Raw genomic sequence first — 72,089 nt, forward strand, 5'->3', positions numbered from 1 at the left:
TTTTCACAGGATGAAGATACCCTCCATAAAAATAGTTAAAAACCTACACTGTGCCTATAAAAAGCTTCACTATAAAGAAGAACCAAATCGGCTCAGTGGTTCCAAAATAGTTTTAGCTATTTAGACGTAGATTTTGTTGCTGACTTAAACACACACCGCCGTAATTACGATAACATATTCCTTATTGATATGCAATAACCCTTTCTTTATTATTCACTTCCACATTATTTTATATACACACACAGGAGTAGTATTCCCCCATAATAAACAATTTTATTGTCGTGATAGGGTGGCGCGTTTTGTTGAAATATCGCATAAAACAATTTTTTAGTATTGTCCATATCGTAACATCGCCTCAGAAGGGCGTTTCGTCGTATTTTCACAGTAGCTTTTAATAGGTTATTTTAGGTTAGGTTAGGTGATTGCCCCGCAGGGTTAGGCAATTGGCCCCGCATGGTTTAAGCCCACCACAGAGGATAAAAATAGGAGAAAAGCTACAGTGAAAATATGACGAAACGCCCCTATAGAGGCGATGTCACGAAAGGGACTATACCCCAATATTCTACCTATCTGACTCAGACTATCTGTCTATTTGTATATATGACTGTCTGTATGTATATCTATCTATATAGATATACAGTTTACAGTATACAGAGCTTGATCTTTAAATCGTTTTTAGGTGATTTAAACCGGGGCGATTCATTCAGCGCACCATCAAATGATTAAATACCAATCTTTAAATCGAATTTGCATGGGCGATTTGGCGCGCCCAGTGGCGCGGTACCGGCGCGGCAATGCCACTCACTGACAGTGGCGTGCGAACCGAAGGGGGCATTTGGGGCAATCGCCCCCCCCTAGCGACCAAAACGCCCCCCCTGCCCCCACTTAGCAACCGCCCCCCCTGCCCCCCCCTAAATGTTAAAAAATGCCCCATTTTGCCCCCCCCTGGTCAACAAAAATGCCCCTTTTTGCCCCCTACCCTACAAAAAGCAAACTATCCTAGTTTCCAAAAAAAAAAATTTTGCCGCTTCGCGCCAAACAGACAGTTACTATTCATTTAACCTTACCAAATTTTTAAATTAGTGTAGAAAATAGGTTATAATCTTTTTTCACTGAACATAACAAACCAGGTTATAGGAAGTATTTTATTTTGTATAATATAAACTTTTTACCAAAGAAATTTTGTACATCCCCAATGATGATACACAAAATTACCCCTTATATAGATTACAATTAGTGGATGAAATGTATGAAAACTCGACTTAATTAACCAACCAATCAAAATTCCATTAAAGTCCCCAAAGTTGTTGAGCCAACGAATAAGAAAATTTTATATGAAATATTGGGGACTAGTGTAATAAATAGCCCAAAAACCCCTCCCTCCCTGCATATTTGAAGAAAAAAATTTGCGCTTCGCGCCCTTCCAAATGGTTTCTGCTATGAAATATTGGGGACTAGTGTAATATATAGCAAAAAAAACCCCTCCCTCCCTGCATATTTAAAGAAAAAAATTTGTGCTTCACGCCCTTCCAAATGGTTTCTGCTATGAAATATTGGGGACTAGTGTAATAAATAGCCCAAAAACCCCTCCCTCCCTGCATATTTGAAGAAAAAAATTTGCGCTTTGCGCCCTTCCAAATGGTTTCTGCTTTTTATCACAATGAAAGGACAAGTAATTTTTTTTTTTTTTTTACACAGTTCATTATATCTTTGGTTTTTATGGTACCATAAATTTTTTTGTGGATTATAATATTTAAAAAAATAAAATTTCTCGCTGTTTCGAGCATCCAGTATGTAATTTACTTTGACTGTCATCACACAACATACAGGAAAAAGGATTTGTGACTTTTTCTACCTAAAATATATATTTATTTCAACAGATGCTCTGTAAATCTACTTGTCTGTATTCTTAATATTGATTTTTTGTGCTTTGCTACTTAAAGATGTTGTCATCCTTGTTGTCAAACAATAAAGAAATATTTAATATCATTTTTTCATATTAGTTTAATTTTTGGTAAATTATTTCCAAAATGAGTGTTTTTATCTCCCCCCCCCCCCCAATTGTTTTAAATGGGGTTATTCATCCTTCCTGCTGAGATTTTATAACATTCCCTTCCAACCATTAAAAATGTTTTGTGGTGGAGGGGGGGGGGGAAAGGTTAATTTATCTTCTGTACTATTTTTTCGAAGATGCTTTCTAGCTCCCTTCCCTTCGGTCATTGCAGGGTGGGGAGAAGGAATAGGGGAGAAGAGATGGGGGGGGGGAAGAGGTGGGGGATATAAATGGGAAATAGGGATGGGGGAAGGGATGGGGAAGAAGGGATAAGGACTAGGAGGCCCATAATCAAATAATCCCACCCCTTAAAACGCCCTTATTTAAAATTAGTATATATAATCAAAATGCCCCCCCCTAAAGCAAAGTGCCCCCCCGGGGCACTTTGATTTAGGGGGGGGGCAAAATTTTACAAAATCTTCAAAATGCCCCCCCCTAGACAAAGTGCTTCGCACGCCACTGCTCACCGAGTGGCATTGCCGAACCAAATCGGGGTGATTTATTTAATAAATAAATATTCTTTTTTTAATTACTTTAATATTTTATTGCAAAACTATCGTGAAAACATTTTTATAGTTATTTTTAAAATAAATTATATATTAATGTTATATATAAAATACCATACTGACACGGCATTTTATATAAATACCTTACTGACACTGCTAAAGTAATAAAGTTGTACTGGCGCGGATCGATATTTTAGTGAGTGCGCAAGCAATTTAACAACACCGCGCCGAAAATCTTTTAAAAATCAGGTGCGCTGTGGCTTACCACCAGCGCACCTACGGTTCACCTCTGAATCGCCCCGATTCAGCGCACCATAAAAACGATTTAAAGATCAAGCTCAGATGTGCATGAAACAATTGTAATGCACGTAATAATAATTGTAATAAACTTCAATCTAAAGGGTGTTAAAAAAATAACCGATCGCTCACAATTTGAACCACCATAAGTACTTCAAATCTTGAAGATAGACCCCATAATGTATAGAGTTTTTTATGGGACATGTAAAGACCTTTCTTTAGACACCTTAACAAGGTTTCTAACTCAATCTATGCCAATTTGACATAAAAAAGACATTCCCATCCAACTTTGAGGCATGACGGCTCTGTCTATTCCTAGTTCTTGATGATTGCCAGGTCTTTCTTTTAGATGCCAAATTGATTAAGAATGTGTTAGAAACCTTGTTAAGGTGTCTAAAGAAAGGTCTTTACATGCCCCATCAAAAACTCTAAACATTATGGGGTCTATCTGCAAAATTTTGAGTACTTATGGTGGTTAAAATTGTGAGCGATTGGTTTTAAAAAGACAAATTTGTAATGAAATATGCACTTTCGGCGTAGGGCAAATTTCTCTGCAAGGGCTAGGTCATAAGCTCTAGGGCTCTGGAATGGTGAGTAGATTCAAAATTCAATATTGTTTTCTCATTGCCATAGCTTGGGCATGAATTGTATTATTTTTTATTAGTTTTGGACCAAAACTGTAAGGTTTATATCGAAAAAAGTGAAGCGATTGGTTTTTATTTTAACACCCTTTATCTATCTATCATTAATGCATCATCATACAATTATTGTGTCACTTATTATCCCTGAAAAAGAATCAGCCTATTATACCTTTTATACTGTTGTAACATTGTTAGATGGTTTGCTTTGGTTTATTAATGCTTTGGTTGTGGTTTTACAGGGAATTAGGGATTCAACAATGGTCTTTTTATTTCAAGTGTTTAAATGCTTGGGGGCAACTTTATTATTTGTATTCGTTCTGGTTAGGTTTTGGTCTAATTTAAACTTAAGAAAAAAATTTGTAAAATAATATTTCTCTCTGACACTCTTTTCTTGTAAGTATTTTTCTAATATTCATTACTTAATGAATTGGTTATAAATTTAAGGGAATATTCTTTATTAAGTTTCAATTTAGAGACATAATTTAAAAAACGGCCTCAACTTGAATAGAAAAGTAAACTGTTAAACATATAATGATGAAAATTGAGACTGTTTTTTAATATTATACACTGGCAATTGCTTCCCTAGTGACTAGCGACTTTGTAAAAGAAATAGCCTAAAATCATCACCATCCTTAGATCTAAAAATATAGTAGAACAAAACCATACATGTGAAAAGGAAGGATCTATCTTTAATGCAGGCTATGATACACATTTAATATCTAAGCAAAGGTCAATTATATCCATAAATAATGGAGCATTGGATAATAAAAATTTAAATATATAATATAATATATTTTAACCTAAAAAACTTTTAACTCCCTATCTTATTTCAATACTATGCCTTAATCATTATTTTTAAATGCCGCGTTTTTTGTTTAGTTTTTGTGTCTTGCGCATTTTTTTCCCGCCGAATTTTATCAGTGACACGCGCCACGCTTATTTGACCCATGTTACAGGTTTTTGCATAGACACGACTTTTAGATATACGTATGATACTATGCTAAAATGATAAAATCGAAACATTTGCTTATTTATAGCTAGAAAACGTTTTTAGAAGTATTAAGATGTTTGTGATTTTTTTGCTGTGTAACTGAAAAACCTTAGAAAAGATAAAATAGTTTTAGTTTTTTTACTTATACAATTTTCAGTTTAATTTTCTAATAATGAATGAGTGAACAATAAATAAAAATATATAAACTTACTAACCCATGTAAGTAGCAACGCCCAAAAAATTCAGAAAAAAGACTTTCAATTTCAATCTGTACAAAGAAATCTTTGAAGTTTGAATGTTTATATTTGCAGGAGCTATCGTCTCACTTGTGACAAACTGACATTTGGAGAAAAGGTCATGGTTATTACAACGTAGTAGCGCTACTAATTTTATGAATTGAAAAAGAATGTTTGTATTTGAATGTTTAGGTTGTGAGATTGTCATTCAACAGCTCTGTCTTTATTTAGTGAGAGTTTCCCTCAAACTGCCTTGGACGCAAGAACTAACAACCCCCCCCCCCCCACTCGAAACAAATTGAAAAACGGGGGGTAGTAATTTATGCCAAACTTCTGCAGGGAGTCCTAAATCACCTTCGGTGCTCAAACCCTGAAGGGTTACCCTGTAACCAATATAACCTAACCTACCCTAAGGCAACAACTAAGAAATAAATATCACTTACCCATAGACGTCCAAGGGGGAGGGGGGGGGGGTAAAGGGGTGATTTCCCCCTCCCAAATGAATTGGTGGGGTGACCCCCAAAATTTTGGATTTTCAATTTTTACCCCCCCCCCAAATAGAAAAATGCCTCTGAAATAAAGATTACCCCCCCCCCCCCCCGAAATTAAAAAGCTTGGACGCCCCTGCACTTACCCGTTTCTTTCAAAATTTATTTCAAAATAATGGGGGATGGGTTTTGTATTCGATTAGGCACTTTGAAGGAATCTGCCACATGGTGTTTATCTAATACTGATAATGTATCTACTGGGGATGAGGATCAGGTCTAACTCTATTGCGGTTTGTATTTTTAAATAAAATGAAAAAATAGGAGCTAAAAAGTTATTTACTCTAAATAGATTTTATTTAGAAATATTGTTTAGTTTCCTTATTCCTAAAGACAGCGAGGGGCTCAAAATCTGTAGGATCTGAACCTACGGTGTCATAACCCTGAAGGGCTACCCTGCTACCAAATAACCTAACCTAAAGTATAAACTAACACACGAATAACTACCCTCTCCTTATTTTTCTTTAAGGGGGGGGGGGGGGATGGGAATTCTGTGACTATAATCCAACTCTTTGTTTTTCTACTTGTAATTCCCAAGATCAAATTGCTAACGCCAAGTTTTTACTTTTTAGTTTTTAAAACTTATCTGTTCTATGCAAACACTGTTTAACATTCTTTTATTGTTATTTCTATTTAGTTTTACACGTGTGATGTAAGTCTTACTTATTTACTTCTTAAAATATCTAAATGGCCCTTAAATTATCAGGGGAGCTTTGTCTTTCTAAATATTAGTTCACGTTTACACCTAGACAACTAATAAGTTATATTAAAAACGCAACGGAGAAAACAAATTAAACTGGAAACTTTATAAAAAAGTCACCCTTTATTTATAATTAGCGTCAGTGCCATTAGCATCGTTGGGATCTGTATTCAAAGTTAAAAAGACGGACAGTTAAATAGCCTTAAACTGTCTCAAGGATTAAAACTTTAAAAACTAACCTAAAACCATCCTAAACCTATGTATGTAAAGCTTCCCTAAAATGAGGAGATTTCTAGATCAATTCAGCATTTATCAAAAAAAACTTTAGTACTTTAAATTATTGAAAAGCAGCTACTCCCAAAGACCTCTAGTGGCACTTGTTAAAGAGGGGAAGTCGAATATTTCAATAAGTTTTGAAAATAAAATGTAAAAAAAATCTTTTTTACTTTGGTTAAAGGATTTACTATCAATAATACAAAGTAGAATGATGTCTGTCCGTCCGTCTGTCTGTCCGTCTGTCTGTCTGTCCATCCCTTAAGATCTCGGTAACCACTGAACCGATCGGATTCTACTCTTCAGGGAATATACCTACTGGTCCTGTGGTGGTTTTAGGCTATTTTCTTGGGGGGTGGGACACCCCCAACCCCCCAAAAAAACAAAAATTCCCCCCATTTTTTTTATCACCTCTTGGGGCAAGCCGCTAGTATTATTCTATAATAATATACAGACAAACAAACATACAACAATAACTATGCAATTAAAAGAAGAAATATAACAATAAATTATACAATTTTTAAATTTATTCAAAATTAAAATTCATTGATAATTGTACAATATTAAAACTGGACTGGTTAAAATTAAAGACACAAAAAACAAAATAATATATTGACATGCCTTTGACTAAAAACAATAATTTTAGGGACTTTCCTTTTAATATAGTTTGAAACATTTTGCACCCCAATTATTTTATATTTTTTGAATATTTTTAAAAGAGATTTATTTTGGAGGGGGTATAAAAGGTCCAAGCCTAAATAAAAGGAAAATACCAATTATTCAAATTTATTTTTGGTTTAATTTCACTGGGCTGAAAATTTTGTGTTTTGTAATGTAAATTGTTGTAACGAATAAGAGGAAGTGTTTTAATATTATAGTTAACTTGTATAGTAGCAAAATGTTAAACTTATACTTCTCAAAAGCCTATCGTTTGTAAACTTGTGTATTTCAAATATATTGCTCCTGTAAGGAAAAAAAAGGGGGGTGGAATTTTTTTGGCTAAAATGTAATATTGACAATAATGTAAAAACATCGATTTTTGGTTTTTCTCTTGGGGGTAAATAGGTTTTGGTTTAGAGTGTAGGGAGAGGGGTGAGTAGGGGTGAATTTCTTTTAGGAGGGGTGTAAAGGGGTAATATAGAAAAGCACATTTTATGTCAAAGACTTACAAAAAAAAATTTATTTAATAAAATATACTTTTTCAAAACTTATTAATTATCGAAATTTTTGCAACAAAAGCCAGATATTAATGTCAGCATTTTCTACAACTTAAAGAAAACTCTATTCTCATAATGTTATTATGACTTACTATGTTTATATACTGAAAACATAAAAATAAGAATTAAATGTCGAAAGTTTTTGTGTTGAAGGTTTAAAAACCTTTTTTACTTTTATGCCATATATGAAAAAAGTCGTGGTTTTGTTTCTCAATGAAGGGGGGGGGGGGATGTTTTATAAAGAAATATAGAAAGTCTAGATATCCAATCCCTTAATTGGATCAATAGGAACACTGCATAGGATCAAACCGACCACATTATTGATTGAAAAGTGTTTGGTACGAAAGGGTGCAGTTTTTGTTATTCATTTTATTCATGTAAAAATTCAGCTTTGAGTAGTTGAGTTCAAAAAATTGTCGCTAGTATTATGTAATTGAATAATTAAATATAAATAGAAATATTTGTCTGCTAGAAATTCCTATATAAGTTGTTGTATTAACAGATCTATAGTATAGAAGTATTTACAGATAACTACCTCCCTCCCTTTTTCAATGACCTTATTCGTCTGCTACCAAATTGTTTTCTGTTAATACACACCACACCATTGGTTGATTTTTAATTACCCAATTAAGAGTCGGCACAGGAAAAGTGCTATATGTATATAAAGTTATTTAACCCTTTCCCTCTTTAGTGCTTTACTCTAATAATGTATTACTGTGTGTGGCCGTCTAGGGTAATAAATCTATTGTTTTGTATTTTAAAACGGGAAGGTATAAGGCTGGAAGATAAAAAATAGAAAAAGGGGAATGGGAAAAATGGGGGAATTTATACAGTGCATTTGTCTTTGTGCGTATGTATGTGTGTGTGTGTGTTGAGAGAAAGAGTTGTGAGAGAAAACAATTGTTAGAATTTGCCGCCAAGCCACAAGCATGGCGGCAAATTTTCAGTTTACTTACAAATGAAGTCATTTTTCTATTACTTGAAAAAAGCATAAAAAATGATATAAAGGCATATTTAAAACAAATCATAATAACAAAATTATCTAATTATCAAAAATGTTATAACTAAAACACGTATACAACAGTTGATTTCAAGTTTTTTTTTATACAATTAACTATAAGAATCACTTTTTATTTAGTATTATTGCCTAATTTTCAAATATCACTTCACATTGAGATTATTTTTAGGTTGATTTAATTACAATACCTGTCAGGATAGTTTTTTTTACATTTAATAAATAAGCAACAAAAAATGTAAGGCCATTTCTTTAAGGACTGCCTTTTGAGTTTTGGATATTAGGCATTTTCACTTTTGTTCATAGAAAGACTTTTTTTATTGCTTTGGATTTTGTATGAACTAGAATAGTTCTTTAAGTAAAATAACACAAAAATAATAAAAAACATACATAATGATCATCACATTTAATTCTTACATTAGTTACAACAAAGCATTTTGAATTTATCAAAGCAATTATTTGTTTATTTAACCCTTCAGTGGCGAAATAACATAAATCAACTTATTACATTTATCTAACAATTAAAATGATTAAAATTACTAAATTTGTTTAGCCCATAGCATAATAATCTGGATTGTAAGATTCCATACCACTGCCATTCTGGTTCACGTAGCTAAATTAAATAAAATTCATAATAATTCTTAAAATCCATTGAGAGAGGGGACATTTGACTGTAAATTGCACAATACACATGTAACCAAAGTTTTATAAAAAGTCGAGTAATTTTATTGAATTTTGATTGGTCGGTTCCAAACTTTTCAACAAATAATTTTGTTATAAGGAGGAATAATTTTGTTAATTATTGGGGATGGCAAGTCGACCCACTTCCTTTAATATTGTTATACATTAAGTTATAATTCATTTTTATTGAAGAGGGGTAATTTTTGCCAGGGACAATTTTCATTTGGAGGTTGAAGGTACCCTACCCATATTAGTTATAAATTTTCGCTGGATCTACAATAAGCTTCACGGTATAGGATAGCCAGGTCAATTTTTGAGCTTCGCTTTTTATTAACGTTGTCACCATTGTCAGTTAAAATGAATAATCTGATGTAAAATATTTTTACCTAAAATCTGGAGGGAGAGGTTGATTTGGGTTGAGAGGAATGTCTTGTCCAGGGTTAGGTCCTCCTGGTCCTGCGGGGCCTCCTACTCAAAAGAATATTATCATCTTATGTTACTTTCCTTCCTACTTTAACCCTCAACCCCCCCCCCCCCTCCAATTTTTTTCTATCTCATTTTCTGTATGTGAAAGACAGAGAGCTATAACTGAGTGACTTTTTAAATATGGGTATGACACATAACTCAGAGTTAAAATTTTTGAATATCTCCTTCCTGGTGGGCACAGGATGCCAGCAAACCTGGCAGGATCATCCAGGTAAAAAGTAAAAAATTTTTTGACTTAAAAAAAGCATTTTGTCTTACCAAAATACTACAATATCCTCTAGTAGTAAATCCTTATATAAAATAAAGGTGTTCAAGTCAGTTTTAGGTTCGAGGTATGATCCTGCAGGTCCTGATCCTCCAGGTTTCCAGAAATCTTTAAAAGCCTCCTGTGAGAGCAATTTTTGACTTAGAGACTTCAAATTAAACAATTTAAAAACATAATTTATATTACCTGCGGGGGGCTGAGGAGAGTAGTAATAACAATCTCCGTCGTAAACTGGGTAGTCACCTACAGAGCTCATTTACTTAATACCAGCTTTTGGAATTGTCCTATGGATTTTAAACTTGGCATGGTAATTTCTGTGTTAGTTAGGTACGATTTAGAAAGCGAAGCAACTTCATTATCGTTACCAGACTGTCTGTACGTCCTTTTTAAACATGTTGATTTTTACTTTTTGATGACCAATTTTTATTTGATATAATTATCTTATTCATCTGATTCAACTGATTCCTAGGACAATGTTATAAGTGAAGCATCTCTATTATATAGTCTTATGTCTTTAAGTTAAACAGTTAACTATATTTAAGTAGTTTTTAAAACAAATTTACTTAAAATTTTGTTTCGAAATATCCATTTACATTGAGCTTATTCAGTTCCGATACTTAACAAGTGTTAATGTTCGTTTGTCACACTGTTTCAAGACTTTGCTATCAAGGATGTTATCATCCTTGTTAAAAATTGTTTAGGGTCAAGGTAGATAAAACGATAAAAAATAGATATAAACACATTACAATATCATTGGATCTATTAGAGTACAAGCAGCTGGTATAAGCAGCTAGATAACCACTAAACTAGGCTTTTGGTGGCTATTACAAGTTCTTTATTTAAGGTTAAACTATAATTATACTGAAATAATATTTGGTTATTTTCTACTTAAAATTTAGGCTTTGAAAATTTAAAAAAAAAGTTCTTTTGTAAATATGTCGCTTTGTATGTTTGAATTTTAAAACAGTTGCAAAGCTTTTTGTTTTACTTGACAAATGCACAAAAAATGACTTACAACAATAGCTATTATCATATCGTATTATAGACACCTTTCCCCGGATTAAAAAAACTAGTATTATTGGCCCCGAGGGTCCGAAGGTAAAGAATAACAAAACTGGTATCGATTTTTATTTTGATATTCATGGAAAATTGTTTGTAATACGATAGCTGATAACCGTTTCTAATCCATCGGATAGTTATCGGTTTCAAAACCATACGGGAAAAACATTTCTATGCATTCAGACATCAATAATTTAGAATAAACCCTAAATTAATAATCTTGATGAAAAGCTTGGAAATTTACAGGAAGTAAGTGGACATTGGGCTGTTTATTACACTAGTCCCCAAAGTTTTATAATAAAGTTTTCTTATTCTTTTGCTCAACAACTTTGGGGACTTTTTATTGAGATTTGATTGGTTGGTTAATTCAATGGAGTTTCCAATCGTTTTATCCACTAATTGTAATCTTCAGAATGGGTAATTCTGTGTAGATATTGGAGATAAACTATGAACATCAGTTTTTCGGCCATTGTATTATCCCTTTAGATCCCTGGATATTTAACTGTATGTGCCCTGCGGGTGTCATTATTAAACCCATGGAACACAACGATTAAACCAATTATTCAAATAATAATATACTTAATTTCAGCGGCGTAGCTACTCTATAACTAGGGTATGTTTGTCTGTGCATTAATCTGCAAAAGTACAATCATAATCAACACAATAAGGGTGAGACAAGTTCTAATTCGCTAATTTTCTATGTTTAATATTATATTTCATAGATATGTCATAATAATTGTCCTGTTATTAACAATGCTCTTTCTTTCAAATTGTTAGCGTATTATTGCTGAGCTACTTATAGGTAAAATTAGCCTATTTTTTACCTTTTTACAATACTACGAATATTCATAATATTGATTGGTAGTTTTTACATTTATAAGAATTTATTAACTATTTAATTCTGATTATTTTATGAATTTTAAATTTTTTTTGCTTTCGTTATTCTAATCTACTCTATTGGTTGTTTTCCCTTATAGTTTAAACAAAATATAAGAAAAATTAAACAATTTTCATATTTTATCAAACGGCTGGAATAAATTAGATGATCAATTTGATCATGATAGAATATTTAAGGCTTGTCTATATTTATGGTCGGTCGGTCAGTCCGTCAGAAACGTATAACTTTGATACTTAATTTATGCACGTTTTTAAATCACAAATAATATGATTTTTTTTCAATTAAGAAATCTGTTATCAAAGACCTTTACCTGCGATAACGTAACCTCTTAGGGGTAATCCTGTACCGATAATAACCAAACTTAACCTATCCTAAAGTTAAAATATTCCCCTTCTTTCATCTGTTAAAATTAGGAGGGGTTTCTATGATCAACAACGCACTTTGAGGGAAACCACCAACCGTCCCTTCTAGAATTTGGAGGCGCAGCCGTTGGTAAGCAATATAAAATTATGTAAGGTATAATATTGTGTGCAAGTGGGAAGTTATCCATCTTACTTAGTTTCATTCAAACCAAAAATATTTTAATAATTTTACAATATTATTATTCTGATGGTTATACACATTATTTACTCTTCTGTATTTTGAGAACATGGTGCTTCACCTCAATGTGTCCACAGAGCACAAAAACCCCTTTCTCCTATTTTTTTGGTAATGATTTGAAAATAAAGGGGGGGGGGGGGAGGAGAGGAGATTATTTTTTCTATGCCAAACCCTGTGGGGCTATCATGTACACATCTTATAACCTGACCTAACTTGAAAAAATACTCACCCCCCTCTTATTTTTAATACATTTCTAAATAAGGAGGGGGGAGTTCTGTGATCAACTAAGCATTTTTTTAGAAACCGAAAATTTCAGTAAAGATTTGTGTGATGACTACAATTAAATGCTTGCTTCCGTCACCATAGCTTACAAACACACACACTTACACACACATACACTCACACACACTCACACACACACACTCACTCACACACATACACACTCACACACACAAGCTGGGCCTATTTTCACATCATAATAGAAACCACAAAACATAATAATTGGCAAATTTACAACAGGGAGACCAATAACAAAAAATATACAATTAGGAAATAAAGTACAGGGGGTGCAAATGTACTATAAATATGATTTTTACTTGATAAATACCTCTATGGTCGTCACTTTGATTGCACGACTTTTGTCTGAAAGTCCTAAGTATGTTGGTGTTTAAGGGCAAGGCATCCCCCCTATTCTAACCATTCTGACATAGCAGCAGTTGGAGCAATATTTAACGGCTTTGGTTATGACGCAGTTGTCAGAGATTCGAACCTAACATCTCCCAAACTACGAGCTGCTTCGGAAGGCTTATCTTCATATAAAAAAACTAATTTTGACTTTTAACTTTTTTATAATAAATTTTGTTTAGCTGGTATTAAATATGTCCCTTTTGAAGAATAACTGTTGTACGGATTAGTTGGACTGTTATTATAGCCACTCTGGTCATAGTAGCCACCATACTGGTAGTTCACATCCTAATAATTATAGTTATTATATCTAATATAGTATTGTTATTATAGCCACTCTAGTCATAGTAGCCACCATACTGGTAGTTCACATCCTAATAATTATAGTTATTATATCTAATATAGTATTGTGAATATAGCCACTCTGGTCATAATAGCCACCATACTGGTAGTTCACTTCCTAATAATTATAGTTATTATATCTAATATAGTATTGTGAATATAGCCACTCTGGTCATAGTAGCCACCATACTGGTAGTTCACATCCTAATAATTATAGTTATTATATCTAATATAGTATTGTTATTATAGCCACTCTGGTCATAGTAGCCACCATACTGGAAGTTCACATCCTAATAATTATAGTTATTATATCTAATATAGTATTGTGAATATAGCCACTCTAGTCATAATAGCCACCATACTGGTAGTTCACATCCTAATAATTATAGTTATTATATCTAATATAGTATTGTGAATATAGCAACTCTGGTCATAGTAGCCACCATACTGGTAGTTCACATCCTAATAATTATAGTTATCATATCTAATATAGTATTGTTATTATAGCCATTCTGGTCATAGTAGCCACCATACTGGTAGTTCACATCCTAATAATTATAGTTATTATATCTAATATAGTATTGTTATTATAGCCACTCTGGTCATAGTAGCCACCATACTGGTAGTTCACTTCCTAATAATTATAGTTTTTATATCTAATATAGTATTGTGAATACAGCCACTCTGATCATAGTAGCCACCATACTGGTAGTTCACTTCCTAATAATTATAGTTATTATATCTAATATAGTATTGTGAATATAGCCACTCTGGTCATAGTAGCCACCATACTGGTAGTTCACATCCTAATAATTATAGTTATTATATCTAATATAGTATTGTTATTATAGCCACTCTGATCATAGTAGCCACCATACTGGTAGTTCACATTCTAATAATTATAGTTATTATATCTAATATAGTATTATTATTATAGCTACTATGGTCATAGATGTAAGATGCATATTTCATATCTGATAATGTTTTACCTGTGAGTAATAAGCATAGTTTCCTGAATACTGGGGACTCATAAACCTGAAGTAAGAAAATAATGTTAGGGAGGTAGATGTTAGTTGTTAGGACATTACAAGTATAGGCACTACCATCAATCCCCTTATTTACAATTTATTCAAAAACATGGGTCTATGTGTGTGTGTAGGGGGATCATTGCTCGATAGGATATTTGAGGGAAAGCTCTTTATATCCTATTTGTATAATAACTGTAATTCAAAAATTTTATATAAATATACCTTTGCGAGCCAGGATAATTGGGTGAAGTGGCGTCTGAAGGCACAGGAGTATAGTTCCCTCTGACACTGCCAGGCGTCTCTGCTCCAGAAGTATAGTTTCCTCTAACACCCACAGATGTCTCTCCAGGTACTGAGTAGCCCCCAAGTCTTGACCCTCCCCCTGCTCCTGGTGATATATAGGGCCGTACTGATCCGCCCCCACTGCCCGGTAGTCCCATGGAAGAGGCTGAGGGGCGGGGAGAAGGCGTGTAGCCGCCGCCGTTTGTTGGGTAACTGCTCTGATATTCACAAGATGGCCGATTTGATCCTAAAAAGAGTTTCAATAAGGAATTTTATTGATAATCTAAATCTAAATCACTAATTTTAATAACTCTGTATAAAGGTGGTGCAATGAAATAGAAGTTTTAATGTAAATGGTCCACGTACTGAGGTAGACCTTGGCCAAGTTTTACCTGAAATATGTCTTGGAGATTCATTTTGATTTGGTGGATGAGGTCCAGGTGTTCCTGGCAGTGATATACCTGAAATGTTTACTGTTTAGAGTCTCGTTGGGTTCATTTTTTTTGTTGGTGACATCAATTTGTTTAGGCAAATAATGTCATTACCCCATAGATATGTTAAGTGGTAAGCTGTTTTTTGTCTGCAGCTTAAGATTTTGATAACTACTAAACAGATTGAGTTCTCCATTTCATTTGAGATTCTTTTAGGTCAATGTATTGTTTAAGGCTATTTAATTCTTGGGCTACTTCTAAAACAAAGCTTGGAGCACATCCGCTAGTTTCTTAATATAACACAAGAAAAATAACCAAAATTGACTGTTTTCTTAAATTGTAAAATAATACATTTTGGACAATAGATCAATAAAATCCTCTTATAAACAAGAAATGCGACGGTAGGACGGACGAACGGAGAGAAGCTACAAAAAATGTTATCATCCTTGTCATCTAAAAATAAATCTTTTTTGGTGTTTTGAGTGTGAACAAAAGAATATAAAATTTCACTCCATGTCTTCAAACATCATATTTATTATTCTTCAGGGCTGGAGGGATTCGTGGTTTACCTTCCCCTCCTAGAGGTTGTTATATGAGAATATAAATATCAGGAAGGAAGAGGGGGGGGCCGGGGGTACATTAGACTAATTAAAGATTTTCTAATACATTCTCGTATTTATTGACTTTAGGTACTTTTATTAATTCTTTATTGGTACACTTTCACAGTCCATTGTCATATCCCTAAGATCCCTCATTTTTACTAACACTTTATTTTCATACTATTAGCTGCGCCTCTTAGAATCCTCTAGGGGCACTTGAGGGAGGGGGGATGCGGAATGAATTTAAAGACCAAATCTTTTATCAAAATTTTTAAATAGAGAAAAAGTAAAATTTTCTGGAGTTGTAATTTTTTTCTAGGGGCTAATTTTTTTTGGGAGGGTGGTGATACCCTCCCCCAAATAATTATAAACCTACCTATGACCTAGGAGAAGCTACATAGTAAAGGAGAACCATATCGGTTAGCGAGATCCTGTTACTTTTATTAAAAGATATTACAAATGGCCGAATATATTACATATGAAATATATTAAAAAATTAATTTATCAACCATTGGTCTATCCCTATATCTGTGGTGAATATGAATAAGTTTATATTGTGTGAAGAGTGACATAAAAAGAATGATGAATATATGTCGGAAAATACAATTTTTATACGTATGTATATCATACTTTATAGCTGCTTAAAAATATCATAAAGAGCGTATTTTAATGCCCAATATAATGATTTATCTTAGGAATAATACAACCCCAAGATTTTAATTGTTTTTACAATGTTTAATTTTAATGTACCTTTTAAACTCTAATTCTACTGCTTTTTTTCAATTTTTAATGTAACAATAATATACATGACATACAAAACTACTTTAACGCTTGTTGTGAATTGAGAAAATTCAAGAAGGCTTTGTGAAATTATACACCTTTTTACTTTTTTTGTTGCATTTTTTTCTGCCGTTCTTGCCGTTTTTAATCATAATTAACGGTGCCATGGCGGTAAAATTAATTTTAATAAGCATGATTTTTAATTTCTAGCAACGTTGGTTGTTTAGTTTGTTTTTATACCTCTTAAGGTTTCCATAGGTTGAAGGGGGATGGGAGGTCTAATAAGCCCCCTCTTCCCCGGAATATTGATTTACAATAGCCCCCCCCCTTTAATAGGGGTTTATATGAAAAACGACGCGACGTATTAAGGTAGACCAAACAGGAACAAACTTTTTTTAAAAATAAATATTTGAAGCCTTATTTAGACTTCCTTTAACAAAATCTATAAAAAAACTAAATCTTTATATAAATTAATATTTTTATAACTTATTCTAAGTAAATTCTATTTTGGTCTGAATAAAGCGAAAAAAGAAGCCATATTGGTTTGATAGCTTTAATTAAGTAACACATAATCTTTTTTCGGATGAATTTAACAAGGTTTATAAAGGGCTATAGCTTCATTTGGAAGTTTTAAAAATACAAAATTATAAACTTCTAAACGTATTTTGTTGTAGATTAGGTTAAGTAAAGAGACATACAAAGATCCCGTATGGATATCCTACAAGTTTTTATTTCAATAGTTAAGCTTTCCTATTTAAGAACTGTTAATTTAGTTTCTACTCGGCCTCTAGGGGTACTTGATGGGTAATTTTATCCCCCACTTTCAATTTTAGTTTCAACAAGAAAAAGTAATTAAAATTATTTTTTTTTTTTGGGGGGGGGGGGTAATTTTTTTTTTGGATGTGGTGGTGCCCTACCCAAATCTTCCAAGAATCTAAAAGCCAAACTGTAAATGAGAACCATATCGGTTCAGCAGTTGACAAAACCTATGGTACAGACAGAAACTTTACTTTTATACAAGGATTAATAACAAACCGGCTGACTGACTGACCAACCAAACCAAAAGACGTGTAGATAAGATTCGCTACTGATATTAAAGTAAAAGAAGCCAATAATAAAGATTCATCCAAGTATGAGATGTTCTTTAGGTTTATTTATAAAATAAATTATGACAAGGACTATTTTTTTGAGTATCATTCTTCAAGATTTTGAAGTATAAATAATAGTAAAGTGTAATACATAAAAAAACCAGGAAAATAGAGCTTAAAAAAATATATATATAATACCCCGTCCCGTTTTAGAAAAAATTTGTTAAAACTTTTGCCCCCAGCCATAATATGGTTGATTTATGCAAAATAATGACCCATGCAAAATAGTTTTTCTGAAATGCAAAAATTGCGATGGTACAAGCACTGCAAAGTTTTTAAAATTTGCAAAAAGACCTGTTTCTAAAGCTCTTGTACCATCTTAATTTAAAAGATTTTTACAAAATTTCAATTCTAGTGTGTCGATATAAACCTGATATTTACCAAAAAAAATGGGGGCAGTCTCAATTATAACATATGAAGGACAAAGGTGCAGCAAATTATTATCTTTAAAATTGAGATAGAACAAAAGCTTTAAAAACGGTCTTTTTGCAGATTTTAAAAAGTTTGTACCATCTCAATTTTAAAGATTTTCACAAAATTTCAATTCTAGTGTGTCAATATAAACCTGAATACCAGATATCCAGCCTTTTGAATCAGTCGGATATCCGTATCCGTCCAATCCGGCTTAACCCTATTAATAATGTATGAAATTTGGCAATTTTTACTTTGGAAAATTACTTGCTGCACCTTTGTCCTTCATATGTTATAATTGAGACTGCCCCCATTTTTTTTGGTAAATTTCAGGTTTGTATCGGCACACTAGAATTGAAATTTTGTAAAAATCTTTAAAATTGAGATGGTACAAAAGCTTTAAAAACAGGTCTTTTTGCAAATTTTAAAAACTTTGCAGTGCTTGTACCATCGCAATTTTTGCATTACAGAAAAACTATTTTGCATGGGTCATTATTTTGCATAAATCAACCATATTATGGCTGGGGGCAAAAATTTTAACAAAATTTTTCTAAAACGGGACGGGGTAATATATAATGTAATCTTTATTTTAAAAAAATCCATATTTTACCTAACTATAGACAAAAGTTTACCCAAGACAATTTGCTTTTAGAGGGTTAAAGGGTGCAAATTGTTTGAAATACCTTTCAAAGATACCTTGCTTGCAAATCCAGATATTACCGATAAATTTTGACGGCCATGGGCGGAAGGATGTACAGACATGCTCTAGTTTTACAGTAGCAGCATTCCTAACATGTAACTAGAAAGGGATTTTTTCCAATGAAAATATAGGATTAAGTTTAAGATAATCTAATTATCTATTACTTTTAAATTTGTTTTTTATATTAGGTACTTTATTTATGAAAAGAGCTATTCTTAGATTTTTATTCAAAATTTAGCTTTTCAATAGATTAAGCAGATAAAAAATAATACGGTTTTACTAAAAATTGAACTAGAAATAACCTTATTTGCGTTAAAATTATTTGTAATTATTTTCTTGTTATTATAGAAAAATAATATTTAAAACCAATGAAATTAACTTGACTCTTAATTTAGAAAGTACAAAAATTTGTTGAAAAGTTTAAGCATTGCTTGTTTAATGTTCAAACCAACCAACAAGATTCCTTAAAGTTTTTAAGCCGACTATTGAGCGAGTATGTTTATAAGATTTAGGTTTCAAGTAGGGCTTCTCCGCGGAAAGCTGTCTATAATACGATGAGATAAATAAGTATTCCAGTATAATTTACTACAGTCTACTAATGTCCTCATACCTAATAAAACTTTGGCCTCCAAAACGATTAATATCCGCTGGAATAGAACCAGAATTGAGCCAAATTGAAAAATCATGCATCGCATTGTGTTCCAATTTTCCACGAATTTAAAAATAAAAGTCGTAAAATCAATACCAGTTTAATTTTCCCCAAATAGTTTTATAATTTGCAATTCTAATATCCGCAGAAAGATGTCTATAATACGAACCTAGTAATAGTGTCTAACTTTTTATCTTAGTGACGTAACAAAGGATGAGAGGGGAGGTGGGAAAGGAAACCCCTAAAAAAGAAGTGGATTTTTGTTACGTCACAAAGATAAAAAGTTAGACACTATTACTAGGTTCCTATAATTTGATGCGATAAATACCTAATTTCTCTTCCAATAATTTTAGCCCAATTTTATAACTGTGTCTATAAATCTATAACTTCAACAAGAGTTTAAATAAGACTGATTTGTCAGGCTATTCAGTTCAAAATCTTGATATGTTGATAATAAAATATATTTTTTAGTATTTTTTTGGTTATAAATATAAATATAATATTAATAAAAGAGTATTTTCTTTATTTTTAGCCAAAACTACTTCTTATAATAAACCACTGAGTTTTTGTTAATAATTCATAACTTCCTATCTATACAGGGAAACAGGAATAGGATATTCAACAATAAAAATGTTCCCCTCAACACTAAGTAATAGTTATTTATTATCGCATCGTAAATATATATATTCCGCGGAAATTAAAATGAACAATTGTAAAATTAAATTCAGTTTTGTTAGCTCCGAGGGGCTAACGAACATAGTATTAATTTTATTATAGGTATTCATTTTAATTTTCGTGGAAAATTGTCTGTAATACGATGCAGTAAATAATTTTTTCAGTGTGACTTTGAACTTAATTTTATTATTTCACAGATAAAAAAATATGGGTTCATATATACCTTTAGAATCAGAAAAATATTACAAATTCATTGTAAGCAAAATTGAAAAAAAAGTTTACAATATAGTATATAAACTACAATAAAACAGATATTACTCAACAGAATTTTAAAAGTAAGGTGTCAAATTAAAGATCTTACTATTTTTGTTCTTACTGGCCATTTTCTTCTTTTATTTTGTTGCGTTTTAGTACCTTAAAACCGACTTAATTATTTTTTTAAAAAACTTAAATTACTTAAAAAATAAGAGGTCTACAAAAAAACCGATTGCATATCTGAATTCTATGAAAAATTTTACATCTACTACTTTCTAAAAGAACCGGCTAGCTATAAAAAAAAAAGTTGAAACACCTTCTTTAAGAATTTTGTTGGTTAGTTTTTCCAACTAGAAATCTCATAACATCTTTGTAAAAAAAATAAGTTCAATTGATAGGGGTAAAGTATAATCTGTCTTCAAATAAACTATCTCTGTACCTTCTACCTCTCTTTCTGAAATAATTGTTAGTTCTTAAACTTTAGCTTAACCATCTGAAAGAGAATTATGAAGCATGTTCTAATTCAGATTAAGGATAACTGGTCATGCTTTTTGTACATTATTCTGAACTTCTATTTTTATTATTTATAAGCTTACTAATCAACTCAATTTTTAAACAAGTCTTGTATCGCCCATTCTAAGAGGAAAAAGTAAATCAACTATCTATCTATTTCTTGTACATCTATTGTATGAGCAAAATTTATTGAGGTCTAAGTTTTTGCTATGAGCTGGGAACAATGGAGTCAGATTTGCTACTATTTATTTCAAAACAATAGGGTCTTCCTAGAATCTCCCCCCCCCCCCCCAACTTTCAAGGATAAAGGGATACTGATAGACAACAATACAAATTTGTACGATGCACGTTTATAGGAATCGCCCCCATATTTTAAATAAATTAAAGATAAGGGAGGGAAGGTGGGGGTAGTTTTTCGTTTGTTTGTTTATTACTTTAGATCAGGTTAGGTTTCAATTTATTTTTATAATGAAGGTAAAAAAGGGTAAAGTGGATCTGTTGGGATGGCAACTCATTACTGACCATAGAAACAATAAAAAATTAATTATATTTGTATCCATTTTTGTTTACTTTATTCCTGATATTCTGCTATTTTTCATTCGTAAAACCAGGAATAGTGTAGAATGTGCATCATGTGATTTTTAATTATAAGATTATTTGAAGCAGCTTATAGTGTCATCAAAAAAGTGAGCTTGGCCGACCTATACCGATTGATGTCATATTCAACATAGTTCGGTCAAACGTTGAAACAATTTTGTACACTTGTTGGAGATACTTTATGCTGATAGGGGAATTTAAATCCACTCTGCGCCCCCCTCAGCATGAAAAAAATCCTTTTGTTGATAACTTAGATCATGTAAAAAAACGAAGTAGCGGGTTATTTTCACAGTAAATTTTCTTCTATTTCTAGCCCCTGTGGAGGGCTCTAACCCCGCCGGGCCAATTTCCTATCCCTAAATATTAACATTTAACTAACCTTACCTAACATAAACCATGAAAAGCTACTGTGAAAATACGAAGAAACCCCATACTTCGTTTTCTTTCATTTAATTTTTTTTAAAAGGGGGTTTTCTACTTTTAGGGTCGACTATTGATTTAGGAATTGTCATAATGATTTCAAATCTGGTACTATTATGATTCCTTCAGTACAATTTTGAAAGCGTAGCAACCTTATAATCATAACTGAAAGTATGTTCACTTTAAGCTTGACTGTTTTTTTTTGGCTATTCATATGCTATAATCGACCTGTTTTAGGAGTATAGAATTCTTAGTATTACCAAGTATAATGTTACATATGAAGCATAACTATAATCAAGTTTCAAAATGTAAGTATGTCCACATCAAGCATCCTATGTTTAAGTAATTTTGGAATAGATTTATACAGAAGTTTTTGTTTATGCTTCCATTATAATGGTTAATATTGAATGCTTTGTTACTCTTTATTTGTTAATGTTTCTTTGTATGTCTTTCTGGTTCGTGCTTTTATGGGTGTTGTCATCTTTTTTTTAAATATTTATTTTCCTAATAATCCTATGTTGCTATTTTGTAGCCCAACCTCTGAAAAGAAATCTCCTTGAGTTGATAACCTCAATATTTGGCATGGGGTCTAACAAAATAAGCTTTGGGTGGCGCTACAATTATTTTTATGATTTTTTCAAAAGTTTATAAAATTCCTTAGTATTTATAAAAATTCAATTCCCTAACAATTAATTGATTTAGCAATTTTAGTTTTATAAATTTAAATATTTGATAGAGCGAAACACAGCGTATTATATGGTAGATAAAGGTTTTTAGTTGCAATCCTTTATATAGATTTGTAAGATTTTTTGTCTGAAGCATAAGATTTCAATACCTACTGAACTTATTAAGTTCTCCTTTTTAGGGAAGCTTTACATATGTCCTGGGGTGATTTTAAACTATTTTATTTTTATATGTAAGCCTTGGAATGGTTTTAGGCTATTTATATGACTTACGTACCCCTTGATACTAGGGGCGCAACTGCTAGTACTAAATAATTAAAATTAAAATGAAAACTTGTATGTAAATAAGGTTTTAGCCATGACACAAAGATCTAAAGGTCTAAGACAATGAACAATAAAATGATGTACATTTTCTTAAAATTTTTGGTTGACAAGTTTGAACACTTTTAGTTTAAACCAACCAATCAAGATTTCAGTCAACAAATGAGAGATCATGTTTATAAAACTCTGGGAACCAGTTACTTTAAAGTCAAATGTACGCTCCCTTCCTAGCCATTTAGACGTCATAGACAACTTCTTAGATATTTTTGAAGCACCATCTTTTCAAATATGTCTGCTAAAGTAAAAAGTCTGAAAGGAGAGGTGCAGAAAAATATGTGCAAAAAATAACTGCAAAATTATGTCAAAACAAATACAAAATAATGTTAAGAACTTTTTATTGAAAGAGACTCCAATTAAAGCAATTTTTTTTTTTAACATTATGTTTAAAGAAGGTAACGTCCATTTGTTTCATAGATGAATCCTTATAATAAAGTAACATGATCTGTGTCTGTCTGTACAGAAGGATCTCACTAACCACTGAACCGATATGGTTCTTCTTTACAGGGTAGCTTATCAGATCTGAGGTACTGAGATTCCTCTAGTTCATTATAGGATAATTCAAGTCCAGGGCTCAGAAGAACAAAAAAGTTTATCTTGTATATTAGTTTTAAAAAATCTTATTTTAAAGTCATTTTGTCTGACCATGATGTATGGACGAACGGACATACTCAGTTGTGTGATAGCTGCGCTTCAAATATTACTTACTTGAGGGAGAGAGTTTACTGATGGGGGTGCTAGGCGCACTACCCCCCACAGAACTGGCCTTTGCGCCATCCACTTGTCCTCCCATCATACCTCCCCCTACACTCATACTACATCCGCCAAAATTGGCGGGAAAGCCTCCCACCAATCTCCCGCCGTTATTAAGGCTATTGGGCCCTGGCCCAAAGGGATTGCCACCACCGGTTAACATCTTCAAACCGGTTTTGGGAAGGCTCAAGCCTGCACTGCTGCTGTTGGGCGTCACTACACTGTTGCCCCCTAGCGGGGTCAGTTTTGTTGATGACGTCACAAGGCTTGAGGTGGAGGAGGGGGAGTATAAACCGGTTTTTACGGGTAGTTTCTTATTTGGATTCAAAGTGTCCGCTGAGTTACTGTGCAATACAGAAAAACCATCTGAAAAATTTTATAGTCAAAATTTAGATTTTAATAGAGAAATAAGAAAAAATGTATCTAATAAAAACAAGAAAATCTTTTAATGTTTTTTTTGGCGTATTACTAGAGCTACGACACTTGAGGCCTCTTGGGACCCTTGAGGGAAGAGGGGGGGGGGGGAGTCGTCCCCTTTCACTTGAAACCCTCGCAGGACATATGAGAACCTACCCTGTGAAGGAGAACCATATTGGTTCAGTGGTTAGATCATTAGATCCTTCAGAACATTTAGACAAAGATCCTTTTACTTTATTTTATGGATAATGTACAGCTGTGAGCGTAACTGACTATAATAACCAACTGAAAGACAAAATTAAATTATTTTAAAGATTACCTAAATTTCTGCTCATTCCAGAACTTGGTGTATCACTTCTGAAAAAAAGTAATTTTAATATTTTATTTAAAGAATATACAGACGTATTGTTTAATTAACAAAATTTATATATCAAAAAAATAATTTTACACAAAGCACTAAAAAGATTAGCATTAAATTTTTTTGATGTTTTCTTTAGAGAAGATTTTTTCTCTCAATTTTCTTCGAAAACATTAATAAATTGAAATAATAACATTGCAAACTTAATCATCATGGGAATCACTAGAACTTTCTAGTGTTTGTAAAAATGTTGGTAGCGGAAACATTAAATTTGTGAATGAAGGGCAAGAAAGTGCCATGCTAACAACTAATGCTGTTTGTTTGAGTTTGAGACATATACGCACAAGTTGAAGAGCAGCTGCGCTGTAATCATACCTGACGTTATTTGAAATATCTGTTAGCTTGTGATTTAACTCAGAGCTGAAAATAAAATGTAAAATTGAAATAATCATGAATAAGTTTTATAAAATAACGGATGAAATATCTTATACCTATATTTGCGACAACTTGTACTTCACAGAAACAGCCAATTTTCAATAATCATAAAAGATCCCCCCCCCCCTCTCTTGGGTTCGAATGAAAAAAGTACCTATCACCACTTTTTTTAGCTCCAGGTCCAGGGGTACCACCAGACGATGCTCCCCTCAGGGGTGTTGAGACAGGTGTGCCTGATGTTCCTCGCAAAGGTACTCCTCCAATTGGTGAAAGACCTAGGAGTAAACAAAGTTAGCTACCATATTAAGATACAGAATAAGGGAAATAAGAAAAGATAAGAATAAAGGGAAAAAATAGAAGAGATTTTTTGTATTTTTTTTGTTTAAAATGGTAAATATGAGTAGAAAGCATTATATCCATATCATTCCTTTTTTAAAATTTAATGATAGGCCAATACACAGACTATATTACCGATGATGTGGCAGGCCAGTATTACGTCATTTTTTTAGACACTATAAAAAGCTTCCACTACAAAAATATAAAAGTTACTAAAAATATAAAATTGCACTACCTTGTGGAGTACCACCTCTCTTCCCATCACATCCCACAGAATTTTCTTACCTTGTGGAGTACCACCTCTCTTCCCATCACTTCCCACAGAATTTTCTTACCTTGTGGAGTACCACCTCTCTTCCCATCACTTCCCACAGAATTTTCTTACCTTGTGGAGTACCACCTCTCTTCCCATCACATCCCACAGAATTTTCTTACCTTGTGGAGTACCACCTCTCTTCCCATCACTTCCCACAGAATTTTCTTACCTTGTGGAGTACCACCTCTCTTCCCATCACTTCCCACAGAATTTTCTTACCTTGTGGAGTACCACCTCTCTTCCCATCACTTCCCACAGAATTTTCTTACCTTGTGGAGTACCACCTCTCTTCCCATCACTTCCCACAGAATTTTCTCCATCTGAACTTTCTTCTTCTTCTTGTTTCAGGGAATCCAACTCTAGCTCCTCCTAACCAGATCATTTGTTAATGTTATACTGGCCTACCATTGGTCAATTAAAACATATACCGGCCTACCATTGGTCAATTAAAACGTATACTGGCCTGCTTTTGTTTAATTAAAACATATACTGGCCTGTCATTGGTAACTTAGTCCATGTATTGGCCTATCATATGTCATTTGTATTTTTTGACGTATTTTTATAGTTACTTTAAACAGCTTCTTGGTAATCATAATATCCATGGATCTAAAGGTATAAGACAATGACCGATAAATTGATGAACATCACCAAAATTTTCCCATATGTAAATTACAATTAGGGATTGTCATACATCATAGTAACATGATGTTTGTCTGACTGTCTTTCTATTGTATGTAAATTTAATAAGATCTGGCTTGTTTTCTCCGACTTTTTTTTTTACAGAAAGTATCTGTTTCCTGCATTATTCAATTTTAGAATTTAAAAAATGTAGTATTTACAAAAATGTTCTTTTCCTTGATTCTGGAGGCTCCGGGAGGAAGGTCCCCAGCCAGAGAAGCTCCGGGAGGTAGGTCCAGACCATCATCACCAAGTAATCTCTCTGAGGGTTGGCAAGACAAGGCTTATTTTATGAGTATAAAGATGCTTTATATTTATGCAATATTGCATATGCATCGGATTCGGAGCTCATATGATTAATGAATATATGTATACTATATGGAATAACTTTGCAATGCATTTAGACACTAATCCAAATTTGCTAACTGAAAAAGGCGACAGTTTCCCTCATAAAATATATGAACCACAATCGAAATTAAAAAAAAACAGTTCTCCTAATGCTTTCGTTAGGTTAGGTTAAAAAAAACAATAGGTGCCTGACAGAAAAAAGAGATGAGAGGTTTCTATTGCTACAAAAATAGGTTTGAATACTTTTAAAATATATATAGCTTAACACGTCAAGAAAGTTTGTATTTTAAATAGTGCAGCTACTCTAAAAGTAGGATATGTCAGTACTTTAGCAACACTGTCCAACAGTCAATCAGAAATGTTAGCAATACAGTATTTTAGCTGCGTTATTTATCAACATAATTATCTTTGTTTATTTCTTGCTGTATTGGCTGTGTATTTCAACGCTTCATTAATTAAAGAAATAATTGTTTTTTGACAATATATGCACAATGCTTTTTGTTAAGGAGGTAAAAATATTTGTCAGCTTTACACAAAAAAACGTGAAGAAAAATGGATATATTATTACTTGGATCTTACACTAGATATTCAATATTCATATTATCTAATAATGTGAAACAAGCAGCATGCTAAAAAAAACGATATACCCCAATCCCCTATTGGATAAACGAACTGACAATTTTCCCCCTGTCATAATATCCACGTATATTCTACATAAATTTTGAGAAAATACTTTTAATCGCAAGTGTGCACTGTGCAGTGCACACTTTTTACTTGTCAACTTTGAAATATGTTTTCCCTCATATGGAACAATGAAACCCTCATCTTATTTTTCAAAGGATCAAAAATAGTTTTCTTCCTTGGGGGGGGGGGGGGAAGGGCTAACCCTGCGAGCCTTATATCTGTACGATGTCCTAACCCATTGGGGCTACCAAGTACCCAATATAACCTAACCTAAACTGACCTAGAGTAACAATCTAAGAACTACCCTTCCAAACATTATTTTGAATTTATTTCATAAATAAGGATTTATTTATTCATCAATGATTCAATATTCGCATGTCCGTCTGATTTGTTGAGCTTCGTTTTTAAAGATGTATTTATCCTTGTCATTACTAATTAAGTTAAGTAACTATAAATAAATATTTTTAAAGCCTTGCCTTCTCCGTGTTTACTTGTGTTTGTGGAAGTCTTAAATAAAAAAAACATCAGTTTTTATTAAGAATAAGAATCTTTTATATTTACAAATGTAGGTATTATTCATTATAATCATACTTAGTGATAGCCAGAAAAAAAAGCTGCAGTTTTCAATTTTTAAGATAACCAAATAATATGGAAAAACAATTATAAATAAATTTCAGTTGTATCTTAATATTTCTATAAGTAAAATTATGTTACCAGCAATAAATTTGCTGAAAGGAGTATCAAAATAAAAAATAGTCATAACACACACTTTGAAAATCTTTTAGCTCTATTTTAAAAGATATTAATCAACACCTAAAATAAATTTCATGTATTTTTTAACAGAGAACTAGGAAACACATTTTTTTCTCTCCATATTTTTCAATGTGTTGTATCGGATAACGGAAAAACCTGAAAGAAAGGAGCCATTGAGCTGTTACCATAGTCTCCAAAGTTAAATTATAAGATTTTCTTATTTGGAGTATCATCATTGAGGATGTACATCAATCTATTGGCCATTGTCTTATCCCTTTAAATCACTGGGCAAAACAAAGTTTTTTTCTGACTCACCCTGTATTTTTGGACATTTGGAACAAAAATTATAACAATATTTTCAGGTTAGGTTTCTTTTTCAAGTGTATTTGACCCAACAAATGATTTCAGAGATCTAGAGTAACAAAATTCATACCTTAATATCTGGTTCGTCTTTGGTGACCGTTTGTCTTTTATGTTTCATCCGCCGGTTCTGGAACCATACCTACCAGCCGCAAAACATATTAACATCAACAAAACTATTTTCTGCCGGGAAGGAGGGGATGTTGGACTAGAAATTAAACTAATATACATAGTTTTATAAATACGATCTCGACTAATTAGATGGTTTTAATATCTTTGGTACTTAAATTAAATTTTGATTGGATTGAACAAACACCAGTGCCCAAACGTTTCCACCAATAATTTTAATCTCTAGAGAGAATAATTTTGATTATCTTATTTGAAGATTTTCAATTTTGACTATTAACAAAATGGATGTCCTGTTCCTACACAAACAATACATCTTTTTAGAATGATGCAGATATTATCAACAAATCCTAGTTTTTAAACTACACAAAAGTCACAGAATATTCATAAGGATATGTAAAATTTTATCTCTATATCTTTATCTTTCAAACAGAAAAAAATTTCAATGAAAAATCGCCCAAGCAAACTTCAAATTATTTTTATGTGTTGTGGTAGGTGAATAATGTAAAAAAGAACGATAATGCACAAGACGGAAAAAAGGAAATTTTTGTACGTTTTTTGCAAGTATTATAAATCACAGACTATGGGGGGGGGGGGATTATTAAACTCATTTGAATTAGAGCAATCCAAAAACTATTAAGCAAAGAACATTCTTGGGCTGATAAACGTACGATATAAAGTTAACTTTTATGCAAAAAATGTCATACAAAGAATGTAGCTTAAAAATAAGAATATTTTTTTTGGTGATGTTTAAGTTTAGGCGGAATTCTAGAGAAATTGTAAGGCTGAAGTTTTTGTTTAGTTGGCATATGTCTATTAGTTTAGATATTTATCTGCGCCCAAATCTTCGCTCCTGTCAATTTGTAAATTCGATATTCGCAAAAACTCGGACCTAGGCAAAAGTAGATTTTGAAAAGTAATATATTTGAAGATTCTAAATTTTAATTTTTAGGCGGTTTCCCTGTTCGGGGAAGGGGAGGGGGGTTACTTGTTCGATAGGCATTTTGACGTAAAACATCGATTTTTTGTTTTATAACTTTTATTTAGATATAAAAAAATCATAATTGATATGTTTAAATTCCGGATGTATGAAGTTGATAAAGGTATTATAATAGTTGGGATGTAATCGTTCTTGTTACATCCTGTAGGTATGCCTAGGTATAAATAATTATATCTGTGTTTTAAAAGGGATACCTAACTTTTTATTGCTGCTCTTTTTTGTACTACTTTGAAATACATAATTTGGTTCTGTCAAAATCTTTTAAAACTTTTACTAAAATGCTAACAGGGATAATTATAAATTTATTTAATTGCATCCTTAAAATGTAAAGTGAAAAAAGTTAAATTTCAATATAATTGTTTATTTTTGATGATCTTAAGACATAAATTTCAATGTAATCTAATTTTATGATACATTTAACAGTTTTATGGCTTTGTTATGTTGTTATTGCTGAGCTGGTTACAAACAAAGTATTTCTTGTTTTATCATAAAAAAATTTGCAATCCACCACTAAATTGAATGTTAGTAAAACATATAAACCTAGATTTATATAAATTAATCTTTGATAAAACTAGAATGTTTTTAATAGTAGTTACAAGAGCAGTACTACACAGTAAAATATGTAGACGGTCAAAAGAACGGTCAACTAGAGCTAAAATAGAGTAAAAATAAATCAAAAAAACATACAAAAAGTCAAAGAAAAAGACAGACAGACAAACAAACATACAATCAAAGAGACAGTCAAACAGATAGTCAAACAGACAGTCAAACAGACAGTCAAACAGACAGTCAAACAGATAGTCAAACAGACAGTCAAACAGACAGTCAAACAGACGGTCAAACAGACGGTCAAACAGACAGCCAAACAAACATTCAAACAAACAGTCAAAGAGACAGTCAAAGAGACAGTCAAAGAGACAGTCAAAGAGACAGTCAAAGAGACAGTCAAAGAGACAGTCAAAGAGACAGTCAAAGAGACAGTCAAAGAGACAGTCAAAGAGACAGTCAAAGAGACAGTCAAATAGACAGTCAAAGAGACAGTCAAAGAGACAGTCAAATAGACAGTCAAATAGACAGTCAAAGAGACAGTCAAAGAGACAGTCAAATAGACACTCAGAGAGACAGTCAAAGAGACAGTCAAAGGGACAGTCAAAGAGACAGTCAAAGAGACAGTCAAAGAGACAGTCAAAGAGACAGTCAAAGAGACAGTCAAAGAGACAGTCAAAGAGACAGTCAAAGAGACAGTCAAAGAGACAGTCAAAGAGACAGTCAAAGAGACAGTCAAAGAGACAGTCAAAGAGACAGTCAAAAAGACAGTCAAAGAGACAATCAAAGAGACAGTCAAAGAGACACTCAGAGACACAGTCAGAGAGACAGTCAAATAGACAGTCAGACATTCAAACAGAACGTCAGATGTTTAAACTGACAGTAAGGTTTTCAAGTAGACAACCAAAGAATAATGATGGACATACAGAAAGACAAACTAACAAAAAAGACTTTCTGCCAAATAGACAGACAGACCGACAGATACAATTAATAATAACTCCACATCTTAGACGAAGTATTAGAAAATTATAAGCGAAGCATGAAATTAAAAATAAAGTCACCACAACTTAGAAAATTTTAGCAAAAAATGATTGAATTTTATCTACACTTAGTTTTTGTCAAATAATCTGCATCGTTGTTTTTGCTTTAAAATTGCTAAATTTCAGCTTTCTATATTTTTCAGGGAGGGAGAGGACATTGGGCTGCACATTACACTTGTACCCAAAACTTTATAATATTATTCGATTGATCAAATAGGTTTTTTTAAAAAAAATTATGATTGGTTGGTTCAACAATTGAAGTATCGAAACCTTTAAACTAATAATTTTAATCTACAGAAGGTTTAGTTTTTTATCATCGTTTTAAATGAATATAAATTTATCTCCATATTGTCTTGTCTTTAGATCCCTGATTCTTAAAGTAAAATTTTAGGCAATATAGGTTCAAGCATTCATAAGAAGCGAACACAGAAATGAGATAAAATTATTTTATTGCAGGATAAGAATAAGAAAACCTATAGTGTAGTTTCTTATTTGTCAGAGAATTGTTCAAGCTTTCAATCCGTGTAAATCACCATATAATCTTCAAACGTTATGGACAGACAGACGGTCAAAATTAGTTATAGGGTAGATTTACGCATTTACGTGGATTAAAATTAAAAAAAGATATTTATGATCATTAGTAGCGCAGCAATAAGCTGATAAAATTAAACAATTTTAATTATGTTTAATGTTTACTATGTTTTCCTTGACTTGACGTTCTGTAAGGTCCAGGGCTGCAGCTATTTCTATCCTGCGGGGCCTGAAATTTTTTTAGGGTTAGGCAAAGGATTTTATAGCATATAAAGCTTTTTTTCGATTCGTGCTAGTATTATTTATTTTATATAAAGGCCTGGTAGACTAGTCCTATTGATTTAAACCTTTTATTTTAGTTTGAATTTGGATTATAGAAAAATTCTAGACTTGATTATGGGGCATATAAATCTTCCCTAAAAAGCATAGCTATTTTTCGAACAAACTTAACTATCCTATTATATTTATTATCCTTACCTACAGAGATATTTATTGAAATGGAATTCTTTCTCTAGCTCTAACAGTTGAGTGTTTGTATAGGCGGTTCTCAGGCGTCGGGGCATTCCCCCATCCCCAACTGAAAGATATATAGATAGTCAGTTGGACAGCAAGATTGATAATTTGTTAGATAGATTGATATATAGTAAGATAGGTAGTAAAGTAAAAAGTCAGACAGACAGTAATATGCAAGAATTGTATGTTTGTAAAGGCGTCGGGGCATTCCTCCATATCCAACTTAATAGATAAAATTTGATAGCTAGATAGTTAGCGATTTGATAGATATACATATAGATAGTTAATCAGATTCTGATATGTCAAGGCATTTCACAATTCACAAGAAAATAAATGGTTAGAATAAATAGATATAAAGGTTGATTATTTAAAAGAAAATAAATTAAATAAATAGATTATGACTATAAAGAAAGATTGATCTGACAAATAAGATAATGAGAATAATTATATGATAGGGACAAATTTATACAGACGTCCAAGTTTTATTTATTTTGAGGGGGGTAAACACCCCTTTACCATACCCTACCCACCCCCTTTGACGTCTTAGAATATATAAATTGCATATAACATATGAAGTAAATTACTAAGAAAATATAATTAAGACTTACATGAGCCACTATTGTGCCTTTTCCGTTCTTTTGACCACTGCATATCAACTAAAACAACAAAATAACTTAATAATTTGTTTTTCTTTAACATTAATTTTATTAAAAAATATTTTGCAATAAATGAAGTAAATGACGAAATAATTTAATAAATTCCTTTAGAGGTTATCCAGGTTTCATATATATTTTTTCTTTTTAATGTAGATTTTTGTAATTCAAACAATTATATATTGTTACCCTGGAAAGGTGATTTTTTCAATGGTTTCTTGTCCTTCATCCATGGATACTGGTCCGTCATGTTCATCATGGCCAACGACGGCATCCCCATGCTGTCCAAGTGTCCCATGTAGCCTGAAATATATATCTTTTGGCGGGTTTCCTTAAACTGCGTAGTCGAACACAACCCCTCCCCCCTGTTCAATGATTTGAAAATAAAGGATGTCGGGGGAAGGGGGTGTTGTAGTTTTACTTGTTTGTTTGTCACTTTAGGTCAGGTTAGCTTAGGTTATATTGTAAACTGGGTGGAGAGCACAGGGCTAGAATATTGCCAGTATAGGCCCCGACAGGGTTAAGAACAGTAAAAAATCTAGGCAAATTTGTACCTTACCCATTCTTTTACTTTACACTGTTATTCTACTTCTTTTAATGCAAGTGTCTTACATTTACATGATTTGTCATTTTATTAAAGTTCTCTTCTAAACAATCAAATTTTTGAAGGTTCTGCTCTGACAATGTGCGTAATCATCCTTGTTTTTTTTCATTTGTAAAAACTTGCAATAAATTACCTGACTGATTACTATTATCAAAGCCAGGAGACTTAAAACCTTGCTGTTCAAGAAGCAGCGGATCTCTCAGGCCCCCTTCCTCCAGTCCACCCCCTCCTGCCCCAGGTAGGTGTTGACCAGGAGGGCCCCAGTCCCCTCCTGAGTGTGGTGTATAGTCCCCCTCCCCTTTACTGTCTTGCCAGTCCTCTGAGAGATGACCGCCACCTGAACCTTCAAAAGAGAAAAATATCTTACAGTGGCGGAAGTAAACAACTTTAGGAAGCTTTTTATGGTGCTTATAAAATGTGACGTTATACTGGCCTACAATTGGTCAATTAAAATGTATACTGGCCTTTCATTGGTAATTTAGTTTGTGTATTAGCCTATCAGTTATCAGTGGTATTTTGTATTGTATGACGTCGTTTTTTTTTATAGGCACTATAAACAGCTTCTTCAATTTGTTTATTTCCCTTAAGATATTTTCTATTTTTTTGTATCAATAATTAGAATATGAAAATTAAAAAGCTGGCTAAAGCAATAATTTTATCACGAAACGTGCTAAAATTTTGAAATTACCTGTTAATCCTGGTGGGCCCGGAGTTCCACTACCTTCCTCCCAAGCATCGGATTTACCACTAAAAAGAAAAAAAATATATTATCTTAAAAATATCTATAAGAAAACATTTTAGTTTAATTAATACGGAACTGCGCCAATTCACCTAACAATCCCTCTAATTCTTTATTTCTTTCCTTCCTCGAAAACGTAAAACCTGTATAAGTTAGACTTTTACAAATACCAAAAAGGGAAATATCAATACATTGTTACGCCCCTAGAGGTCTCTAGGGGATCTTGAGGGAAGGGGCGTAGGATGAAACCAACCCCCCAATTTGAAGCATAGTCTTAGAGTAATATAGTAAAAATATTTTTAGGATGGGTAATTTTTTCTGGGTTAATTTGTCTTAGAATGGTTCTATCTTCAAAAAAAAGTTATTTTCTGTACACAGAGACATCCTGTTAATTATATAAGGATTTTTATACTAGTAATTTATAGATATTAGTTACACAAACAATCATCAGGTGGCGTTGGCTTACCTATCAATACTTCTACTCTCTAGATTAGAATCAAGACCAAGGTTCATCTTATCCAAAGAAGGTGATCTTGACACATTATCACACTAAAAAAAGATTTAATTAATAAATTATGTATACAAGTCTTATTATGTCACATATGCTTTTTAATAAACTAAAATATACGGGCCTAACATCGACTTTATAACTTTATTCTTTAAGGTAATGTTTGGCAGTTATGTTTCAGGAATAATACAATGGAAAATAAATTTTAAAACATCCTCCATGATGATAAATAAAATCACCCTTTCTGTATATTAAAATTATTGATTCAAAAGCATTTAAAATTAAATAAGGGCGCCTAGAGCTTTGAACCAACAAATAAGATATTGTGGCTTCAGCGTAAATTACAGTCAAATGTCCCCCCTCTCTTGAATGTTGGTTATAAAGGAGGAATTGGTCATTTTAAAGAAATAGAAAGATAATAAAGATATCTAGATAGATAGATAGATATCCAGCTAATGTATCCATATGATGATAGATGGATATATAAATATTTGTATTTCTTGTGGTAGGTAATTCTTTATCATAAACTTGGCATTTGAACAATCATGACTGTCTGAGTTTTGAACCTTATTTTTACACCATGCATGTTTATCAAGTATTTGCCAGATTTTTTTTTATCCAACTTTAAGATGCTTATCTACTCTTTTTACCTATTTTCATATGTAAACATGATGAAGACAAACACATAAACATCCTGTAACTTTTATAAAAGGAATTTTATTTCATACTATCACCTACGTCCTAAGGGATATCTATTGACACTGATGGAAAAAGGGGGGAAGAAGTCGACCCTCCAATTTTAATCATAGTTTTAAAAAGGAAAAGAAAAAATAGATTTTTGGAGGGGGCGTTCTTTCCATGGCCGATTTATCTTGACTGTGAAGATACCCTCCCTTTTAAAATGTATAACCCATCACTAGACCTATAAGAAGCTTTACTACAAAGGTGAAACATATCGGTCAACACAACTAAAATTTTTTACAACAATGACATTTTCGTTTACAAGAAACATTGCTATTAATTATAGCATAATTAAATCTAGCTAAAATATATTGTCAAATATTTTTGCAATACATGGATGTTTTGCAAGCTTAAAACTTCCATCTTTGCACTTTTCAACTGTCTACACTTATGTACATATATATAAAGTTGATCACGAATACCGTGGAAGGCCAATGGAGTATATACATCAAAAATATCTGTAAAGAAATACCCCCCCTTACATTATTTTACAATATGTATGAGGTTTTTTTCCCGTCATAACCCCAACCCAGTTTGGTTATGCCGTTCCTTAACCCCACGGGGGTCTATCCTGTACCCAATATAACCTAACCTAACATGACCAAACAAAAACTACCCCTTCCCCTGCTTCCTTGTTTAGGTGCTCAACGCAAGCTTCCCAAATAAGAAAATTTTAAATATTAGGTTATTTGGATTGTTCAACTATCATTTGGAGAATTCAAACCATATTAGATTTACTTTTACTGCAAATATAATATTCCTTTTTTATATTGGCGTCAAATCAAATTCTTATCCTTTGTCCTAATCCTGTATCCCTGTGTGGTAAAGTTGATAAAGAAATGATATCGTGAGTGGTATTATAGGTTTTTGTACCAATAACTCTGCATCTATTTAAATCTATTTAAATTTTAAACAGCGTGAAGCCTGGCCCTTCTTTATTTATTATGTGTTTATACGTTGTATTAAAACTAGAGACGTTAAAAATGGTATTGCTGCTATGCCAGGCTCGTGATAAGAGTAAGGGGAATGTCTTGGCTCAAAAACAGGTGCAACTCGTTAACATGCACAGTTAGGGCTTAAGACAAAGGTAGTGCTATTAAAGGGTTGGTTGTATATCAAGCTAATGAACGCTTTACACCGCAATTATAAGAAGCAGAGTATGTTTCAAGGTGCATGGAGAGGTATAGAATTTGTAGCGACACCAAGCTCCCTAGAGGTTGAAGATAATTAGGTCCATAGGTAGCGCATCAAAATGCAATATTTAGATGAAATAATTGCAGTTATACATTGAAAGAAGTATTTTGAAAAACTAACAATTAGAATAAAATTGTTGAACCCAGAAAACCCCCTTCAACCCTTTTTTTCAAAATTGGGGGGGGGGTGTAATTTTGTATCACTAGATTAGGTTAGTTTCTGTTATATAAGGTTCTGGTTAGCCCTGCAGGGTTACGGCACCGTAAGCGTTTGTCCCTCAGAATTAAGGTGCTTTCGCAAGGTTTTCGAGGAAAAAAGGTCCATCTCCTTAATTCAATTTTTTAAAATTAAGGGTTGGAGGGGGGTGGTCCGGAATGTATAGATTATAGAAATGTCGGAATAAGATGATGAAATTTATATTACATTTTTTAAATCTGTCAGTAATGAGAATAAATACACATATTTATTTTCTCGTATTCATTCGAATCCGGTGGATAGGAACCGGTTCTCATCCATACGAAAAAACTATGTCTAGCATCGTATTATATCCAGCTTTCTACGAATATAGAAATGTACAATCATAAGATTAAAACCAGTTTTTTTAGCCCGTGCCTCGGGGCTAAAAAAACTAGTTTTAATCTTATAATTGTACATTCTATATCCGCGGAAAGCCGTTTATAATACGATGAAAGAAATAACTATTAAAGTTTTATAAAGTTCTAAATTCCTACATCTAACTTAATTTGGAAACATAGTGAAAACACCAGAAATTTAAAGAAATAGAAAACAGAAATTATTTAGTTAAGAATAGAGTTAAATTTTGATGCATGACTTAAAATTTATAAAAAATTGTGCCATTATTTACACTTTATTTGATTGAGTGGACTAAATTTTTACATGCTTTAAATTCTAAATGGATCACTTGCAAAATTTTATTTGACAAGTAACTTTTTAAATTAACAAGGATGACAACAACCTTCAAAGCGAAGCTTAACATATAAGTCAGACAAGACAAACAATCTAACATTAAAATTATAAAGTAACAACTCATTTAATATTCTAAAGGGGTAGTTTCACGAAATGCATTTGAAATTAATTTAGTGAACCGCATATTTTTTCTTAGTTAATGGGGTAAACTACATTTAAATAGCATATATTTGAAATAAATTCAATTTTCTACCACGTAGTTTTTAAAATATCAAGACCTGAAAATTGTCTTTTTGTGATATATGCAATTTAAAAAGACGATTTTCAAGTCTTGATATTTAAAAAACTATGTGGTAGAAAATTTAAATTTTTTCAAATATATGCCATATAAATGTAGTTTAACCATTTAACCAGGATAAAATATGCGGTTCACTAAATTAAGTTCAAATGCATTTCGTGAAACTACCCCTTTAAATCAAAAAATAAATTGGACATACAGACTTTCTGGTATTGAGTATAGAGCTGCTACGTCATGACAAGTTTGAAATGGATAAGACAACTCTAACACTCCCAAAATTTATTAATTAGTGTACATATATTAATGTTTTCAAGTTTACTTTACTCTAAACATAATAATTGAAAAAGAATTGTCTAAACTTTTCAACCAATAATTTCACTTTGTAGAAAGCATAACTTAATTTATCATCATAGAGGATGTGCATCAATTTATCGTCAATTGTCTTATCCCTTAAGATCCCTGATAAGAAGCCCTTACATAGATGTACTGAATTTTATTTTCCGAAAGTGTACCTAGCCTCCGCGTCCTATCTCAATATTAACTACTAGCTAAAAAAGCTTCAAACTTTTAAAAAAATTGAAAAATTAAAATTTTGAATGTATATTGTATAAATCGCTTGACCGGAGTAGCTAAAAATAGCGTTTGTAATAGTTGGGTTATCTGTCGTACAACTTCGAAAATTAGGGAACAAGTAGGAAATCAATTTTCAGTTGATCCTTACATAATATCTTACGGCTTCCCCACCCTAAAGAACTATCACGCAACATTTAGGGTGGTTTCAAATTTTAAAATTAGTTTCACGAAATTTTTTTTACAGAAGGATGCTTTTTCTTAAAAAGTTTAGCGAAAACTGAACACTCCCCCCCAGCGATTTTTAAAAAAGATTGAACATTAGTGCCTAACCTCTGCGGGGTCCTAACCCTTCGAGGCTACTCTGTACCCTATATAAGCTAACCAAATCTTATAATCAAATAAAAAATTAACACCCCCTCCAATTTATTATTAATTCTGCTGAAAAAAGATTTGTTCAACAAGGAACTTTGAGAGAAAAATGTAGATAAGACAATTAATCATTAGATGTGTTAAATTAAAAATCTTTCAAACACCCTGATTTACTTTGGTTAAAAAATTTATCAGTATTTACATTTTTTATCATGAACGATGTTGAAAATAATTCCTAAAATAAATGTATACATAGTTTTTGTGATTTATGATTTCTAGTCTTAAAACTACTTCAAGTAACAGATAACTAACATAACTATTAAATCTAAATTTTTCTTAATCTAATTTTCCTTTTAAATTCTTTCTATCTATCTTTCTTTGGGTCATTTCTCTCTCTCTCTCTCTCTCTCTCTCTCTCTCTCTCTCTCTCCCTCTCTCTCTCCCTCTCTCTCTCTCTCTATCTCTCTCTCTCTCTCTCTCTCTCTCTCTTTCTTTCTCTGTCTCTCTTTTTCTCTCTCCCTCTCTATCTTTCTCTATCTATCTCTCTCTCTCTCTCACTTGGTATTTGCTTATAAATCTCGATGTCCCTTTTTCCTTTCTTTAATATAGTATCTTTCTTTTGCTCTTTCTTATACATTTTCGCTTGCTTTCTCTCTCTTTATTTATTTATAATTTCTCTCTGACAATCTTTATTTTTATCTCTCTATATCAGTTAAATTATCATTACTCCAGGGCCTGAAGGGATAGGACTATTAATGATAAACTTATATACGTCCCAAATGAATTGCTTTTTCCATATCTTTCATATAAATAAATAAAACATGTGTTACAAATGTACACGACAAAATAATCATTCAAAAATTTGAAGTTTTAAACAAGACTTTGAAACAGTAATCTATCATATTTTGTTACGGGATGATCTTACTACCAGAAATGAAGGGATTTATACATAGACTTTTGTAAAAAATACTTTTAACTCCTGAAAATAGCATTAACCTTGCCTGCAAAAAAAGCAGCACTTTATCACTCAATTGCAGCTGCGCCCCTAGAGGCCTCTAAAGGCTCTTGTGGAAAGAAGGGAAGGAGGGTCGACCTTTCCCTTTTAATTTTAGTTGTTGTATTAAAAACTTTTAAGGTTGGGGCAATTGTTCTGGGAGAGTGGAGGTAGTTATAAACCTTCCCCTTGACCTATAGAAAGCTTTATATTAGGAGCATTTTTTTTGGTTATGGAGTGACCCATCCTCCAGTAGGACAGAGATAAACTATGAAAAGTTGATATTTTTTTCCTGAAAAGAAGAGCCTAATCAGTTGAGCGATTTCCAAGATCTTAAGATGCATACGGATAGACAGTTGTGATCAGCAAGTAAAAGCTCATCAGACCAGAATTGTCCGAGATCTTTAGCTTCAGACAAAAACCGTGCTACTTTTTACTTTGTTATTCATAAAATTTTAGCAACAATTCTAATATATTCACGCCTGCGCCGTTGTCCTAAAGGAGACACAAAATTTTGGTTGTGGATTTCTGATCAAACTTTTTGTCCGCGGTTTCGTGTGCAGCGGTTAAACAGCTTTGGTTTGCCTTCCAGGCCGATTTACATAGGTGTGGGGGTAGAACAGCAAAAAATATTTTAGCAAATGGTATTTTATTAAACAAGGATAATTTAGAACATTTATAATCTTTATAATTTTTGATAAATGTCGTCAGTTTTTTAGGATATTTTTTTCAAGTTAATAGGGTGTGTTGTTTTTAGAAAAATTAAGCATTAAATCCATTTACTAAATATTTATATGAACTGAATATTAACTTGATATCTAAGTTTAATGTAAAAAACTTTATTAGAAAGAAAGGATAGTTCTTGATTGTGAAGCATATTTTTAAAAAATAAAATTTATGTTGTTGTGATATACCCAAGTTTCTTTGGTTGTAAATAAAAATGGTATGATATGGCAGTGTGTGATATGTTTATAAGAAGTTTCAGTAAGCCAAACAGTATGCATACAAACAAGCAACATTTTTCATGTCCATGAATAGCGTAGCAACTCTAGGCTGGCTTTTATTTAATTTACTATTAGTATTGGCAATAATTTATTAGATATAAACTATTTTATCATAGACGTCCTTAAACTTTGAAATCCCTCACCCACCCCCCTCAAAATAAAAAAAACATTAGATTAACAGTATCAAACCTTTGAAACCCTTAATTTTACCCCCTCAAAATAAAAAGCTTGAACGTCTCTGTTTTTAAAAAACTTAATCTGGAATAAGACAATGGACGATATTTGTTTAATCTTTGGTTACAAATATAATTTATAATCTAATGATACCTTATTGTAAATTTCTTTGTTAAAAATTCACATCTATAATAACCGACGGTAATGAACGTAAAGTTTAACTAAAGAGTAGCTACACGTATACAGAAAAACTCAATATGAACTTTTTTTATAGCCATTGTACGGTTATAAGAGCAGGAATAAATATCAACTAACTATATTCAACATTAAACTGCAACACTGTGAGAATATCGTTATCCATATATAGAAGTAACCGAATGTCTGTAAGGTCTCGGTATAGTTTTCCTTTACAATGAAGCTTTTTATATGTCCAAGGAAAGTTGATAACTTTTTAGTTAGTTCCAAAGAAATAGCCAATGCAAAATATCTCCTGAACCCCGAAATTAAAATTATAATACTTCAAAATTAGAAGTAAAGGGATGACGTATAGCTCCCCATCAACAAGTGCCCCTAAAGGAATCTTGGGGGCGTTACATATATTATAAGTATATTTTTATATTTATTGTATACGATTCCATTGACAGCTAAGTACATAGAGATACTGCCTACGGACTTTATCATAATTTTCGGACAAACGAACGGATACAGATAAAGAGTAGCTGCGCTATTAAAAATTTAAAAAAATTGTCTCGATCCAATGATCAGTAAGGCCAAACTAAAAATGGCTTTAAGGCATTTTCTTCAGCTTTTTCGTGAAAGGATTGACTAAATTATTCCCTATTTTGGAATTAGATGGTAACGAATAAATTTATTTTTCATGATTAAATATCATTTGGTGCTTTCCCACAAAGTGCCTGTCGAGCTCTGAATCTCCCCCCTCCCCCTCAGTATAAATTGAAAGGGGGGGCCGTGGGGGGGAGGGTACTTTTATTCCCCTATGTATAACCCCTGCGAGAATCACTAACACTGCAGGCTTATACCTAACGTAATAAACAAACAAACGAAAAAATGCACCTCCTCCGTCCTTTTTTTAAAATTTTGCTTCAAAATAAGGGGGAGGGAGACGTGTTTTGTTGCTATTGCTCAACAAGGCATTTTGAGGAATAACATCTAGCAATTTTAGTAGATCAACTATGTAATGTTACTATATAGTTGCGCTGGACGTAACGTATGGCTGTTACGTTACGCCGAATGCTTAGTAATGTTAGTGTCTTTATTATTATTTTTGATAAATGTAACAGCCTTTTGCGTCGAAATAAATATTTAATAAAGTTTACTAATTACACGAACAAAAATGATTTTAGCTATATTGAACTTTATTTTTTTTAAGTTAATGATAGAGAAAATAAAAAACTAAGAAGAACTATAAAATGGAGGAATACAAAATTAGACAGTTAGACAGATAGACAAACAGACAGACAGATAGATTGACAACTAAAAGTGTGAATATTATAACTAGAGAGACAGAGAGACAGACAGACAGATAGATTGAAAGGAAAACTGTAATACAAGCTAGACTTTTTAAATATTTTTTTTTGTGATTGATGAGCTCTTTTTTGTTTCCGTTGAAACTTTTTTTTGAGCATTTTCCTTTGGGGTTTAAAAATCCTTCTATGAAAAAACCCTAAATCAAAAACTATCAGCTAAACCCCTCTCTATCTTTTTTCAGGGAGGTAATTTTCTCCAGGAAGGTTGTACCATCCTCCAAAATAGTTATAAACCTTTCCTTAAATAATGAGAAGCTACATTGTAAAGAAGAACCATATCTACCAAGGCTCTACGGTACAGAGAAACAGACATCCTGTTACTTTATTATAAGAATATTTAGCGAATCTTTCTTAAAAATTCTAAAATAGATTACACTGAGTAAAGTATTAAACAGAAAGAAGAACTCCATTATTTGTAAATTATAAAAAGCTACATTAAATTTTAGAATAACTGACATTAAAAATGGGGTTCAAGAAGACCATTTGAGATAAAATGGGATATTTCAAGTTTTTTCTCGTTGGTATATTCATTCAGTTTTCAGCTGCTAAAAATTATCAGTCAAAAATAGGAAAAAGGATTATTATAAAATAACAGAGGGAAATCTAAAGTTAAAATTATATTATCATAGAATGTTAGTTACTTTCTTTGAAAGTGCCAAGAGAACACAGAGACTCCTGCCCTTATTTTAAACAAGGAAGATAACATCCATAAAAGCAGCTTTGAAACGGTAGGACAAGCGAACATTAACGCTTGTAGAGTGTCAAAAAGGAAAAAAGTAGAATAAAAATGAATACGTCTACACAAAATTGTAAGTAAATTTGTTGCGAGACTGCGTAAATACAGGATAATGTTTAAGGACACACATTCATTTTAAGGACTTGATTATAGAGATGCTTCGCATAAAATGTTGTACCTTGAACTTTTTAAATCAGGAAGATAGGATAATTGGATCACTTAATTTTTTTTGGTTTAAAAGGTTTAAAAGTGACATAAAAGCCTTGGCCACAAAAACGCGCAACTCATTACCCTGTACAGTTAGGAGGACTTCCAACAAACTAAGTATAATCAAAGGGTTTGTTGTCTGCAAATAGTTGGGATTAAGGAAATATCTAAGCAAGCTTACCTGATGTGAGTTATACTGCACTGTCAGATTTGTTTCAGGACCTACAAATAAATATTTAAATTAAAAAAATTGCATGCACCGTACATCATGGTAATGATTTATAACTATTACTTGGATCTTACACGAGATTTTCATGTTTTACGATAAGGTGAACTCTCTAGCTGGCTAAAATAACGATCTTCCCCATCCCCCTCGTTTACTCCATCCCCTCCCCTCGTACTTTATATACGGCCCGCTCATTAAAAGCAAGGGGAAATTGCAAGCTAAATTGACGACAATTTCTCTCTTGTTATAATATCCATGTATATTCTACATCCAATATCGTAGTATATTATCAAAGAGGGAGGGAGGGGGGGGGGGGGGGGAGGTAGTTTTTCTTTTTCGTTTATATGTTTCCTTTTATTACTTTTTTAGATGAGGTTAGGTTAGTATATATTTGGTACTTGGTTGAGGCATGAATGTGTTAAGCATAAAAAATAGCTACCCTCCTCCTAATTTAAATTAGATAGCCTAAAATTTGCCCTTGAAAATTATGGAACTATTTGTCCCGTCGTTTGCGAGATCTTACTGACCATAAAATACCTACCTAAATTCAGCATAACCAACAATTTGATTCACAAAATTTAGAAGATTTTTTCACATCACTTTTGATTAAGGATTTTAACATTAAATCTTTTTCACTTTATTTTCATTTATCTTCTCATTTTAATTTTATCTTAAATATAAAAAAACAAGAATGACAATATCCTTAAAGACAATCTAAGATAACCTCCTAGAAATAATAAGAATATCAAATTTTAATATCATACAGCAAATAAAAAATATATCTTTAACATGGATGACAACATTCATAAAAGATAAGCTTTGAAATCAGACGATAGGACAAATAATTATTTACATTTGTAGAGTGTCACAACTTAATAGAATATACTTCAAAAAATGAGATACCTAGCTTAAAATATTGTACCATGTTCCAACTATTAAATGATTAAGATAGCTATGTCATACAAAAAAAAATGTAGGCAAAAAATATAAAAAATCAGTTTATTCTAAATCGACGTATGACATTTCAGGAAAGAATCATACATAACTGTACATAAATCATCATGCAAAGTTTGAAATCAATAAGACAATTTTAACATGCCTAAATAAAGAATAAGAGCTTAGCTTTTGAAAATCCTCAAAATAATCAACTAAAAACGCACATATTTCTAAAGGCGTGGTTTAATAAAGAAGTGTCAATCTCTTCCTTTAAAAGGAAACTATTCAACGTGCATATCTTTTAATTTAAAACCTGTGCAGTTTCTCTTTATTCATTCAACAAACCACAGCACACACACACACACACACCCAAAAAATTTATATTTTAAGATGCCTGTACCAAAATTACCTTTGCTAAATTTAAACAACACTTTCAATTTATGTCATAATATTCTCTTAATTTAAGTGTATTAGATTTTACTATTGTTTTCAATCCAATTTCATGTTGCTTTAAGTCATGTGAATGGAGAAAGTCGCTCAATGTGACGTCATAAAAATGAGGGAGATGAGAGGAGAAATGGGAAAGAAACCCCCTAAAAAAGAAATGAACAATCATTTATTTTTTTGACGTCACATGTCTTTTTTTTGAGCGTTTTTCTCCATTTACCAATTCATTATTTACAAATGAGTCCTAAAAATGGAGTTCTTTTATAGAAGAATAAATTATAAAAATCTTTGCTTAAATCTTTTCTTTTTTCTTTGAAAGTAAAGACATAAGGTGGAGAATAAGAAAGTTACTTGATCAATTTTAGATAAAAAATGTAAGAATAGGGGGGGGGGTTGGTGAGCTGTGGAAAGGGGGTTAGAACCCCCCGGGGAAGTGGCAATATCCGTTTTAATATACAAAGTTTGCATACCCCTCCAGGGATTCTAAGGGATAAGACAATGGCTGATAAATTGATGTCCATCCACAATGATAATAAACAAAATTACCCATTTAGTAGATTAAAATTAATGGTTGAAACGTTTGAACACTCAACTTAATGATCCAAACATTCAAAATTTATTTCAGTCTCCCAAATTTGTTTAGCCAACGAATAAGAAAACTTTAACATAAAACTTTGGGAACCAGTGTCAATATACTCCCTGAAACTCTCCCCACTGTAAAATATTTTCCCCTTTTTCTTTTTACTTTTTTTCACTTCCCTACTATTTTCTTTTTACTTTAAAAAGATCCCTGACAAAAATACACAAGTTATCTTTTTTTTAAAATGAAAGAATAAAAGCAAAATAATTAGAACGATTTTTATTTGCTTATTTGGAAAGCTTACAACAGTTAGAGTGCAAGTTTTAAGCTATTTTCCAACAACCAGGAAATACCTTCTAATGGAATATACCCTCCCCCCCCCCCCCAGCCCTTAAATATTTATAGCATTTCTTTTTTTCACTGGTAATGCGTTAGGGTCCTTTTTCAACTAGAGTTTCTTAAATTTGCATATTCCACCAACAGATCCCCCTTCAACAACACCTTTTTCTCCACAATATCTTTCTTCACCCATTCAAATTATTTTCTATACGCATTATAATCCCCTCCCCCTATATAGGGAATTTTTCATCATCCCGTTCCCCTATAGTCACTTAAAAATTCCAACAATGAAATAAGTTAATCTTAGATTGAAAAATTTTACATTTTATGTAATAAGTAAAATTGTTTTGTGTGTCTATATTAATATCTCAAAGACGACAGAATAAGATACAGTATATATAAACATTGTGAAATACATTAAACATATTAATTATCATTATTAAATGTAAAATCTGTGTTCTAATTTTGATGGGGGGGTTTCCTAAGCCTATTTTGAGGGTTTTTGGTTATGTCAATTTAATATTGGATTAAAAACTCACAAAAGTATTTAAATTCGAAGTTTATTTTGCATTACAAATTGTCTGTTTCATGTACAAATATGTACATTATTAAGATGCTAAATATAAAACTTTTCTTCCCGATTTTAAAATTTGGGCAACTTTGTTTTTTTCTTCTCTTAATTCAAAATAAACACCGCCCCCCTACCGAAAAAATATAAGGATTTGTATTACCTAAAAAGCAGATAAGCCTTCCTATCTTTTGACTTTTGATGTAATCTTTATTTTTAAATTCCACAACAAATGCAAAAATAAGCTAAATTAAAAACATAATTTGTTCCAATTATAATGATATTTAAAAAGCAAAGAAAATATATAAATCTTCCAAGTATGTTGGTCTGTTAGAAGTACATTTTGAGTAAATATTGCCTAAAATGCTAATGACTTTTGTTTAAATATAAACTTTTTTCTTTCAACAATTCTAAGTCAAATATTTCTATTGCAGTGCAACTACTTTACAATCAGTGGTTGCTTCAATCACACATGCAATATTAAATGTTAACTATATGGATTGATTATAATATTGATTGAAGAAAACACATAATTGTCAACTAACATAAAGATTATGTATTAAAATTTATTAACACTGTCAAAAACTTTATTAAACTTTACTGTTATTTTTGTTTATAAAAAATGTTTATTCTCGTTATTGCTGCGCTAATTATTGACATAATTATTCTTGTCAAAAACCAAAATACAGCATGCAAGACAATAAATCAACCTGGTAAATAACAATTAAAATGGCAAAAATTGTGATGAAAATGGTATATAATTGAAATTTCACTGCGAGGTGGACAAAAATTGATAAATGAAGTGGTGTGTGTGTGTGTGTGTTGCTTCTGTCTCTGGTAGTTATACAAAACAGCTAATTCTGAACTGTTCAGCAAAGCAAAGTTACTTAATTTTACTAATGGCCCGTCCCTCAAAATAAACCATTTAATTTGTATTTCAAAACTTTGGTTTTTTTTGGGTTAAAGAAGTCACAAATTGACAAAGATCCAAATTAAGAAATGCTTCGCTTTCGAAAATGATTAGGTTTTATGTTTCTTTTTCGTTTAATCAAAGTTTAATTATGTTAAAGAAATATCAAGAGAAAACACAAAATAAACGGTGCTTATTTACAATCTTTAAAAACTTAGGTGTGGGAAGGGGGGTGGAGAGTTTCAGCGCTCAACAGGCAATTTTAAGGGAAAGTACCATATAATTTTATGAAATATATATTTTAGCTGGTATATTGTTGAACCTGTGTATAGGAGCATGTTGAATATGTTTCTAAGTTTGTAAAAACTTTAACCAAAGGATGACTTTCAGATCATTAATCAACTAACAACAACAAATATTTTCAAAGCAGCGAAGCGGCCTAACTTTAATCATGGAATATATACGTCTAATAAGATAAAAATATAATTAAGAAAAAAATCTTATGACAGTTTGAAACATAAATTATTGTTCACAACTTCTGGTAATAGTATCCAAGATAGATTTTGTGTTATAGCCTATTATTTTAAATAGTGAGTTTTTGTTTTGTCTAAAGATCTCAGAAAATGCTTATCTGAATAGGTTGTACTTTTATAGTGATTTAGACTTTTTACTGACCTCACCTTGAATTAAAGACGAAGCAACTATTGCATTATAAAAAAATACACAAAAATCTTCAAAATATTATTGGAAAAATGTATGAATATCTGATAAAAAGAAATTATATTTAAATGATAAACAATTTTAAACTAAATGAAGCAAAAATAATAAATTATGTTCTAGTAAAGTATGTCCTTACACAAAAACATAATTGTTCGAATGTCATACATTTTTAATAATGTCAAATTTTGGTGTAAAATTTAATAAATATTTATTTCGAATTTTTTTTGTTCGAAGTGCCTTAATTGTTTTATAGAAATTAAGCTAGTTAAACATACTCATCTATATTACAAAGTAAAGCGATGTCTGTCTGCCCGTCTGAAGCTTAAGAAAAATGTTAACTACTGAACCGAGTGAGCTTTACTTGTTAGGGAATATATTTACTGGTCCTAAGTTGGTTTTAAGCTATTTTCTATAGTCGATTTGTATTAGAAGAGTACCCTCACCAAAAAAGTTATAAACATTAGGAATATAAGCGAAGCTTACTGTAAAGGAGAATCAACCCTGTTAAGCAGTTAGTGAGATCCTTCTTTATACACAAATTGTCACCCTGTTACGTTTATTACATGATAAATCCGTGGGTTTACAAGACCTCTTTATTGATAATAATAATATATTATATTTTGTTAAACTTAAAGTAGCATCTTTCTTTACAGATTTCTCCAGAGAGAGAGAGAGAGGACTATGGGCTGTTTATTTGTTTTCTTATTCGTTGGCTTTGGTGACCTTAGTGAATTTTGATAGGTTGAATCATTAAATTAAGTATTCAAACGTTTCAACCACTAATTTCAATCTACAGAATTTTTCTATCATCATTGTGTTTGTACACCAATTTATCAGCCAATGTCTTATCCCTTTAGATCACTGGATTTCTCGGGGAGTCAAGGACATGGTGCATGAAAAAAATCTGTTTTTCCTTAAACTTTTCCATCGGTTAAGTATTGTATTATTTTCTCCATTCACAACAATGATACTTTTATGAAGTAGTAAGTTTTTTAAATTGTCCGTTAAGATCTTGCTAGCTGATTGCGTTTTATGCTATTTTATGGAATCTCTATATGGGTCCTGAAAGATTAAAGGCTATTTTCTTCTCTCCCTTGATAGTAGAGCCCCTCTATCATGTTTGACTGGCTGAAAATATCGTAATTGAAATTAGTCTAAAACTGTTTCTTTCCCCAATATTCACAAGCTAACAATGAAAGAATTTATGGAGTTCAAAATATCGTATGATGTCCCATCACCGTATTCTAGATTTCCCGTGTCAGAAAATAACCAATAAAGGTACTAAGAAAGAGATGTAATGTCTGATTGAGCCAATAGGAGAATCGCATTGGTACATACATTTAATCTCATTGGTTGAAATTGTGTACACATTTTGTTACGAACGCATGTTTTTTTTTCATTTCATACATAGATAAAAGTCAGCTGTAAACAGTATATTTTCTTAGTAGAAAGCTTTGCGGAATCAGAATTAATTGCCCAAAAATTTCGTCTTCTATTTGAAAGAGGTGGATTATTAAAAAAAATAGGCTGGCTACTCGCTGGTGAGGCAAAATTATTTTTGTGAAAAATCCTCTAAAATCGAATAAAAAATTTACAAAAATAAATAAAATCTTAAAAGTGTTATTAACATATGATTTTGTTTAATTTTTGTAGATTTTTAATGTGCTTTTGGATGATTTTTCACAAAAATGATTTTGCCTCACTATCGAGTAGCGAGTCTATCATTTTTTAAGAATCCACATCAGCTTGAGTCGAAAGTAAACAATACTTTTGTCTGCTAGAAATGTTCCTTCTTAGATTTGACGAAAAAAGGGTTCAGAATATGCTTCTATTCTTATATTTCTATTAAATAACCAAAGAAAATTTAAAACAAGAACGATATTGATATTAGAAGTAAGAATAAATTCAATACAATAAATTAAAGGAAAAGCAAAGTTTATTTGAATACTTAATACCATCAAATTATGGTAAATTGTAAACATATCAAATGCTATTTTAACCGATTGCTAAATTAAGTTCTAAGCCACACAGTAGCTGCGCTTAGTTTCTTATGATATGGTAGGGTGGAGGTCATATTAATGTAGACACTACTTGAAAACGGGGAATAGACAATGGTTGATAAATAAATGTTCCATTCCAGAAAGCGAAATAGATTGAAAATTTATCAAATTGAATTAATCCCAAATTATTTGTTTCTTTTTAAATTTCTACATTTATTTTCATAGAAAATGACACTTTTCTATAGATAAGGTCTTTCTGTACGTACTAATCGTCTAAATATAAATCTTTTTAAGCATGTAATTTTGATAGCCTATATAGTACATAGACACTCAAGAAATTTTATTGGTCTATCTTAATGATGCACTAATTTTTTGAAAAAACTATTTGAAATTGTATTCATTATATTTATTTGATTTCTTATGATACCCAGGACATAGTCTCTAGTATTGATAATGTTTATATTTTTTTTTGTAGAGCTTTACGTTTTCATATGTTGTGATCCTTGTTAATTTTAATGTAGAGGACATGTTTACTTCTAACCTCTCTATACCTATCAATAAACCTTCTTAAAATGTAACTAATAGCAGAACTTTTAAAATAGCAAAAAAATATCTAACAAATCTGTTTAAATGAATGCTTTCTTATTCTAAAAAGACAATATACAATAGAACACTTTTATGATATATTTATAATATATAAATAATAATTTTATAAATATTATTTCTTGAATTTCAATAAAACTCTATTAGCAATATGTACAATTTTTTTTATTGAATTAGTCTATGAATAAGCTTTAAATAAAAAATGGTTATTTATCACATCGCGGATATTAAAATGAAAATTTATCAGAATAAAACCAGCCCCTGGGGGATAACAAAACTCGTGAAAAATTTAGTGATTTTTGATTTGAAATTTGTAAAAAAAATTTAAGTAATACGATGGTATACATGATTTTTGAGTATGGCTAAGAATATAAGGTTCTTATCCAGCGGATATTAATCTATTTTGAAAAAACAAACATTTTTAAGCCATACTAGAAAAACTTATCCAACTCTTTAATTTAATAACATATTTGGTTTTAGTCTTTGATTATTTTGTATTCACACTTGTATAGCTCTCAATATACACACATACAAGATACAAGATTAATGATGGAAACACAAGTAAAAACCACCGTCCTCACACAATTCTAGAAATGTCGCAAAATTGAAAAAAAAGTGTAACTTTAATGTCTCTTAATAGTAATTTCATTTGATAAACAAACAAACAGCAATAGCAAGATATTAAGATTTGGATTATTTTGCCAATTAATCACTAATTATGTCTTTTTTATTAGATCAGGACACGAAGAGACGTACGAAAAGACCTTAGTTATGAAGTAGCAGAGATAGTTTTTCCGCTAAGGATATTTTAGGCCTTTGGTGAATATGGGCTGAAGTCGTTGTTTCTTGCTACTTGCTAAAATCATTGGGGGGAAAAGTCGGTCTTTTTAACACAAAAAATTATATGTATATTTAGATCCATACAGCAAAAAGTTGTTTTTGTTTCATTAAGTCTTTTTAGTTTAAGGAGTTGTCAAACCTATCTTTTTTGTTACATAAATAGAATAAAAATACTTATTTAAAAAAAGTTAAAATTATTCTATCGACTACGCCCCTAGAATCTAGGGGCTAAAAAAATAGCATATTATCATCTAAAGACTTAATCTGAAAATAAATTAGCTTAAAACAATCAAAGGAGAAGCTAGTTAAAGTGGCTGACTCAGATTATGACGTCAAAAAGAAATTAACCAATGAGAGGCCACTAAAAATTTTTAACAATTGATCAATTACAGTGTATACTGGCCTCTAATTGGTTAATTTTTTTTTGATGTCATGATCTGAGTCAGCCACTTTTACTAGCTTCAGCTTAAAACCATCAAAGGACCTTTGGATAGCTTGTCTGAAAAGCGAACCCAGTAGATTTTAAGACAAAATTACTTGTTATTTTATATCTTAAGATACTAAAGCTGTGCTGTGAAAAACATTAAAAAGTCCCCTACGAGTAGCGTACATAATTAATTATTTGGAGACTTACACGAATAAAGAACTTTTAACTAACTGTTTCAATTCGTTTTCCTCGATTTTCGCACACCTCGCTATTTATAGCTATTAGGCTAAAATATTTAAGGCTTCCATTGGCAACATTGGTGTAAAATTATATGGTTAAAGAATATTCGAACAGTACAAAATTTAAAATCTAACAAAGATTAAATTTTAGCGACTAGTGGAGCTTTCCATGGGTAGTTAAAATGTATGTTTCTTACTTTACAAACTGCAAATTTTAACCTGTATGGGAATATAGCAAATAGTAAAGTGTACCAAAGAGTAAACTGTAGCGACCCGTGAAACTTCCATTGACAATATGGTTGTTAAAATGGTTGTTTCTTGTTATACATGCACAATCATTATGTCAAGCTAATTCTACTTTTCAGGGGGTTGATTCTGATTTAAAATTAACTAAATAAAATCTGTAGAAAAAAATTAGAAAATTTCTAAATTGTTGTTAAAAATGGATTAGTCATATATAAAAGTAACAGGATCTCTGTGTGTCTGTCTGTAAATAAAAATCTCGCTAACTGCTGGACCGATATGGTTCTATTTTACAGTTAGCTTCTCATCTAGGTCCTGGGAAGGTTTTTAGCTATTGTGGGGGGGGGGGGGGGGGAGGGTACCACAACCCTCCAAAGAAAAACTGCTAAAAGATACAAAAAATATTTCTCAAGGCAGAGCAACTGTATGACTTACTTGTTTTTCCTTCCTGCAAGGGTGCCTCTAGGGGCTTTTTAAAGAAAATTATTATTAAAATCTAAATGGTGGGAATGAAGGGTGGGGGGGGGGGGGGGGGCGCCTACTTATTAAGCTCTGATACTCTACAAGTGTATATGGTTGTTTATCCTATTATCTGTTTTATAGCTTTGCTTTTCATGGATGTTGTCATCCTTGTTTATATAAAAATGCACCATGGAGACATTTATATTGGTTACAAATTAATGATAACAATATATCATAAAATTTACAATTCTAACTAGAATGATTATTTTTATAGTAACGTATATAATTTAGATTTATTTACATAGTATAACTTAAACTACCTTTTTCAATTTAGATTTTAAAATCATCTTTAGGTGATTTACCTTATCCTCATATAAAAAGATCCTATCAAAAAACATAAAAAGGCTTCCAAAAAAATGTCAACATAGCTAACCAACATTAATCCGAGATGGAGGGACCAATAAACTTGTAATAATTTTTTTATAGCAAGGTTTATCATTAAAACTTTGGGTACTTTTATGAAATCTTTAAGGAATAATCTAACATTTTTATTATAATCCATATATTTAAAATTTTGATATTAGAAATTTGAGAGTTTGACTATCATTAGATATAATTGTAGAGTAGCTACGCTGGTAAAAATACTGCAATTTCTGAAAATTAACTACAGAATGACAGACAAACAGACACATGGAATGAAAATACATCGACAGATCATTAACATATCTGATATGTATATGTATACATTGCACCAAAAATAATTTCTAAATAATCTAATAGTTATTTATCGCATCGTATTACAGAAAGATTTTCGCAGATATTAAGATGAAAAATTATGAGATTAAAACCAGATTTGTTATCCCCGAGGGCCGACTTAAACCAGTTATTTTAATTTTAAATACCATCGTTTGAAAGTATTTTATATTTATATTTCAACTGTTTTAAGTAAATACTTTTATTTTTGATCAAGTTTGTTGGTAATCTATCAAAATTGTGGTCTGCATGGTTTCAAGTAAAAACAGCTTTGTTAACATTTTCTGGTAGATTCCTTCATTGGGTTAGTGGACCAATAACCCCCCCCCCTCCCCCCCCCAATTTAGACGGATTAATTTTCATAAGAAAAATTAAGAAAAACCAAGTTGCGAGTTTCGTCGTAATTTCACAGTGGCTTTTGAAATTTTAATTTTTGAAAGGTTAAGTGATAGCCAAACAGGGTTGGGCAATTGGCCCCGCAGGGTTCGAGCCTCGCAGTGGCTAAAAATAGGAGAAAAGCTACTGTAAAAATATGACGAAACCAACAACTTCGCTTTCCTTCAAATGACCCGAAAAGTTATATCCTAGGAATTGCTTGCAACTATTTAAATCTTATGGATGTAATGTAAAATTATTGTCCACTTGTACAAAATTACATATTCTAACCAAAAATATGGTCGGATTGTCCCTACATTCTGTCTCTTTTTGAGATTAATCATTTAGACGTTCTATATTTATTTCCAAAGCTTTTGTAAAAATTTATTTTTAGAGGGGTAGGCATTTTTTTTTCTCAAGGTGCAATTTCTCTTGAGAGACCTACCCTCCAAAATCCTTTCCAAGGACCTTTGAGAACCATTTAGGTTCAGCAAATGGTCAGAACACGATTCTGTTACTTTTAAAAAAGATAATAAAATAAAAGCCCTTCAACTTTATTTTGATAATCACAAAAGTAAGGAGTTATTAGAGCTCCACTTAGAAAATGTAGGATTTGTTCCAGCTTTTAATCGAAATTTATCATACCACTAGAATTCGTCACTTATAATCAGTGAAGAAGAGAAATATGGCGCTAAAATTAATCTAAACCCCTTTCTTCCAACAGTAATTACAAAAATATCAGCATATTAATGGAATAAGATTAATGTATCATCCATTTCATTAGAAAGGCTAAGAATGAAAAGATATATTGTAACTGTTTTTTTTAAAAATAAGATTTAAAGAATAAATGTATAAGTTTAGATGTATAATCCAGACATCTACCTGCCTCAAGTGGCAGAGATTTTTTTCGTCTGCAAGATGCTTTTTGTGCTTTTTAGGGACTCGTCTGTTTTTTTTTATTACCGATCCAAATAAGACCCAATGCAAGATCAGGACAGGGTCCATGCCCAGAGTGGAGAGTTACAAATAGCTCATGTTCCCTCTATTCTTTTACTTTGATATCTAAAGTTAAAAGAAAAAAAAACTAATAAAATCCTTTTATCTTGTAAAATCATGATATTAATAGATGAAATATCCCCGAGGCGTGGAAAGTTTTCTGTTATAAATCCTATACATTGTTTTTCAATATGGCTGAGAACCTGTTCTAATCCAGCGGGTTATTAATCGGTTTCGATCGAAGCCATACTAGAATATAAATTTTTGACATCGATATGGTAACAGTTTGACGTAGGTTATGAGGAGTTTTTGTATTTATTTACCTTTGCAGATTATATTTTTTTAAGCTCCTAAAGTTAAATAGGTATGTTAAAATTGTCATATCGGTTTCAAATTTCGCATGAGGATTTCTGTAACAATTAGATACGATTTAGCAAGCGTTGTAGTAACACTATAATTGTTACCAGAAAGTTTGTAGGTCCATTTGGAATATATTAATGTTCGTTTGTCCTACCGTTTCTATATAAAACTATATGAAACAAAAACGCCACTGGGTAAGGTTTACTATTGACTATATCAAAATCCGACATATTTTGTTTCTTTATATTAAAAGTTATATAAAATATTTGTCATGTTCTTTCCTAATAATGTTTGTCAGACATGAATCCATAGAAAAAAAGAAAATTACGTTTTACCACGCCAAGATTTATAATGATAAACCTTTTATGGTGCCTTCCCTCTAAATTCCGGGCGAGCACTGAGGCCCTCATTTTTCTTATTTTAGAAATAAATGAAAAATCTACGGGGGTCCCAACACTGTGGGGTCTTTACTTCTTGTTACCTTACCCTGTGGGACTACCATGTACCATGGAATAAAACCTGACCTCACATAAAATAAGATAAAACACTAACAGACTGAAAGCTACTACCTTTATTTTTATTTTATCTTAAAACAAGGGGAAATTTTATTTTTAAGATACACATCTGGAATTTTCAGTGAAGATTTCCTCTACCAATGAGCATCAGCAATAATTTACTTGGCACGTCTGTTTACGACGTCTGTCTGTACGTCATGATTCAAAACACACAAACTTTTAAAACAGGTTTCCTGATTTTCTTTGTATTTTCTCTTTTTTATACTGTAAAATTAAATTTTCTTTTTGAAAAAATAAACCTAATATTTCAATCGATTCTTTGGAAAACTTTTTGAGGGTCAAACAGATGTTTTCTTTACAGACCTTTTAATTTCTAAAAAAACTTATTTTGTAACAGTAAAAAGAATATTCTTGAAAGTACTATTTCTTAAAAATTATCTTTTTTTTGTTGAAAATTCTATGAATCAAATTTTTTTTATCTTAACGATTTTTCTTCCGGAAATTATAATAAACCATTATATTATATTCATATAAATAAAACAGTTTTGTAGTACGCTTTCCTATCATGTAAAAAGTCATACTTCTACAATCGAAATAATTTTAAAAATGGCTTTTAAATTAAAGTTAATTTTTTTTTTATAAACTTAGACCTTGCTATTTTGAGAAGGGGGGAGGGGACGCAGTGCATTCTTTTGAAAAAAATCGGGACGTCCAAAAAATTTAAAATCGACTTTTATCTATCCTAGGACCTAATAATGGGTGTAAGTAGACAGCTAGAAAAGAAATTTTGAAAAAATATTAATTTTTGGCGGATTTATGCCATTTTTAAAAAAGGGTAGTGAAAAATTTCTTTTCAGTTTTGATGATTTTCCAGATTTATTTACACAATTTTTTCAAAGCAACAAAAAATACATTTATGTTCAGCTTATGAAAATAATTTTTGATTGAGGTACTTTTCAGATACCTGTACCAATGTCTAATTAAAGAAAAATTTAAAAAAAAAATTTTTTGGTGATGTAAATTGACATTTTGTGAGAAAATTTCACCAAAAATATTAGGATTTTTAACCCCAAAAATCAGTTTTCTCCATTTTACCCAAAAACGCCCAGGAGGCCCCGGATTTTGCAATAATAATATTAATATGCAACATGTATTGTGTATAAAACAGTTTTCACAACCTGGGGCCTCCCGGCCGTTTTTTAGTAATTGAGCATTTTACATTGCATGGTTTGAACAATTTCGTTCTTGTTAATTTCAAATTTTCTTTCGTTAGAGGGGAAAGGAGTCATTTTAGAGCCCAAAGTCATCTCTGCAATATTTTCAAACTTTTTAAGGCGGATCTTTCTTGACTTATGCATCATTTGCCTCTGGCGAACCGTTTCGCCGTTATTTGCCGCCGTTGGCGTGATTTTAACGATTTTTGCCGTTCTCGCGGTTTTAATGGACATTTTAGGGATAAAGGAGTCGTTAAATAAAGATGACTTATAAATACTTTTATAACTTATACTTTTATACTTAATTTGCTAAATTTCATATGTTCTAAAAAAATTTGTAGTTCTAACTGGTTTTGGTCCAGCAGAATTTCAAATTTGGGGATTAATTATAATATTGCAAAAACATTATATACGCATCAGAGAGAGAGAGTGAGGGAAGAAATATACGTTTGAGAGAGAATATAATTTAAGTAATTATGTTATATTCTTATACAAACTTTAAATGAAGATAGCTAGACTTAGAATAAAGGTATTAACACAAAATCAAAAATGTTTTGAAAATTATGTTATTGTTGTTTATATCTGTAAAAAAAATATTTGAAAACATGCCTTATAAGTGTCCTATTTTACTTATACTGGACCTACCTAAAAATGCCGGGACTCGAACTGGGTGCACCTGACACTATATTCTTGTTCACAAACATTGTTTGCATTGAAGAAATATTTACATAGACGTTGATTTTGTTAAAATATTCCTATCCTAACTAAAGTTATGAAGTTTTATAGATTTTTTTTCAAAATAGGGTAGCTTCGCTCCTCCAAAACAGCAAGACGTACTTACCAAATGCACATTAGAAGTTAACAGAGGCAAAATTTAAGTTATTTCCGAGTTAAAGCAAAAGAAATTACATCATTTCTTCAAATGCAAGCTTATTTATTGAAGTTTACTTTTGTCTACTCTAAATGTCCCGTTTTTTGGCAAAAGATCGCACTGTGGGGGACCACCACCCTTCTACGAAAAACCACCAGTGAACCCCCTCCTTAACTTATAGAAAAATTAATTTTTCTTTTAAAAATAAAATCACTTTACTCCTTTCCTTCCGTCTTGTGCTATTGGGGCTTTTATATAGGTATGTAACTGCTATTATCCAAAATTAATTTGGAAAAGAGGTATTTTTTGTTAAATTGAACAGCCGAATGCACAACTGCCTAAATTCGCCCATTATCAAACATGAATTTCACTTATTCTGGAATAGCCAAGGTCTTATTATACATTTGGAGACCACCACGGCTAAAGAAAATGAGTGTAATGTTTTGAATTATTATAGTTATAACTTGCCCTGTGCGTTTAATGTCATTTCTGTTTCAGACTATTTACAAGTTTTTTTTATACCAGTTGTAATAATGTTTGTCTGTAAGAACCTTTAAAAATGCCAAAAAATACCTTCTAACTTTATTAAAAAACGAGTAGTTCTAAAAAATTTTCAAATACAGCTCTAGAATAGAACTACACATTTTAGTTTTGAAATAATAAAGGTAAAAATTTACCAAAAATTTGTAGTCTTAAAAATGTTTTAAAACAGTTTCCAGTATGACTTCGAAACCGAATTATTTACGATTGATTAGAACCAGTTCTCAGCCCTAGAGAAAAATCATATATATCATCGTATCACAGACAGTTTTCCAAGAATATTAAAACAAAATTTATATACTTAATACCAGTTTTGTTAGACCTATTTAAAAAAAAGTATTCTTGACAAGTTAAACGTAATGAACTTAGAAACTAATTTGATAAAATTAGTTTGTACTCATAAAATATAATGTTCAAATAAATTAACTTTAAGTATAAAAGATAATTATTAAATTTTCTAAAAATATTTTTTTCCAGTTTGTACACCGAAACCGATTGAAATCTGCTGGATTAGAACCAGTTCTCAGCCATTCTGAAACATCATGTATTACAGACAATTTTCCACGAAAACTAAAATAAATATCATAAAATTTATGCCCCCAAAGCTAACAAAACTTGTTTTTATCTATTAACTTTTCGTTTTAATATCCACGGAAAGCTGTCTATAATACGATGCGGTAAATAAGTATCATTATTTCATTTGAAAATTAAAAGCCCGAAGGTGTAACAAAACAATTGTAATTGTAGTTATAAATGGTTCATGATAATCCCAAAATTGTGCATTTTATGATTGTTAAAGATACAAATTAAGAAAAAAAGGTTTCTTAGCCTAATATTAAATGCATGATATTTATGCTTATTAAGTGCAAATAAGACACACTTTTTAACTTTTTTGAAACCTAAATACATATTAAAAAATGAAAACATTAAACAATTCTTTTTATACTACTAACTTTTTTTACTATACATTCTTTCTTCATATTTGGATATTTTTCAATAGTTATACTAATTATAATTTATTTTAATCAAGCTGTATATTTAAGAAATACTTTAATTTCTAAAATCTAAAATATATTTCCATACCATATCAAAAAGGGATTTAATTCATTATACCTGTCCTTAATTTTTAACTGTAATAATTATTTCGCTTTTTTCACAATTTAAAAGTCTTGCTGTAAGTTCTATGACTTTTTAAGTGTAATCAAAATAATAACTTTTAAAACACACATAAAAAAGGCTTAATCATGTGTTGTATGAACTTTTTGATCTGCTAAGGTTTATTTGGCCGTATAAAGTAAACTGAAGAATGTACCGCTGCAGTTATGAAACCCCCCACTCATGTATTTTTCCCCATGTCAAAATACCCCCCCCCCTCCATCTCTGCTTCATCCCACTTCCTTTAATTCAATCTCCCCCTTCTCTTTTCCAACTCCGACGGCTTGAAACGCTCTTCCTCAAGGAGTGGGGATGGAGAGAAATTAAACAGAGAAAAGGGAAAAATCATAGAAAAGGGTTGAAAAAGAGAAATTTAAAATTTTGCCGGGGTATGGGGGAAAAAGGCTTATATCTCCTAAAAAGTAAAAGGTATATTTTCAACGCTTTTTAAAACCTAAGTCAAACTAACTATTTTATTAGTTCTAATCAAATTTACAATTCTTATCAGATTTACAGATCATGGCAGATAGAAAGACAGTAAAAATATCGACAACAGTACAGAAGTAACCCAATTTTTTTATAAACAAAGGACCCCCCCTCATTTGGATAAAAAGTTTGGACACAAGTAGTTAAGAATCAACCAATAAAAATTTGGGTACATAAATTTTATTTTTGAGGTAACGAATAAGATAACACTTTGGGTACTAGTTTAAAATACAGCCTAGTAATTTATAATTCTCTATTACCCAAAGTTATATGAAGAAAATTTTGGGAACTCGGATTAATTCTTGATAAAGAACTATCCTAATATATAAAGTAACAAGTTTTTTTGTTTTAAGCTTAAGATTTCAACTACTAAACCAATTGAGTTCTTCATTTTACGAAAGATTTACATATAGATCCAAGGAAGGTTTTAGACTATTTTTCAATCCCCTTCCCCCCACTCCTTAAATACAGAGCCCTTAATTGATGGGGCTACGCCTCTAGTAAGTCATAAGATGGTTAGTTCAAACTAATAAGTCATAAGATGGTTGGTTCAAACTAATAAGTCATAAGATGGTTGGTTCAAACTAATAAGTCATAAGATGGTTGGTTCAAACTAATAAGTCATTAGATGGATGGTTCAAACTAATAAGTCATAAGATGGTTGGTTCAAACTAATAAGTCATAAGATGGTTGGTTCAAACTAATAAGTCATTAGATGGATGGTTCAAACTAATAAGTCATAAGATGGTTGGTTCAAACTAATAAGTCATAAGATGGTTGGTTCAAACTAATAAGTCATTAGATGGATGGTTCAAACTAATAAGTCATAAGATGGTTGGTTCAAACTAATAAGTCATAAGATGGTTGGTTCAAACTAATAAGTCATTAGATGGATGGTTCAAACTAATAAGTCATAAGATGGTTGGTTCAAACTAATAAGTCATAAGATTGTTGTTTCAAACTAATAGTTTACAAACCTTTCAACCAATAATTTTAATCTATTTTTTTCATCAATCTATCCACCATTGTCTTATCCCTCAAGATTCCTGAAGTATTATACAGATATGGTTATTTGTTATCATAGTACTGATATGTGTTATCAAAGAGAGGTACCTATACATATAACAAGTTATTCCTTCGACCACCAAACAAAATTGTCTTTTATCTTTCTGTGTTTGCCATTTTTTTATGTCATACTTGTTAATTACGACTACTGTAAGATTAAAATAAAAGAATAGAGAGGTCACGAGTCAAAAAGTGAAAAGTAAAGGGACAAGCTAAAGTTTTTTCAAAAAGCTTTCGAGCGGTTTCCCTTAAAAGTACCGAAACCCCCTGTTGTTTGTTTGTTTCTTAATTTAGGTAAAGTTAGGGTAGGTAATATTGAGTAATGGTTAGCCCCTCAGGGTTATGTCTTGTTGTAGGCATAGAAAGGAAACCCTCCACCCCCCTAAATCTCAATTTATTTCAAAATTTCGGATGGAGGGGGAGTGGTATTTAGTGCTCGTTAGGAACTTTGAGGGGGAATCGCCAGCTTTTTTTTTTATCTAAATATTTTCATTATTTTTATACTGTGTTGCATTTGTTTTATTATGTTATCAAAGAAAACTAAGGAGACAAAAAAGGAAACAGATTTTTAGATAAATATTCATATGCACCATAGACTAGAAACAAAATGTGTATCGGATATAAATACATTTAATTTCTATGTAAGTAGCGCAGCTGTTCTATAACTTGGTTCTGTCTGTACGTCAATAATTATAGGTTAAATAACTGACTTCCTTATTTATTAAATTTTTTTAATAGCTGCCAAAAATTAAAGATTAAAACTTTACAAGGATTTTTCTATTTGATTATAAAAAGTAGTAAGATTTTTTAAGTTTGTCCATTAAGATTCGTAAACCACTGAACCGATTAAATTATCCATTTCAGGAATGCATCACTCACAATGGAGTTGTTTTGTCCTTCTTTCCCCATTATTAGATTCTAGGGACGCAAGAGCATTGTATGTTAATCTCTAAATGCAGGACCTATTAGGTTATGATTTTAATATACCATAGTTTTTAGCTATTTTCCTTAAAAATGGAGAAATAAAACATAATTAAGTCTCTACAAATCAATCATGAAGGATTATTCCCGCAACTGTGGTATAACACATAACGCACCCGCTCGTTTTCCGGAAGGTTCGAACCACTGCCCAACACCGCGTTATAACTTAAGTCGTTAAAAATATTTCCTACTGCTGCTATGCCAGTTGCATACCTTTAAAAGTTAACGCATGTGAAGGCATTAGGACAAAAAGGCACAACTCATTACCATGCACACACAGTTAGGAACCCCAGACAAAGGTTGTGTAATCAAAGAGTAGGTTGCTCCTATCCGAGGCTAGCTCTCACCTCCTCTGTAAGCGAAGGTATCTCCAATCTATAGAAATAATTAATCTATGTTTTTCTATGTTTGTTATCATATTAGAATCAGAAAGAGACACGACTTTCTACTCAAAATAGTCAATGCGTTTTTCCTATCTCAAAAAATCCACAAAAATAGATTTGTTAAAGATATTGTCTTGTAGCTCAGTATTTGTACTATAGAATTCGATACAAAATATTTTTAATATCACAATATAAATCCTTATACAAAAGTAACCAGATGTCTATGGGTCTGTCTGTCTGTTTGTACTTGAAGATCTCGCTAACCGCTGAACCGATATGGTTCTCCTTAACAATGTAGCTTCATATTGGTCCTGGAAAGGTTGATAACAATTTTTGGAGTAGACTCTAGGGACATAAAGAAACAACATTAAAAATAAAAAAATTGCGTAGCACAAATAATTCTTTTGACAGAAAATAAATTCATGTAAAAAAAGGTAAAAGGGTTTTTTGGCAAAGAAAGACGCCTACTGTCCCAAATTTAACCATCACAAACTTTTATTACCCCCTTTCACATAAAAAATTGCTTAGACGTCCTAGGTTTTTTTTTATCTTGAATAATTATTCATCAGAAAAATTGACCTAACCTGTTGGTATAGAAGCTTCCCTTGAAATTTAAACTCATGCCATTTTACCACCACTATCTTATCTTTATGGGGTTGTATGCCGACTAACATTAACCCAATCATTACACCGCTTGAATAAATGCATGAACAAAATATAATCATACAGTTGCTACTTATAATGAAAAATCATTAAAATTGACATTGAATACAAGAATGAATTGATGTATTATTGGATAACTCATTACATTTGAACTTGAAAATTTGGGAATCACTCAAAAATAATTCTATGCTATTGGGGAACAGGAATGGGGGGGGGGGGGGTGGGATTTTTCATCCATGGGGTTCACACAAAAAAACACTATGCAAAAAATATAATTAGCAGAAAAAATTAATTTGAAATAATATAATCATTGAGAAAATTGCAATAGTTAAGTTTAATGAGATTTAATGATATTTTGTTATATAGCAGTTATTATCAACAAATCTCTACATTTGACTTTTAATTTTAAGCAATTTATTTTTTAATGTTCAGAAATTAACAAAGCCGTTACAGTAAACTTACGTTAAGTCGGACGTACGGACTGCCTTTTTTTTCCAAAGCACCATCGAAGCAAATATACAACTTAAACAAAAGAACGTTAAAACGCCATTCTTGTCATTTACATAATATACAAAAGTTAAATGAATAAGTTAAAAAAACAATCCTATATGAAATGAAATTAACTTAATAAGGAAAATGATACTTATATAAAAAAATCAAAATAATATTTATCTAAACCTATTATCTTTTCAAAATCACTAAGAATTTGTAACATTCAAGAAACACTAACATCTGCGATGTTGCCTAGTTTTATGAATTAGATATTTATACAAACTTGTCAAATTATCTTTTTAATATTTTAGCAAAATAGCAATAGACAAATTTTTATAGGCAAAAAAATTCAAACATAAAACATATTCAATATATGGTATACTCAAATTAAATTAAATATTATATGCACTACTTAAAGTATTTACATTTGTAAAAGCGAAGCTTTTCTATAATTAGGGTCGGTATTTTTGGTATGTTGATTCCTGGGACAACAAAGTATGATGTTATAAGCGAAGCAACTCTAAAATCAAGTCCTATGATGTAAGTATGTCCATAAACATTATCCTGTATCAAGCAGTTTTTCAACAAATTTACTTGCAATTTTGCTTCGACTCTTATACATTTATATTCTGATTATTCAGTTCTGACACTATATAAGTGTTAATGTCCGTTTGTCCTACCGTTTCAGTGCTTCGCTTTTATGGATGTTGTCATCCTTGTTTATTGAAACACTTTTGGCTAAAAAAAGGGAATGGGGATAGACAATGAATGTAGAGATAGGTTATTAGAAGTTAAATCAAACTCCTCATACATTGTCATACCTTTTTAAATCCTGACTACACACGGTTACTCAATATTTAATTTTGAAAATGGCTTCAACTTCTACTTTTCTTGTCGAATGGCATTCATGTGATAGTTGGTTCTTGAGCGGTTCCCCTCAAATTGCTAGTCGAGCGGAAAAACTTCTTTCTTACTTTGAAATTGATAAAAATAAAGGGGGGGGGGGGGGGCAGGGGGTTGTTTTCAGTGTTTTGTTTTGTTTATTGCTTTATAGATCAGGTGAGGTTAGATGTTCTTGGGTGCTTTGTAAGGTTAGAGCCAACCGCAAGGGTAGAACAACCCTACCACCACCTATTATTTTTTTAAAAAGTAAACGGGTTGGGTAATTTTGATAGTTAATTTGACTTTTATTTCCAATCCTTGTATCCATGACAAAAAGTTAGTAGCTGCTCATCTCTAGCTAGCTAGATCTCTCTCTTGATCGATTCTTAATTGACTTTTACTTTCCATAAATCTACACAACTACAACAATGATATTATATAATCCACAGATATATGGGGAGGGCTGGGACATTGGGCTGGAATTTAGGCTGGTCCACAAAGTACTCTCATTTGTTGTTGATTTTTAATTCTTTAAATCAACTTAGTTTTAATTTACAAACTAGCAGTGTCCAAATATTTCCGCCAATATTTTAAATCTACAAAAATGGTAATTTTGTTGATTATTATTGAAGATGTAAATCAATTTATCTTGTCTTTTCACTGAAGATCCCTGGTGAGCAAGAAGAGATTAAATAGATAAAATTGGTACCCACTTAAAGATTTAAGAAATTGAAGGAATAATATAAGATGATTATTTTGTGTTTTATTCTTTTTCAATATTTCTCCAAAAAATTTAAAGCAACCAAAGACAGAAACTTGTTAAAGTTTTGGGCTAAGATTCATTTCCAGAAGTTCTACAAATTTCCATATAGCTGCTCATTATTTAATCGGATCTTAATTGACTTTCATTTTCAATAAATCTACAGAAGTTCAGTATTATGTACTAATGGCTTCTTCGCCCCTAGCATCAAAGGTGTATGCCTGTAAAACAGCCAAACAACATTCCAAGATTTTTTTTTGTAAAAGTAATAGGGTGTCTCTGTGTCTGTCTGTAGCGAAGGATATCCCCACCCCCCAAAAAAATTAAATAAAAGAAGAAGGTAATCATCGACAAAGAATTTATGGATTTATTATAACTTTTAACAGGTTATTACCTTAATAAAGTGAAACTTGAACCCTGTCATAATATCCACGTATTTTCTATATCTATTACCCTAACTAAAAATGGCCAAAAATCTAAAAGAAAAATATTCTTTTATCCCAATTATTTATCTATGGGTGATCAATCAAGGGTTTTGTCTAGGAGAATCAAAAGTGTTCAATCAAAGTAGCAAAGAAAATTCAGTGGGGAGAGGGTAATTGTGCGAAAATGTTGACACTATTTTATACAAAAATCGAGGGGGTCGGGTGTTACATTGTGGGATGTAAAACAAAATCAATAGGGCATGGTTTACTATCGTATTAGGCGTTTGATACATCCCCCTACACCTCCCTTTCACACGATTCTGGATTTTTACTTTTTGGCTGTTAATTTTTCTTCTGTTTTGTGAAACCACCAAGCATCTCTATAGACTTTGAGTTTTTTTTCAACACATAACTTTCAAACAGAGATAAGAATAGGTAAATGAAATATAAATAAATATTCATATCGACTCTACAAAAAAATGTTTAATAAGATTTTTACAAAGATAAAATATTTTACTTTTAACAATACTTTATGAATAAAGTAGTAGATATTGATTCTTTGTAAAGTGAACCAACAAGAATACATTGATGGAACCATCCGGCAATATTATTTGTTATTAGAACGTGTACACTTTATATTACGAGGGCAGTAATTTTTTCATCCTTTTATAAGTCAGCTATAAATAGTTGCAATTCATAGAATAAGGTGACCTTTTGGGAAATTATATCGTCTAAAATTTTATCGCTCGTATAATTTTAATGAATCACATGTGACTAAATCATACATAAATATATTCGCCTGCAAGAAATTCACTTTGGAAATGTACGAATTATTGCGTATACAAGGGTCATTTCCAGGGCAATAAATATTTTGGAAAATCTAACTTATTCTCAATTAATGTTTGCCTATATTCCTGCTTAGCAGATGTTTCAAATTCACAGGGATATATCAATCCATAAAAATTATCATATGACTTTCGAAGCTCTTTATAGTGCTTATAAAAAATGACGCCATACAATGCAAATGACCAATTAAAGGCCAATACACAGACTAAGTTACCAATGGTAGGCCAGTATACATTTTAATTGATCAATGGCACAAATTAACCGATAAACTGACAGACCATGTAATGGCTATATTCACAAAAATAAAATCACTAGTCTATCTTAAATAACAGCCGAGTTTCCCTTATAGTGTAACAGACTGACGGACGGACATTTCAAATTATAGAGTAGTTTCACTACTGATAAAAATAAAATGTTGAAGCATGGTTGAATATCATTAATTTTCAAGCATATTTTGAACAAAAAACAGCGGTTAGAAAATAGCTGAGATTCCCCTAAAGTGTAAAGGACTGACGTATGGACTTTTCAAATTATAGAGTAGTTTCACTACTGATAAAAATAAAATGTTGAAGCATGGTTGAATATCATTAATTTTCAAGCATATTTTGAACAAACATGTTGATAGACATGCTAACATTTATTTATTAACCTAAACATGAAATTATATACAAGCTTATAGCCACTATATAAGTCCGTTTGTTCGTTTGTCATCTATCTATCTATCTATCTATCTATCTGTCAATTTATCTATCTAACTACCAGTCTAAGTATGTATTATTTTATTTTTATATGTGATGTGTAGCAAAAGTTCTCGCTAACCGCTGAACTGATATGGTCCTCCTTTACAGTGGAGCTTCTCATACGTTTAGGCAAGGTTCATAATTATTTTTTGGGGGGGAGGGTGCCAACACCCTTCCTAAACAAATCTACCCCAGAAATAAATGCTTCCACTTATTTTTACTTTTTGCTTTATAAAACTTAACCTAAAAATGGAGGGTATAAATTCCCACCCCTTCATTCAAGTGTCCCTAGAGTCTTGTATGGGCGTAGCCGCTAGTAACATATATTTGTCTGTCTATTTAACTATCTATCTATCTTTAATCTAGATATTAGTCAATTTCTTAAGATGACACTACTTTAGAATGTTATTTTACTTGTTTTTATATAAATATAAGTATAAAATATTATTGTATGGTAATTTAATCATTATTTATTATTGTTTTCAATGGTACAATTAATTGTTATAAAGGGGTACAAAAATAAAATAAAATCTTAAAAATCTTTTCTCTCCTAAACCCCAGTAAATTTTTTTTATTTTATGAAATTGTTAATTATTTTTTGGCTCTTATTTAATTCTTATTATAGAGAAGCCACCCAACAGAAAACGTCTAGGTATATATTTTCTTTTTTGCATTCGTATTTGAGCGGCATAAAAAGTTGTTTTTCAACACAAAATTAACCCTTAGCATAATCAGTTAAATCAAGGAGGTTGTTCTTAAAGTTCTAAAAACATTAAAACAAGGACGATTGCATCCAATAACAGCGAGGGACGGGAAATTAGAAGGTAATTTATACTGGTACCCAAAGTTTATTAATTACCTCATTCAATGGTTCAAAACTTTGGGTACTTTTATGAGTTTTGATTGTTTGGTTACAAAATATAGTGAATTTAATTTTTCAACCAATACTTATAATCTGCATTATTGGGAATGTATAACAGTTAATCGTCCATTGTCTTATCCCTTAAGATCCTTGTTCCGATACTTGTGATATCTTAAAAAATCCTCTTTACTTTTATGATGATGATTTTCCCTTAGATTGCCAAGTTGAGCATAGAAAAACAAACTCCCTTATCTTACAATGATTTAAATTAAGAGCTGGATCTTTAAATCATCTTTGTGGTGAGCCAGATCGGGGTGCGCCAAATTCCAGCCAATCACAGCGCGGCATTTCATAAAATGCTGTGCTCTCATTAGTGGAAAGTTGGCTCACCCCGATCTGGCTCACCACTAAAATGATTTAAAGATCCAGCTAAAGACTAGTACTTTTTCGTGGGCTTGTTGGTTTACCTTAGGTCAGGATAGGTTAGGAAATATTGGGTAAAAGATTTAAGCATAAAGTAAAAAAAACTTTCATCTTTCTTTATTGTGAATATAATGCTGGGTGAGGGGGGGGGGTGGCGATTCAGTTCGCTAGGAACTTTGAGGGAAAGCACCATTTTAATTTTTGTTGTCGATTTTTAAAAATTATTAATGAATATTCCATTATTTGTCAACCTTTTTGTTAATAAACTCTGGACTGAATATCGCAATGTTTATCTAAACAGAATAATTAGCCTTTCTTTAGTTAACTAAAAATCCCCCCATTGTTCTTTTTTTCCCATTTCCATATCTCCCCCCTTTTTTACTATTCACTTTTCAGTACTTCCTTTTTTGTTTTATTTATCCACCGGCAAATATATCAGGGTGGAGGGAGAGGGCAATGACAGTTTAATCAATCAACAACCCTAATTCCCATATACTTCCCAGCTACCAGGGGCAGAAATGTGGAAAAATAAATTTATCCTCCAATGTCTGTTCCCTGAATTCCTGGTTAAAGTTAGCGGGAAAATTTTTCCAAATTTGGCGGCACGGATAAAAGTTTGACGGATTTTTTAGTTCAAGTGTTTATGACACTCCCTAAGGTTTTTAAGACACTCAATAAAAAAAAGTAAGTTATTGTTGAATATAGTAATTTAAAATTTTTTCATCCGATTTATCTTTGTCCAGGTAAGCTTACCCAATTCTTAATTAATCTTTCCTCCTAAAACAAACCCTAAAACTGACAAAGACGGATACAAAACTGAAAATTGGTTGTCGTTTAGAACGGCTTTTGAACTTTTGGACATATAGATTTTTTTGTGAAAGCCGGATCCTGATTTGAATGTATTCCTTGTGATAGATATATGTACATACCTTATTAAAGGTTTACTGCGCGCATATTTTGAAATTATAGAGGAGGGGTGTGATAGAGCCATCTGTTGGCTTAACTTGGCGGCAATTTCACAGAATAAGGGGGCGTATAGGAGGGGGGGGGGGGATAAGCAAGGGGGTAACTTTGTCCAATATTGTAAAAATTTAAATAATCTATTGACTTTTGATTATATCAAAACTTTCAATACCAAATTTGCATAATAGAAACATCATAAACTTATTTTACATACGCCAATGTTAACATTTAAACAGTATTACGTTTATATCATTGTCCCTTAAGATCTGACAAACAGTATAGATTATTCTTTATGGGAAGCTTTATATTTTTTCATGACAGATTAAACTTTCCCAACATAAATTTTCTAGCTCCTTTTCTTATTATGCATTGACGAACTTTTAAAATTATGAATTTTAGTAAAAGATATTTAAAAACCAGGTAAATTTTTTAGCAATACCAAATTATATAATGTTTGAAAATTTCCATATTTACAATATCCATATTTTGAATATTAAATTTAATAATAAAATTTATCATAAACTAGCTGAAAAAGTATTCTATTTGAAAGAATACAGCATAATAGTTGCTAGTTCAGATGACAAATAATCCAAAAAGTGTTATTTTATTAGATATACTTAAAGCTAAGCATTTAAGGCATAAACAATTATATTTATTGTCATAAAATGGACACAATATTAAAGTAAAAGAATAAATGGGGCACAAGCTTTATGTAACTCTACACATGGGTTGGGGACTTTGTGCCGACTTTCAATCGGGTCTTTGAACATAAGCTAATAGCGTTGGAAAACTAAACACAGGTTGGTCGCAACAAAAGAACAGAAAGCAATTTGTCAAAAGACGAATAGGGTCCCCACCACTTAGGCCAGGTAGTTGTCTAGATTATACATCTATAGTTGCACATAAAAAAATCAATGAATTTAAACTAAAATTCTGGTTGGTTGTTTATTTAAACTGTAAACTATGGGTATTCTTATAATGTAAATGGTAAAATAAATCATAAATAGTAGCTATAGTATGAAATTTTATATATTATGATACGATACATGACTCTTCAGCAAGTATTGGAACCGGTTTTAATGAAGCAGAATTGGATCGGATTCGTAGTAGTAGTGGAAAATAAATTTAAGAAAGAATTAAAATTAGACCTATAGCAATATAAGGAAATTATCGCATCCCATTAAAAAAATCCTTCAAAACCTTAAAACCAAAATTATTAATATAAAGACAAAATATATTGTTTTATTTTACAAATAGAAATATGTCTAAAACGCTACTGTTTTACAGGAACACGGTTTCTAGACGGCCTGTCAATCAAACTGAGTTGTATTTAGTATCAGCCAACCAATAAAAACTCTTCTCACATAAATAAATAGATAGATAGCTTTGTAAATATTTTCATTGTTTCATAGATAGATAGATAGTTGAATAAATCAGAGAGGGAGGGAGGCATTGGGCTGCTTATTACACAAGTCCCCAAAGTATTATAATAACGATTTCTTATTCGTTGGCTGAACAACTTTGGGGACTTATGTTGAATTTTGATTGTTGGTTTAATTAATTAAGTGTCCAAACATTTCAACCATAATTGTAATCTACAGAGAAGGTAATTTTGTGTATCATTATCGGGGATGTACATTAATTTGTTGCCCATTGTCTTGTCCCTTAAGATCCCTGTGAATAAATAGTATAGCTAAAATTTAAAAGGATAAATTCTAAATTAGATAGATAGTGTGCAAGTTAGATAAATAGTTAATGCCTTTTTTTTCATTTATTTATGTTGTTGTTTTCTATTACAGATGCGATTGATAATAAAGATTTTTTTCTTTGAAATATATTTCGTTATGAAGCAGCAGTAGTTACTAATTTATAAATGTTATGGTTGAGATAGATTTATAACTGTTAAAAATAGTTAAAAAGCTGGATAAATAGATGGATGGGTAGTTTAATTTTAGATAAATTATAATAAATAAAAGCTTAATTGTAAATAGTTATTACTAGATTGGTAGCTGTCTGTCTGGTTAGTATAACACTCTTTTTCTAAAACCTTTTTCACTGCTGGGTTCTCATTGATCTTACTTAACCTGACCTAAAACCAATAGGAGAACAATCACAAATTCATTACTTTCGTTAACATCTTTGAGAGAAAAAAAGTTAAATGGTTTCTTGGCTTCGCTTTTAGTGCATAGCAAATAGCCTAAAACCAACCCAAGACACTTAAAAAGCATTTCTAAAAAGAAAAACTAATTTGGGCCAGTATTTTCCTCACTACTTTATATTATAGGATAAAAAAGAATCT

General features: G+C 31.5%; 2 protein-coding genes across 2 annotated transcripts; both read right to left on the reverse strand.

The window, feature by feature from the left end:
* Positions 1–7,604: 7,604 nt before the first annotated feature.
* On the reverse strand, positions 7,605–10,162 carry LOC145326525 (uncharacterized). Its single transcript, XM_080169895.1, has 3 exons — positions 10,093–10,162; positions 9,542–9,623; positions 7,605–9,087 (listed from the first exon to the last, which is right to left on the reverse strand). Exons 1-3 carry the CDS (start codon positions 10,160–10,162, stop codon positions 9,024–9,026), a joined length of 216 nt encoding a protein of 71 aa, XP_080026021.1. The 3' UTR covers positions 7,605–9,023.
* A 3,147-nt stretch (positions 10,163–13,309) lies between these two features.
* On the reverse strand, positions 13,310–44,398 carry LOC145326526 (uncharacterized). The gene is made up of 21 exons (XM_080169896.1): positions 44,268–44,398; positions 43,682–43,722; positions 34,695–34,777; positions 34,178–34,236; positions 33,623–33,832; positions 33,075–33,188; positions 32,841–32,888; positions 32,197–32,296; positions 31,893–31,948; positions 28,550–28,617; positions 27,840–27,870; positions 26,493–26,593; positions 25,923–26,022; positions 25,156–25,276; positions 24,942–24,986; positions 24,528–24,565; positions 23,747–24,157; positions 15,192–15,260; positions 14,740–15,046; positions 14,479–14,524; positions 13,310–13,435 (listed from the first exon to the last, which is right to left on the reverse strand). Exons 1-21 carry the CDS (start codon positions 44,278–44,280, stop codon positions 13,310–13,312), a joined length of 2,187 nt encoding a protein of 728 aa, XP_080026022.1. The 5' UTR covers positions 44,281–44,398.
* Between the last annotated feature and the right edge of the window lie 27,691 nt (positions 44,399–72,089).

Source organism: Acartia tonsa, chromosome 8 (assembly GCF_053477335.1).
Source record: "Acartia tonsa isolate MP-2025a chromosome 8, ASM5347733v1, whole genome shotgun sequence".
NCBI classification, from domain to species: Eukaryota; Metazoa; Arthropoda; class Copepoda; order Calanoida; family Acartiidae; genus Acartia; species Acartia tonsa.

Excerpts from the sequence above, each read along its gene's own strand:
- LOC145326525 (XM_080169895.1), bottom strand. The coding sequence starts at position 10,162 with ATGAGCTCTGTAGGTGACTACCCAGTTTACGACGGAGATTGTTATTAC. Across the intron at positions 9,624-10,092 it reads CTCTCCTCAGCCCCCCGCAG|GAGGCCCCGCAGGACCAGGA; the intron begins GTAATATAAATT and ends TCTTTTGAGTAG. Across the intron at positions 9,088-9,541 it reads CCTCTCCCTCCAGATTTTAG|CTACGTGAACCAGAATGGCA; the intron begins GTAAAAATATTT and ends TATTTAATTTAG.
- LOC145326526 (XM_080169896.1), bottom strand. Across the intron at positions 27,871-28,549 it reads AAGACGAACCAGATATTAAG|ACTTCCACAAACACAAGTAA; the intron begins GTATGAATTTTG and ends TTTTTATTTAAG. Across the intron at positions 14,525-14,739 it reads AATTATCCTGGCTCGCAAAG|GTTTATGAGTCCCCAGTATT; the intron begins GTATATTTATAT and ends TTCTTACTTCAG.